Source organism: Zingiber officinale, chromosome 8A (genome assembly GCF_018446385.1).
Source record: "Zingiber officinale cultivar Zhangliang chromosome 8A, Zo_v1.1, whole genome shotgun sequence".
NCBI classification, from domain to species: domain Eukaryota; kingdom Viridiplantae; phylum Streptophyta; class Magnoliopsida; order Zingiberales; family Zingiberaceae; genus Zingiber; species Zingiber officinale.
Window position 1 is genome coordinate 47,867,816 of NC_056000.1, and position 70,436 is coordinate 47,938,251.

Here is a 70,436-nt window from a genome sequence, read left to right on the forward strand (position 1 = left end):
TTGTCGATCGGAGGCTTGTATTCTTTATGGACGCTGAACCATTGGTCGAAGTCTGTCTTCAGGTACACCTCCATCCGCTTCTTCCAATATGAGAAGTCATCCCTATTGAAGAGTGGGAGATGGATGGTGTTGTATCCCTCGTTTTGGGCCATTAATTTTTGAAAGAGAAACTTGATAATGTTGTCAAGACATAGTCTTGGGGTAAGTAGTGTGGGAGAAAATAAAGACCTGATTGGTATTGCACCAATTCAAGATATTGCAGAAAGAGACGAGAAGACTTGTCCAAAGAGGTAATTGCATAAATTTGAACTATATCGAAAAGCTCAAAATCGAAAAGAAAGATTAAATGAAGGTTTAAAAGTCACCCCCTGCTTGATTGGTGGTTGCGCCAATTCAGAGCTAACTTGGCTCTGATACTACTTGTTGAATCATAAAGATGCTAGAGGGGGGGGGGGGGTGAATAGCGATCGTCGTTTTTTTTTTTGAAAGTTGAGAATACACAGTGGATAAAAAGTTAAGGAGAAAGAAGCGAGAAAGAAAAAGACAAGCACACACTAACAAAAGTAAATTTTTACTTGGTTTGGAGTCTTCGACGACTCCTACTCCAAGGCCCGTACTTGTTGAGTGTTTTCGTTGGGCAATCTACTAATAGTTTAAATAATATAGTAATGAAATGCAAGTGAACTAAAAAAGGTTATCGACAACAAAGAAAGTAAGGAGAACTTGATCGCCGATTGTCAAAGGTGTGTTATAGCTTCGTAGGAGCTTTTTCGGAGTAGCGCGCAGGAATAAAAGTCGTAGCACTTGATGTTTTGAAGCTGCTGGTCAAATGCTGCTTTTATAGCCCCATCTGGGTGCCTAGATCTCCTCTCGAGCGCCTGGACTGTGATGACGTAGTGAGCTCTTTGTTAGAATCGATGGTCGCGGCTAGAGAGGGGGGGTGTGAATAGCCGACCCCAAATCTCATTCGTTTCGTTCTACAAATCAAGGTTAGCGCAGCGGAAATAAAACAACGAAACAAAGACAAGAAATCAAACCTTAATACGCGTCGACGTAACGAGGTTCGAAAATGAAACTCCTACTCCTCGGCGTGTCCGTAAGGTGGATGAAGCCTATCAATCCGTCGGTGGATGAGTCCCCGGAAACCCGGCTAATAATCACTCCTTCTGGGTAGAGAAACCTCGCCACAATGTCTTGCAACAGCAAGATGAACAGGAGTACAAGAATATAGCAAGAAACTAAGTACAATACACAAATGTAATAACCCTAGCTTGCCTTCTTGTCGACTGGTTGAAGCAACAACTTCACGAGACGCCTACAACAGCAGGAACCCAGTCAAAAAAGCTCACAAGAAGCTTCGGAACTCAGCAAAGCTCAAGAGCACACCAGCAGCTCAGTAGAAAGAAGAGGAAGAAGACCTTCGAACAGTAGCTCCTCAATCCCTTTTATAACCTGCGAAGAAGACACAGAAGAAACTAGCAGTTGCTCCGCAACGGCTAGGATGTGGACCGATCAGGCTTCATCCTGATTGGTCCATAACGGTCCTGATCGGTCACAAGACCGATCAGGTCCTTCCCTGATCGGTCCCATGACCGATCAGGCCCTTTTCCCTCCCGAAGGTGATCTCCTTTTGATCGTCTCCTGATCGGTCTGCAAACCGATCAGGAATTTCACTGTATGCGATCGATCACTGATCGGTCTGCTGATCGATCAGATAAGCAACAGAATGCTTCTGTTTGGTTACTGATCGGTCACCAGACCGATCAGATAACCCAGCGTATCACTGGATCGGTTACCAGACCGATCCAGGTTTAGAGCTCCCAGCCCTAAACCCTACCTCGTCCGGAGAACGAGCTACCGAGCCCTCTCCGACTTCATCCGGTCCAGAGAACGAGCTACCGAGCCCTCTCTGACCTAGTCCGGAGAACGAGCTACCGAGCCCTCTCCGACTTCGCATGCCAAGCTTCCATACTTGGACTTTTCTCGTGCCAAGCTCCCTGCTTGGACTTTTCCGTGCCAAGTCTCCATACTTGGACTTTTCCCAGTGCCAAGTCTCCATACTTGGGCTTTTCCCGTGCCAAGCTCCCTGCTTGGACTTTTCCGTTGCCTGGCTTCACTCACCAGGACTTTCACTTTCACCTAGCTTCACTCACTAGGATTTTCACCTGGCTTCACTCACCAGGATTTCCCGACTGCCTGGCTTCACTCACCAGGACTTTCCGAACTGCCTAACATCCCAGTTAGGACTTCCCAGTCAAGTATCCGGTCAACCTTGACCTACTTGACTCTTCTTCATCCAACCTGATCAGACCCTGATCAGTATCTCTCCGCATGGACAACTGTACCTGCATTGTCCATGTCTACATATCTTTCTGTATTGTCAAACATCGAAACCATGACCAAGGTTTACGCTTGGTCAACTAGGTTAACTTTGACCTACTGGGAATTGCACCAACACTCTTGTCGAAACTTCATCCTCGAAGTTTATCCTCCTTCGAGCACCCAAACCCTCTTTGGGCGCCTGGACTATTGACGTGGGTTCGGCCAGTTGTCGCGCTCCAACTCATCTTCTGGATCAATTTTTTGGTCCGGGAGCCTGTACCGACTCTGGGAGCTCAAATCGCCTAGGCGCTCGAATCACCCGGTGCCTGGCTAGGCACCCGTCCGAGCAAAGCTGGTCCAGGCGCCCAGATCCCTTCCGGGCACTCGGACAACTCTTTTTTAACATCTTCTTTCCTATAAAAAAGAGTTAGTCCAGGTAACCAAAATATATTTATCCTGTAAAATAAAATTAGCACAATACAATAAGGTAGTAGTCGTAATTAGATCCTATCTCCTCGAGACCAGAATCTAATTAAGATCTCAGCTTAGATTTCCCAAATGGACCTAAGCTGGACCGACGTAAACTATTCTCTCAACTAGGAATATGTCCTCATTGGATCTCTCCTCTAGTTACTTACCTTTTACTTACCAACTGTAGTTGTTTGACTTGACTTTGACTTATCAGGTCTTTTTGCTAGTTGTCAAGTCCGCAAACCCAACTTGACTTTGGCTGATTGTCAGATCCCATGGACCCAACTGGACTTTTCGTCAGATATTGGATTACTCCTTGACCTATCTAGACTTCGCACCAACTATCGGGTCCCACGAACCTAGCTGAATTTTAGCCTGGTGTCAGGTCGTTCAGACTCATCAACTCCTGCATACTTTGTAAAATGATTTGATCACAAATACTCTAACTTTAATCCACTTGTCATTCATTAAAATTTGAGTTAGATCATAGTGTAAAATTGCACCAATAAGGTGATCAATTGAGACAGAGCCCAATTGATCAGTTGATCAATTGGGAGAGTGTTGCGAACAAAGGTGGCCCAATCTATCAGATGATCAATTGGGGCTACACCAGCTGATTGATTGGTAGACATTCTCGCAAGCATAAAAAGGTTCCAATCGATCGATTGATTGATTGGGTTAGGTTTTCTCACGAGATCGCAAGGTAGTCGGAATCGATTCTGGGTCTTCTGCGAGAGCACAAAGATCCTCTGAATCGATTAGTTGATTGATTGAAGCCTCCCTAATCGATTCTATTTAGATATGACCATTATGCAGGTTACAAGTTTTGAACAGTTGTGATCACTGGGATCTGACGTGGTAATCGATTGGGAGTAGATCCAATCAATTGGGAGCCCTAAAAGTGCAGATATAAAGACCATAACAAGTTCAAAATGCAACTTCTCTTTTTTGTAACACTTCACTATTCTTCTCCACCATTGTCACTGATTCTTGATGCTTCTTGGAGACAAGTGTTACTGTACTTCCAAGGTTTAAGAGGTGATTATAAGCTACAAGAGATCAAATGATAAGAGGTTTTATTATATATGTGTACATTTACTTCTTATTTGGAGTTATATTCTTCTATGAGCTTGTAAGAGGTTTTTCCACCTCTTGATTGTTCCGAGAATGAGTGTTTTCATAGTGGAGAGTGTGCTCAAGTGTGGATCCATAGATTAGTCACCTTATCTCGAGGTGAATACCAAGTAAATCATGTGTATCAGCATTGGAGGAGTTTGCTTTATGTTTTTCGCTGTAAATCATCATCAATGAAGCGAGACGAGCTATTTCCCCCCCCCCCCCCCCCCCTCTATCTCCGGAGTGTCCCAACAAGTGGTATAAGAGTGAGAGTGCTCTTCATCGGACTCATCGTCGGAAAGGACAAAGAGTTAGGGAAAGAAGAAGAAGTTGAAGTTCCAATTTCAATAAAGTCAAATACTTCATCAACAAACTCAACTTCAAGATGGATTTCTAAGATGAACTTGGATTTGATACACGAGCCCCTCCACCGTACGGATTCCATCTTTGGAAATCAAGGATTGAAAATTTCTTCATAATAGAGATAGAGCAATGGTTTACTCTAATAGAAGGATTTGAAACTTCAAGGAATAGCAAAGGCAAAATCATCAATAAAAGCAAATGGAGCAAGGAGCAAAACTAAAAATGTGAGGTCAATGACAAAGTGACTAAACTATTGGTCAATTTATTGCCTAGTAATATCTTGAGCAAGATAGGAGAATATGAAGATACCAAGGAGCTTTGAAGTAAGTTGGTAAAGATTCATGAAGATCCCTCCACTATGTCAAATCAAGAAGAATCTAAAGAGGGAACCTCATTGAATCATGAAGAAGAAGATTTGGAGGTTGAGAGATGCTCATCTTCCAAAGGAGAAGAAATTGAAGAAGATCCATCCTTAAGAGATCACAAAGACAAAGACAAAGACAAAGACAAAGACAAAGGGAGATACTCTTTGTTTCACATAGATGATGATTCGGAGGTTGAGAGATGCTCAACATCCGAGGATGAAGATGAAGAGGAATTCATCTTAAGGATTGAGGGGGAGCGTTAATCCTTGTCACTGAATCAAGAAGAAGCCTCCACATCTAGATCAAAAGAAGAATCATGTGTCACCCCTACAAACAAAGAAAGTATAATAATTTTATTTATAAATAATAAAATTCATATTATTTGCTCTTTTTTTATAATAAAAACACATTATTTGCTTTGGGTGTAGGAAAAGTGGTCATTACAAAAGTAAGTGTTCGAAGTTGACCAAGAAGAAGGGTCAATTGACACCAAAGGGCAAGGGGAAGCCCAAGGAAGTCAATCCCATTGTACGAAAAGGCAAGGAACATATTGTGTGTTTCTTGTGCAACTAAAAAGGGTATTATTGGAGTCAATGTCCTAAGAGGAAGAAACCGATCAAGGTCAAAGGAGGAAGTTCAAATCAAGGGAGAGCTCTCAAGAGCAAACCCAAGGTATCATTTATTGATTCAATTCCTTTGAGCCATGAAAAAAAGCATGCTAAGTCTAATCTCTATCATTTTAATACTATTTATCATGAAATATAAAGTATGATAGAATTAAGAAAAATTATGCAGCATATCATACTAAGACTACCTCACCTAAGGTTAGGAAGGTAGATAACAATTTAGACAAAATATCTAAAGAAATTAAATATATGCCTAAGAAAAAGAAAACTCAAGGAATGAAAAATCAAAATTTGAGAACTTAAGGGAGGAGAATCAAGCCTTGACGTCAAGACTTGATAAATTAAAAAGGGCCCTTAAGAAAATGACAAATGGTGCCCAAGGGTCTAAGAATAAAAATTTAGGGATAGATAGACAAGAACTATCCAATGGTAGGGGGTTTTGGGATACAAACCTAAAGCCAAGAAGGTCACAAGGGAAGTTTTATATAGCTATGGGATTAATCCTAGGTTTAGTGGTCAAGTCAAGGTAACAAGGGAAATTATCCCTAGAAGTAATCTTGAAAAGACCAATATGACTAAAGGCTTTTAAGAAGTTTACGAAACTCACTAAGAAGGTCACAAGAGAAGTTATCCCTAGAGTTGACCTAAAGGAGTCTAGCATGACCAAAGCTTCTTAGGAAGGTAACTAGGGAAGTTATCCCTAGTGAGTATCTAACACACTCAAGGAGTACCAATAAATTTTGAGTTCCTAAGATTGTGTTCTCTACACCCTATATGGGTTTAGCTAATGTCAACTCCAATTGGAAGGGTAGTTAATCCAACCTTAATGAAGTTGACACTTAGAGGTATTTTCAAGGTCGTGTTAACTTTTGAAAATGTAGGTTCAAATGCTTACTCTTTTGGAAGAGTAAAATGTACCAACAATTTAAAAATTTGGACTTAATTAAAATTGACACAAATAGGAAGAATAAAAGAAATGCAAAGTTGGGATTTTGACATTCCCTTGAGAGATAAGGGTAAACTTAGGTCGATTCTTTCAATTTAGCAAATAATTAGGGATACTTAGATAGATAATCTATGTATATTATTTATGCTAAATTACCATGATTGATTGCCCATCATATGCCATGATATCATATTTTGCATTCATATCATTATAAAAAATATCACATGTCATATCATACATATATCATGTAGTTATAGTATGTTTTCTTTTAAAATTATTTATTTTAATGTATGTCATAAATCATCATGCATTATTTTAATTCCTTGCAATTAAGAACAATGACATTAGTTATCAAATGACTATAAGTTGACTTGTATATATTTTAGTGCATATTAGATACAAGTGAGATGTTAGGAGAATGAACAAAACTCAAGATATTGATTTAGTAAATCTTTTTGAGTTTTAATCTCATCAAAACACATAGATTATGTATTATCCAATCATTAGGAAAGCTAGTGTATAAGTCATGTGCATTTAGCCTAAGAAACATGGTTGAAAATTGGCTTTAAAAATCATTTTAAAATGCTTTTGGAAAACCTTGGTAAAGGTTATCTCTTGATAGTAATCACTATTGTATAGCTAGACACAAACTAAGAAGAAATATTGAAGTTTTTAATGGTTTCAAGTTTTGTGTCAATCTTTAAAAATGGATGTATTTTTCTAGAAAAATATTTTTCCATGATAGTATATGACTTAAATAATGTCTATGCAAAATTTTGTGATTTTTGGAAAATCGCAGAATTATTTAAGCATTTATAAAATTTGGCTAAAAGTTGATTTTAAAAAAAAATAGAAATCCAGTTGATCCATTGGGGGAGTTCAATCGATTGGTCGATTGATTTAACTAGGCTTCATGTGAGTAGAAGCTTGCAGAATCAATCGGGTGATCAATTGACCCCTGCCTAGATTGGTCAGTTGATCGATTCAAATGCTTTTCTGTGAACACAACCTTGCTGAATCAATCAGTTGATCAATTGAAAGACTTCAATCGATTGAGTCTCAATTTCAATCGATTGGAAAAGTTGATTTTGGATGTGTTATTTGATTTCAGTCCATTAAGCCATGTTTAGCTGTGTTAACCATCTCTAACTCTAAGAAATTCATTTATGAACATTTAAGGATAATTTTCTTGATGAAAACAAGAATGGAATGGTTAAGGAGACTCATTTGAAGTTTAGGATGATGTTTAGTTTTAAAGTCGGATTTTAAACCTAAAAACTTCAAATTTTGGGTTCCTAAAGGTTTAGAAATTCTAAATCATTGTTGGTGCAATGACAAAAGTTTGTAGTATGTTTTGAGGGGGAACTACTCCTTGAAGCCATGATTTTGATTTATTCCAAAATAATGAAACAATGGAAGGTTGGAAACCTTCATTATGATGAATACTCAACGTTGAGCATTGGAAAACAATGGAAGATTGGATATTTTCATTGTGGAGTGTGAATGCTCTATGATAGTTTAATGCTCAAGGGTGAGCATTAGAGGTAAAGAAGGGTATGAGACTTTTATTGTGATGTGTGAACAACAAGTGAGGTTGTAAATAATATATGGATAACTCTTTAGGAGAATGTAGGGTTTAAATTAGGCCTTCATTATCCAAAATGATAAATTACCCTCTTGGAAAGGGGCAGAATGAAGAAAACTCTCATTTATACTTTGGCATGAAGAAAAGTTGAGGCTATGAGATTAGCTTAACTTAAACATATTGTCAAACATCAAAAAGGGAGAGATTATTGGTGCACTTTCCCTTGGGTTAAGGTTGACCAAGTTGACTAAGATTGAGTTGGCTCAAGCTTAAGTCTTGATATTTGAGTTTCAATGTTTGACAGTATATAGATATTGTAGGTGTAATTGTCCATATAAGAGATTGGCGGTCAAAGGTTGACTAAAAGAGGTAAGTAGGTCAAGGTTGACCAAATACTTGATTGAAAGTCCTAACTGGAGGTTAGGCAAGAATAAGCCCAACGGGAAGGTAGCAGATGGGAAAAGTCCTAATGAGTGAAGCTAGGTAAAAAGTCCTAGTGAGTGAAGTTAGACAGTGAGAAAGTCCTGGTGAGTGAAGCCGTGTAGTTGGGAAGTCCTAGTGAGTGAAACTAGACAGTGAAAAAGTTCTAGTGAGTAAAGTCAGACAGTTGGGAAGTCCTAGTGAGTGAAGCTAAGCAGTAAAGAAGTTCTGGTGAGTGAAATCAGACAATAGAAATCTAGGTCGGTCAAGGTTAACTAAACATCTGATGAGTAGAAGTTAAAGTGGGTTATAATGACCGGACATTTAGCACGAGGCGATAAGTCCAAGTGGGTTAAATGGTTGACCGAATACTTAGTAACGAAGTCCTAGCAGGTCAAGGTAGACTATATGCTGTTGGACCGAAAAGCGCTAAAGGGGGGGGTGAATAGCGCTCGCGGCTATTTCGTTCGTTTCGGAATCGTAAAAGCAGTCGAGTAAATAAACGTAGCAGAATGAAAACAAACACACAAATACAAGGGATTTACTTCGTTCGGAGCCTGTAGCGACTCCTACTCGAAGGCCCGCGATCCTTGATCGCTTTCCGTGGGCAACAACTATAAGCATGAAATTATTACAAGCTAAATACAATTTAAAACAGAAATTAAAAATACCAACGACACTTAGGAAATATCAGATTTGGAGCTCCGGGTCATCGGGAAGTATTCGCAACACTTCTGGGTCGTCTCGTTGACAGCACGTTAAAGAAAGGTTGCTTAGAGGAAGTTATCTCGAGTTGCTGGTCGAGTGCTGCTTTTATACAGTGCTCAAGGCGCCTTGAAAGTCATCCAAGGCGCCTCCAGGAGGGCCGAGTCGCCCGCGTGGATCAAGCCTGAACTGGTCGTGACTTATCCCTTCAAGGCGCCTTCTGTGCTCTCCAAGGCGCCTTCATCCACCAGTCCAAGGCGCCTTGAGCTTCCTTCAAGGCGCCTCCAAGCTTGCTTCGTGGGCAGCTCAGCTTTGCATCCGAGGCGCCTCCAAGCTCCATGGAGGCGCCTTGGACACTGTTCATCCGAGGCTAAGTTGTGCTTCTTTGGTCCTGCAAAAAGTGTTAGTCCCAAACACATACCTTGCAAAACAAAGTTAGCACAAAATAATATAGATATGATAATAGAATATGATGACAGTCTCCAGACTGTCCGGGTCTGAGTTCAGATTTCCGACCGGAAACCCTAGGTCGACCCGACGCCTACTACTCCCTCTACGGGGAACACGTCCTCACCTACTCCACTCAGGAGATTTACCTATTGCCAGTGCGATCCTCCAGATCGACTGGACTTTTGCTCGGTGCTCGATGCTTCCGGACTTTCTGCTGGACTTCTGCTTCCCGGCTGGTCCAGTCTTTCACCTGGTTCGCGATACCAGGACTTTCCACCTAGGGTTACCCCCTAGGACTTTTGCTTGAAGCAATCGACCTACCAAGACTTTCCGCATAGAGTTACCACCCCCTATGACCTAGGGTTACTACCCCCTAGGGTTTTCACTTGCCTAACCACAGCTAGAACTTTTCCTGAAACACTTAAACAGACTTGTTAGATCACAACATAACCTTAACTTTGAATCCTTTGCCATTATCAAAACTTAGGTTCGATCGTCGGATGCTTCCCGCACCAACAATCTCCCCCTTTTTTATTATGACAACCCAAATTCAAAGTTAAGTAAAACAAATGCATAAATATATTTAAAAGGTTTAAGTGAGCAAGCTTAAGTATATAAATTCAAATACAAGCATAACTTAAGCTAACACTTAAACTTTGTGAAGCTCCCCCTTAATACAGGGTTTTCTTTTTGAATCAGACTTTTACTTTTGAATTTCCTACTCTCCCCCTTTGCCATTTATCAAAAAATAAGCCAGTTGAAAGCAAGTTTTAAGTTTTCTTAGAAAACAGATTAGGCTTTGAAAGATGTTTGTGTAACACTTAGCTTATAATTAAATTTTACTGTAAAAACTGTTAGCTAAGTGAGATAAAGGACTTAAATGGTAAGTTTAAAAAGCTAATATATGATTGACTTCTTTGTTTTTTTGAAAAATACTTAGCTAAAAAAATTTGGAGCAAAAAAAATCTGTTAAATATTGTTCTTTGAAAAATATTGTTCTTTAAAAATCTATTAGAAGAAAAACTTAGCTAGTTTTTAAAGAATTTTTGGAGCCAAAAAAAAATTTGAAGTTACTTAGCAGAAATATTTTGAAAGCAATGAGTTAAATATTGCAAGGATATGCTTTTTAATACTTTTAGCTAAGTAAAGAATGAATCTTAGAGGTAACTTAGAAAAATATTTTAGCAAAAATTTATAAAGTTAGATTTCAAGGTTGGCTAAGTTTGAGAAAGTTAGAAAGTTGCTATATGAAACATTTAGCTAAGCCTTTTACAAACATTGAATTTTGAAAATGTAGCTTCAGTTTAAAAAGGTACTTAGCTTAACTAAAAAAATTAAATTTTGAACAAATAGGAGTAAGAACTTGTTAAGTGAATTTTTAGGATGAAGAGAGAGTAACTAGATATTTAATTTAGGTTATTTATTCAAATTTAGTTGGTCCTTAAGTCCAAGCATGAGTCAAGTTAAATAGTTATTAACTTATTCAAATTATTTTGATCAGGTATCAGAGCCCTAAAGTACAAGCATGCTCAATCTTAAAATCTCCATTTCCTTCACCAACTGTCTAACCTTTAGTTACTTGCTGATTGCCTAGAGGGCAGCAGCTTTCACTCGGTTAGTCAAGTTAAGTCTTTTGGTTCAGTTAGATTTGACTAAGGCTGGATGACTTAAACTAATTACTGTTAATAAAGTATTTAACGCTCAGACTCATAATGATGCACAGATATAAGCATACTGGAGTCCAGGCTGTACCCTATACATCTCACGTCGTTCTATGTATTTCAAACACAAGCAAGGTATACCTAGGTGTTTGTGAGATGCTCTGGCTTAAATCTAGGGGAACATGATTTCTAGGGTAGAGCATAAACTAAGTCCAACTTTTGAAAATTCTAAGAAAATCGGATTTTAAAACTAATATTTTCCTAGAATTTAAAAGGTAAGGAAAAAAAATTGTAGGAAACTGATTAAAAAAAACTATTCTACCCAACACATTCTATTTCAGTAAACAACTAAAAACTAATAAACATGAGTAAGTAGAAGTCAACCAAATACTAATACAGTCTGAGAAGACAAATAGGTGTCTGTCCAAAATACATCAAGTAATAGTCTCAGAAGGCAGGATCATCAAGAGCGGGATCATCAGCTGGAGGGTCGTCAGTTGGAGGTGGTGCAAGATGCTGCTCGGGTGCTGGCTGAGGCTGTCCCTGGCGTCGTGTCTCACCTCGAAGAGATGCGAACCCTGCAGCTATCTCGGATCGGAGAGATCGAAGGAAGCGATGGCTATCTAGCACAGCCTGTCGCGTCTGAATGGACTGGATCTTGAGCCGAGTAAGTCTATCCTCGACGGAAGGAGAGGCCGAAGTCAAGGGACCGACGGATGTGGAGGGTCCGGCAGAGGTGGAAGGATCTGCGAAAAAGTCCTCTGCCAGGAAGTCGGGCCACTCCTCACCCTCACCTGGTACATCCTCGGCCTCTGGAGCACCAGGAGCAGCGACTGGCGGTGGTCGGCCCTTCCAGGCCAGAATCCCCTCGGCAGTGACCTCTGCACCCGCTAATCTAAGACTACGCTGACCTGACTCATCATAAATGGTAAGTGGGATAAGTGCCCCTCTGGTAATGTCTATCTTAGAGCCGGAGAATATCTGTGTCAGGATATGGCAGTAGGGCATATGAATCACTCCAGTCGTGACTGTACTAGATGCCTGAATGATGTTATGAAACATATGCAGTGCAATGTCTATATCTAGGCGCTGGCTAAGGGAGTACAAAAAGAACGAGTAGGATGGTCGCATCTTCGAGACGTCTCGAGATGTGATGGGTAGGATGCATGCTGTCAGGACTTTGTACATAACATAGTCCTGAACTCGAAGAAGAGTAGACCTGAACTCAGTCAGGCCAAAGAGTCTCTCCTCCCTAAAAAAATACATGTAGATGTCATCTAAGGTAATGTGGGAATAGGGATCACCGAAAGGTAGCTCCCTACTCGGGTAACACAAAAATGTACACTGGGACTCCCTAAGCTCTAAGCTAGTGCGAAACAGGGAGGGAGTAAACTGAAGGCCAGTGCCACCAACTCTGGTGGAATAGGTGCTATCATCAACCTTTTCAAGGTTATGATAGAACTGGGCACACAGGTCTTGATTCACTGTAGTGGTGCAGTCAACTAGTTTATCTAGATGATAGTAGTCTATCATCTGGATTGCGGGTAGACAAAATTGGGATAAAAATTCCCTACCAATATATCTAGGTTTAATGGACTCAAAGGTGAACCTAACAAAATCTATCCTATGTTGCTCCGAGGGGAATCTAGGGTTCGTGGAAGGGGCCCTAGCTGGTGTAGGATCCACAATGCGACGATTCCTATTTTTGACATTACACAAGAAAAATAGCAAAACTAGCACGAAATTTATGTAATAGATAATTGAGAAGAGTTTAGAGTATACCTAGGAGGCATTGCTAAGATTAAAGGAGGAAGTGATGGGTTGAAGGCGCCTTGGTTGGGGAGAAATCACACGAGAACTTCGTGTTGAGTTTCGGCAGTAAACGAACAGAAGAAGCCTTCTGTTCGTGGCAAAATCGCGGAATGAAGGCGCCTTAAAGGCTCCTTTGGAGGCGCCTTCTTGATGATCCGAGGCGCCTTAATCAGGTCGGCGGGAGATTTCCCACCGCTGTTGAGGGCGCCTCCCTTGTGTGGGAGGCGCCTTTGTTCAGGCGCCACGTGTGCATTTTTTTTAATTAATTAATTAATTTATTTATTTATTTATCGTTGAAGAAGTTTATGATTAATTAAGTTTTGAGAGGTTATTAATTTCTATTAACTAGGTTTTTAGATTAAATATTAAAAGTTAATTTAATTTTTGAAAAATAATTTTAAGTTAATTAATTTTGAAAAATAATTTTAAGTTAATTAATTTTGAAGAATAATTTTAAGTTAATTAATTTTGAAAAATAATTTTAAGTTAATTAATTTGAAAAATGATTTTAAGTTAATTAATTTTGAAAAATAATTTTAAGTTAATTAATTTTGAAAAAATAATTTTAAGTTAATTTATTTTGAAGAATAATTTTAAGTTAATTAATTTTGAAAAATAATTTTAAGTTAATTTATTTTGAAGAGTAATTTTAAGTTAAAAAATAATTTTAAGTTAATTAATTTTGAAAACTAATTTTAAGTTAATTAATTTGAACAATAATTTTGATTACGAATTTAGTTTTGAATTAATTTTAATTACTTAGTTATCTCACCTGATCTAAATTTTCAATCAGGGAATCCTATAATTTTATGAGATGAATTAGTTTCAATTTAAGAGTTTTGTTTAACTTTGTGTTAGATTTAGGTTTAGTTTTGGGTTCAACAAGCAGGCGTTCTTTGGATACACTTCTGGGCTATGGTGAGTCATAAGTACATCATTAAAGTAACCATGCCTTCGAGGTTTTCCAAATAGTTCTACCCATTGAACTTAGTACAAAACCTTGGTCTAACTGGTTAGGATCCATAAAGGGTAGCTTCGGTCAGTTCCACTTAGCCAAATGCACCAGGTCGAAGCCATATCTTCCTAGACATGTGATGACTAAGTTTCCCCAACGTACTATCATCCAATACTTCACCAGTACCATGGGTCAAGTTAAACCTACCCTATTTTAATCTAACCCTATTTACCCTGCTGGGTAGGTAAAGTACGGTTACCCAGTCGGGTAGTTTAGTTGGGGGTGCCAACTATTCTGGATCCTCCTTCTATTTTTATTTGATTTAAGTTGAATTTTACTTTTAATTTTCAATTAATTTTGAATTTTTAATTAAATTTTTAATTTTTAATTTAATTTCAAATTTTTAATTGAATTTTGAATTTGAATTTTTAATTTTTAATTTAATTTTTAATTTTTAATTGAATTTTGAATTTTGAAATTTTAATTTAATTTCAAAATTTTAATTGAATTTTTAATTTTTAATTAAATTTTGTATTTTGAATTTAATTTTGAATTTTGAATTTTTTATTTAATTTCGAATTGAATTTTGAATTTAGAATAATGTTCGTTTTATTAATATCGTTTTTCTTTTTGCTCCCCCTGGATCATAGTCTCGATATGGTCTATCGAGGTAGTGTATTTGATCTTTCGGGATCCAATATTGGCCAAGTCCAACTTGACTAATCAATTTGGACTTGGAGACCCATGCTTGCATTGTTTTTCTATTTGCTCTTTGTACAAGAGATAAATAAGATTTATATTTTTTCTTTGGTTTAAATCCTAGACCAGTTCTATTGTAAACGACTCTTTGTGTCCCAAGAATTAGGTCAAGATTCTTGGAACCTAAAGAAAACCGTTCTAGTGTTTTCTCTAGATCCTTGACTTGAATTCTCAGGCTGGAATTCTCTTCTTTAAGTTTTTGGACTTGAGTTGAATTTCCAGTCTGAACTGGTTCAGTCAAAGATTCGGAGTTAGTCACTTCTTTAAGGACTTCTACTTCCTTTAGAAGTGACTTGACTCTAAGGTTTGATTTAGCTAATTTTCGTAACAAATAATTAATTAAATTATTGAGTCGAGAGATACTTACAGAGAGATCGGGCCCTTCGGAAACGGATACGGATCCGTGGCTTCGCTCGGACTCGGCCTCCGACTCGCTTTCACTCTCGGACAGGTTGATTTGGTCCTGGGCCATCAGCGCTAGTAAACTCGCCTGATCGAGTTCGTCGTCGTCGTCTTCTGAGGAAGATTCATCCCATGTCGCCTTCAGGGTCTTCTTCCTTCTCTTCTTCTTTGCTTCCTTTTGGTTAGGGTAGTTGGCCTTGATGTGCCCCTTCTGGTTGCATCCGTAGCAGATCACCTCAAATTTTACCTTAGAATTCGGTTGAGCCTCCTTGGATTGGACTGCCTTCTTTAGGTCCCGCTTGTTGAAACCTTTCTTCTTCTTGTAGAGTCTTTTCACAAGGTTCATGAGTTCAATGGTTAGTTCATTGTCTTCTTCATCTAAGTCGATTTCTGCTTCCGACTCCTGTTCGGTTCTTCGTCGTGATCTTGATTCACGAGCTCCACCGGTACCTGCAAGCAAAGCAATTCCTTTCTCAGAAGGCTTTGTATTAGTCTGCTCATGAAGTTCGAATTATGAAAATAGCTCGTCTAATCTAATTGAAGATAAATCTTTGGAGACTTTGTAGGCATCTACCATTGATGCCCACAATGTACTCCTAGGAAAAGATGTGAGTGCATACCTTATGATGTCTCTATTCTCGACCTTTTGACCGATTGCGTGGAGGGAGTTTAGGATGTCTTGTATCCATGCGTGGAGTTGACAGGCCGTCTCATCTTCCTGCATTTTTAGGTTATACAATTTATTAAGCAACAAGTCACGTTTACTTACTTTTGTGTCGGAGGTTCCCTTGTGGAGTTCGATCAGCTTCTCCCAAAGCTCTTTTGCGCTGGAGAATGGTCCAACTCTGTTGAGTTCCTCCTTGGTCAGTCTGCATTGGAGGGTGCATGTTGCTCTGGCATCAATTTCCACCTTTTTGATTAGGGTCGGTTCCCATTTTTCGCAGGGTGTTGGCTTGCCGTTTTCGTCGGATGGTAGTTGTAGTTTGGTCTTGATTATCATCCACGTATCGAACTGAGTCTTGAGGAAGGTTTCCATTCACCCCTTCCAATATCCGAAGTCTTCTCCGGAGAAGAGTGGGGACGAACAGTGCTGAAACCTTTTTGTTGGGCCATTTAAAATCCTGAACGACAAAAACAATAAAACCGGTTCCAAGACTGGGTCTTGGATTAGCAGTGCGGGAGAAATAAGGGAAAACGAGCTCGAGTGGTATTGTACCAACCTCGAGCAAAACCGATTCGACAAAACAATTAGAATGTAGCTATTAAGTTAATTCTAATTTGACTCCGAAAAATCTGAAAATACCACGAAAAAAATATTTTGAATAGTGGTTGCACTGATTCAAAACGACCCCGCTCTGATACCAATTGTTGGATCGAAAAGCGCTAGAGGGAGGGGGGGTGAATAGCGCTCGCGGCTATTTCGTTCGTTTCGGAATCGTAAAAGCAGTCGATTAAATAAACGTAGCGGAATAAAAACAAACACACAAACACAAGGGATTTACTTCGTTCGGAGCCTGTAGCGACTCCTACTCGAAGGCCCGCGATCCTTGATCGCTTTCCGTGGGCAACAACTATAAGCACGAAATTATTACAAGCTAAATACAATTTAAAACAGTAATTAAAAATACCAACGACACTTAGGAAATATCAGATTTGGAGCTCCGGGTCGTCGGGAAGTATTCGCAGCACTTCTGGGTCGTCTCGTTGACAGCACGTTAAAGAAAGGTTGCTTAGAGGAAGTTATCTCGAGTTGCTGGTCGAGTGCTGCTTTTATACAGTGCTCAAGGCGCCTTGAAATTCATTCAAGGCACCTCCAGGAGGGCCGAGTCGCCCGCGTGGATCAAGCCTGAACTGGTCATGACTTATCCCTTCAAGGCACCTTCATCCACCAGTCCAAGGCGCCTTGAGCTTCTTTCAAGGCGCCACCAAGCTTGCTTCGTGGACAGCTCAGCTTTGCATCCGAGGCGCCTCCAAGCTCCATAGAGGCACCTTGGACACTGTTCATCCGAGGCTAAGTTGTGCTCCTTTGGTCCTGCAAAAAGTGTCAGTCCCAAACACATACCCTGCAAAACAAAGTTAGCACAAAACAATATAGATATGATAATAGAATATGATGACAGTCTCCGGACTATCCGGGTCTGACTTCAGATTTCCGACCGGAAACCCTAAGTCGACCCGACGCCTACTGTTCCCTCTACGGGGAACACGTCCTCACCTACTCCACTCAGGAGATTTACCTGTTGCCAGTGCGATCCTCCAGATCGACTGGACTTTTGCTCGGTGCTCGATGCTTCCGGACTTTCTGTTGGACTTCTGCTTCCCGGCTGGTCCAGTCTTTCACCTGGTTCGCGATACCAGGACTTTCCACCTAGGGTTACCCCCTAGGACTTTTGCTTGAAGCACTCGACCTACCAAGACTTTCCGCATAGAGTTACCACCCCCTATGACCTAGGGTTACCACCCCCTAGGGTTTTCACTTGCCTAACCACAGCTAGAACTTTTCCTGAAACACTTAAACAGACTTGTTAGATCACAACATAACCTTAACTTTGAATCCTTTGCCATTATCAAAACTTAGGTTCGATCGTCGGATGCTTCCCGCACCAACATATGCTAGGCAATGAGGAGTCCCAACAAGTTATGGTTGATCAGATATTGGGCATGAGAACCCTATACTTGTGCTAAGTTATGGTCAGTCAATCAATCAAGTGATTGATTGTGCTAGAGCCCAATCGATCAGTTGATCGATTGGGAAAGTGCTATGAACAAAGGCGGCCCAATTGATCAGATGATCTATTAGGGCTAATCGATTGGTAGCCATTCTCACTAGCACAGAAAGGTTCCTAATCAATCAACCGATCGATTGAGCTACTCCCCAATCGATCAGTTGATCGATTGAGTTGGGTTTTCTAGCAAGATCGTGAGGTTGCCAGAATCGATTGATCAATCGATTTTGAGTCTTCTGTGAGAGCACAGAAGCACTTTGAATCGATCATTTGATCGATTGAAGTCTCCCCAATCGATTCGATTGGGATATGATGATTATGTAGGTTACGAGCTTTGGACAGCTGTGATCGTTAGGATCTGACGTGACAATTGATTGAAAGCTCTAAAAGCTCAGATACAAAGGCGATAGTGAGTTCAAAATACGACATCACTTCTCCGCAACACTTCATCGATTCTTATCCACCATTGTCGCCGATTCTTGAAGCTTCTTGGAGATAAGTGTTGCTGAACTTCCAAGGTCCAAGAGGTGATTACAAGCTACAAGAGATCAAGCAAGAAGAGGTTTTATTGTGTTTGTGTACATTTACTTCTTGTTTTGAGTTGTATTCTTGTGTAAGCTTGGAAGAGGTTTCTCCACCTCCAGATTGTTCCAAGAATGAGTGTTTTCATAGTGAAGAGTGTGCTCGGGTGTGGATCCTTAGATTAGTTGCCTTATCTTGAGGTAGATACTAACTAAATCCTTTGTGTTAGCATTAGAGGAGTTTGCTTCATGTTTTCCACTGTAAATCATCATTGATGAAGCGAGACGAGCTATTCAACCCCCTCATCTAGCTCTGGAGTGTCCCAACAACTTGAAGTCCGACCGAGTTTATAAGGAGAGTTGCTTTACACTTATCTTCTGTGCACATGAGAGACGACATATTGAACTAGGTAAATCTAATCGGAGTTATTACTGACAGAATATATAAAAGAGGACTGACATATGAGAAAACTCATAGGGTCAACCAGTAGTGGGATCGAGCGATCATATGCTGAAAGATTTGCATTGAGTGGGAAACTGGGCCCTTTATTCTGGCTAGATTTATGACCGACCTAGTTTGTGATAGGTCAGGCTTCTCTTAAACTTGGTCGGCTATCGACTGCTCGGATATATGATAGATGCCCTTGTTGAATAAGTGAATGGAGAAGAAATGGAAGAGGAAAGAGGCTCCATTGTGAATGAGACTTTAGTCCCATATTGAAAGTTTCAAGGCATTTTTATTGGTTTATATTGATTCACATATATTGAGGATGTGAATAAATGCATGGGGAGAGACTCTCTCTCTCACGCGTGGGTGCGCAGGGGGGTGCAAATCCAGGGACCCGGATTGCACTGAACCAAGTTGACTCGTGTGCCAGCGAGACCTACGCACATGAATGCCAGACCGGCCGGGGCAAAATTTGCCCAAGTGGAACAACCAACATTATTAGCCTATTAAGATCATTAACTCTGGTCATTGATCCGAGCTCCTATATAAGGAGGCTCGGATCATAGGCAGAAGACACAACAAGCAAAGCAAAGGCTCGTGCAACTCCTGCTCGGCGGAGTGCCCGTGATAGCAATCGGGTGTCACTCAGTTCGCCGTGACCACTAGTGCTTGGTGGAGTGCACGGTCAACTTTCCTATTTCAAGGAAACTACGACTCGCAGGCCTTGGTCAGCTCGCCCGGTCGGTTTCTTCACCCGACCGTTAGACTTCTTTGCTCGCTCGGGATCTGTCACCCGGTCTGTCTGCTCGACCCGACTGACCACTCTTGCTCGGCCTGACTGCCTCGTCCGACCGGTCTCTCCTGCTCGGCCAGTCTGCCTCCTCCGACCGGTCTCTCTTGCTTGGCCTGTCTGCCTCATCCGACCGGCCTCACTGCTCGGACGCTCTGCTACTCAGTCACTCTGAGGTAGGAACTTGGATAAAAACCAGCCCCTGCTGATAGCCTGAGATCATCTACTCAAGTCAACTCAACTGTAAGTTGAATTTAAATTATGTGTAATTTTAAATTCAGCTAAGTTCCTAAAATCTCCGACAACAGATTGTTTGTGTCCAACAGTCCTTAATACATTAGGTCTCTTAGGTCCGACTGACTTATGGGCCGATCATCCTCATTATGAAGGCCCTAGCGCTGAACGAAGAGTAAAATCCTACTGAGAGTGACACTTTGGCTGCCACCTCCTCTTGATTTTGATTGCCACGTCATCTTGACATTGACTGCCATGTCATATCCGGGTCCACCCGTAACATCCGATAAAAATCTTGTATATACATATGTTTTGATAACCTGGATATCCACTTCTTGCGGTCCGACTAGTCCTAGGGTGGAGGACCTTCCCTGCTTTGCCCATTGGATCCTGAGATTCTAACACAAGGTGATTCGGAGATGGCCTTGCTATGTTTCTAAGTTAATAGACCCTATAGATATCTCATTCGTTGATGATAATACTTTGCTCAACCTCAATAGAACTTCATGTCGCCGTTGTTTGCTTAGGTTGCATCGACAACGCTAGTTTTTGAGAAATGTATGATAGTCTCTTTTTCGACTCAAGGTATGTGCAATTTCACTTTGAAAGACAACAAGGTTATAACTATTGAGAAGTCGACTAACAAACTCTTTAGAAAAATAATTCACCTCAAATTTTCAGTCGATGAAAAAAAAAATATCTCCTTTAATATTTAATCTTTCTCATATAATTTCAAAGGAACACTGTACTAGACAAATACTCCTTATGAATGATCACTTTCTAAAATATATAGAACTATTTCATAAGGATAATTAAGTGACGATTTTATCTTTACTATAAATAGGTATAAGAGCATTCAGCTTGGGCTTCCAAGGTAGATGACGTGTCAAATAGGATGAGCTCTCTTACAGTAGTGATAGAAGTGACTCGCCATTCCTTTATATTTTTATATTTTTTAAATGAAATTATTTTATAATTTGATAACAACTCTGTTTTTTTTTTTTAAAAAAAAATCAATAAAATATAAAATTAGTGGGATCCGTAAAAATGTTGTTGAAAGGTTTGTTTGATAGAGAGATCAGCGAGATTTTTTACTTTAATTTGTTATTAGAGTTATAAAAAAATTTTATCACGAGAGATGCTATATTTTCTTTTGCCCCTAGGATATGCATGGTATGGTACGATGTTAAATGGTAGGATGAAATACCCAATAGTTCGATTTTCTCATAGAGCATATCAAATGCTTGCGCACGGTGCTTGATTTAGTCATGATGTCGGGCTACCCATATTTAGAATTAATGAAATGACATGAGCTAGGTGCCTCGTTAAAAAAATGGTACAAGTTTCCGTGATTTTACTTTGGTTTTGATATTTATATTCTTTTTGTTTTTTTAAAAAATATTTTGTAGTGTTTATATTGTTCTATTGTTTAAGATTTGCAATGATCCTTACCATTTTTTGTTTTCAATTATATTTGTAAATATTTTTAAGATTTTTAAAATATTTTTCTACTTACTTTTTTTGTCATAGGAAGGCATGCCAATGGAGCCAGCCGTGGCAAGGCCCATTGACACCTGAACCGGCTTGCACTGACCGGAATCACTAGGCCTATTTATTGCTCTCTTGCACAGCAAGAAACCCCTTCCTCAAGCCTATTTCCTTCTTCGTCCATTCCTCCCCGTTAGGTTCATCTCCGAGACCTAGCGATCGAAGGAACTAGCTAAGCGCAATGAGCAGCATCGGCACAGGCTACGATCTCTCTGTCACCACCTTCTCCCCCGATGGGAGAGTCTTCCAGATCGAGTACGCCGCCAAAGCTGTCGACAACAGCGGGTCCGTTCGATCTACCTTCCCTCCCTTTTTCAGTAGATTTTGCGTCGATCCATTTTAGGGCCTTTTTTTCCCCTTCTACTGTTTTCGGTGTTTAGCTGCAATAAAGTTGTTTTTTTTTTTGTGTGCGTGTGTGTTTGTTTTCACTGCAGAACTGTGATTGGGATCAAATGTAAGGATGGGATTGTGCTGGTATGGTTCTTCGAAATTGGTTTTCCTTTCCTGTTCTTATGCTGCTTGCAGTGTAGTAGCTTCATATTTGGTGAAAATTAGGGTGTGGAGAAGCTAATCTCATCGAAGATGATGTTACCGGGATCTAATCGGAGAATTCATGCTGTTCACCGCCATTCTGGCATGGTAAACTTATGAATATGTCTCCATTACTTTTTTCCCTTCACCTATAGGCATCTCTCGTTTTGCTTCAGATTGTGATGGTACAATGATTTCATTAACTTTCTTAATCACGCGGCAGTGCAGGGATTATATACTATACAGTTGAACTGTGTAGGACTTGAGACTTGGTCTACCATCCCTGCAATTTTTCCAAGAGTTGTGGATATCTTGGATTTATTATTAAGGAGATATTGATGAAAATATCATTAATCGAATAATGAATATGTTCTAGATTCTTAATGCGCTGTCTATGTTCCTAGCAAATAGGTTACACATGCTTTTCAGTTGTTTTTTCTTATCATAAATAATGGTCTATATACTCATAACAATGTCACACAAATACCAACATACTGTTTCCCTTATTATGGTCATACCCTTAGTTTTAGAATTTTGATTTTATCTCTTATTTCCTTTTTGAATGGTATCTTGTAATTGTATTCATATTTTGTTGGGACGATGTTTTATTTCATATTTTCAACATTCATGTGAAAATTAAATTTAGCAGAGTATTATAGGGAATATACAACATTCCCTAAAGAAATTTGAAAAATTGAAATTTCTTTAGTCACATATTGATATATTGCACAAAGGCTAAATTGTTAATTTAAAACCTGACCATGAATGCAGGCTGTGGCTGGCTTAGCAGCTGATGGAAGGCAAATTGTTGCGCGAGCAAAATCTGAAGCAGCTAGTTATGAGAGGTCAGTTATGTGCGATCCTGTGAATTCATTAGACAATAGTTAGATGATCCTTAAAACATAAATAGATTGTATTAATCGATGTTAGCTAATCAGAACTGTTTTTTTACTAGTTTGGCATATATTCTATGTTTTGTGATGTACAGAGTATATGGGGAAGCCATACCTGTCAAGGAACTAGCAGATCGTGTTGCGAGTTATGTTCATCTTTGTACACTCTATTGGTGGCTCAGGTAGGATTGAGGTGCTTTGTATTTGGTGGTGCTTATCTGAAGATTAATGGAAATACTTCCTTCTATTTATTCAATTCCATATAACAGGACTATGTTTTATTCAGGCCTTTCGGCTGTGGGATTATTCTTGGTGGTTATGACAGAGAGGGACCTCAGTTATATATGATCGAACCCTCTGGAATATCATATGTGAGTTCTCATAGTTGTATATTAGTCTTAATTTGAGCCTTGCATTCAATTACAGATTACAATTTTCTCCACAATCCTTTTATGAAAATTCTCATGGTATATGTTAAATACTGCTCTTTTCATACTTCTAATAGTTTTTCTTTTGAGTGACTCTGTGTGAATGCATTACTGATATTGTTCAACATTGCCAAATTTATTGAAGTACCTAAAACTTCTATTTGTTGAATGCTTACCTACAGAGATACTTTGGTGCTGCTATTGGAAAAGGAAGACAGGCTGCCAAAACGTAAGAAAAATGGCAAATATAAATACTATTCATGAATGGTTTGATTTGCAAGTCATTTGATGAAAATTACTATCTTCATCACCTGTAAATTAACAATTTTCATAATTAATATATAGGCATTGAACTTTAAGTGGCATCTTACCTGTTTTTTCTGCATTTCCAACCTAACAATATATGCGAAACCCTGCCTTGAAAAAAATCAGAACCAGATGGGCTACTAGGTAGGTGCACTTTGAAGATCAGAAATTTAAAAAATGGAAAAACTAGTTTAACCACTTTATATAAATAGTTTTATGAACATAAGAATTAAGCGATTAATTGAACTGGTGACCCAAACCTTCATAAACTGCTAAAATTGAGACTTATGTCCTATATTTTATTTGTTGTTGAACAGTTGATATGCGCCTATCTACTGTATACTCTGGCTTGTGAAACCTTCCAAGTCCAAATATTATAAGCTACATATTTTAAAACCTCCTTTTCATCATTTTTCAAAATCACATATATCGACTCTAGTGGTTCTGATACCATGTGCATCCAGTTTTTCTCTTCAATGTCTCTTTTGCCATGGCATTTATAAATTAGGGCTTGAGATTGGTGAGTGTGTGCAGATTTTAAAGACAATGGAAGGGAAAGAGAAAGATACAAAGTCCTATGTAATGTAGAATTGTATACAATGAGTGGACAATAAAAAAGCCTTAGGTATCAATCATTGATTTCATCTGTATTGGGGTACTTATTATTTCAAACTAATAGCAATAAACTAGTTGCTTTTTTTAACTTTTACTGCTTTTATGAAGTATGTCAGTTTTCTGGATTACATCTTTTGTTAACTATTTTACATTGGCAAAGATTTACTTTGTTAAATTGGTTACTAAATGCTTAATGTTTACTATATAATGTTGTTAACTATATGTTTTACTTTTTGGTCAATATTTATTCTTTAGGACCTAGTAAGTTACTCTTTTTGATATTAATTTTAATAATTATGGTTTACATATCCAAAATTAAGTACGTTTTTGACTTTCTGTCCTAAATGGTTGTAATAAATATGCAATTGGATCATTAATTGAGAAGGTCCAATTAGTTAGTATGGCCAGGCAGATGCCTCAAATTGACCTGCAATTTGGCTACCAACCCATCTAGTGAACTAGTGATCTGGAGCTTGCCCAGTTCAATTTTTTATTTAATTTTTATAACTATGCTTAATGTTCCTACTTTTGTTTTACCCAGAGAAATAGAGAAGTTGAAGCTTTCTGAGATGACCTGCAGAGAAGGAGTTATTGAAGTAGCCAAGATGTAAATTTCCTATTTTCCCCTGTTTTCTCTTAGGATGGTTTAATGATTTCGGCTATTTATCTCAATTAAATACAATACTTTAGGATGCTAGGAGAAAGAAGTTGTGTAACTACGTTTTGCTCAATGTCCCAAAGGAGGAGATTGAAAGATTTCCTTTCGATTTCTCGATACATTATTCCTCAGTAGAACTTTTACAAATTGTCTTTTGCCTATCTTCCCTGTTATGGAATGCAGAATCTATGCAGTGCACGATGAAGCAAAGGACAAAGCATTTGAGTTAGAAATGAGTTGGGTCTGCGATGAATCAAACCACCAACATCAGAAGGTTATTTTTCTTGATTTATGTAGTACTCTAATGGTGTGTTCCTATATGGAAAAGAAGTCAATTAGGCAATGAAGTGACCGATTTTTCCAGATTCACTTTTTTCTATTTCCTTTGATGAAAGAGCGAACTCTTTCCTTCGGTCATAATCTTTTTCTTTTCTACTTTATTCCGTATCATATGCTTTACCATGAAATTTTTATGTAGAAAGGTAATTTAGTTTGGTTTCATATCTTGAGAATGTAAATATCAATCTATCAAGTCTTATGTGGAGCAACCTAGTGAATCTGCCATTGGCTGGCTTAGGTAGTAATAGCAAACTTGTCACCAGTAACAGTAGATACGTTGGTCTGTTAATCAGCTCTCATTGTTTGCCATTTATTTTTCTATGAAGTTTTATTCAGCGAAAAAGGTGAAACAATTTTGTGAAAACCTTCCTGTTGCTCGCCTGAAGAATACCTAGTGGACTATGCATGTCTGATGTCTCTTCGTGTTCTTCTTCTTTTTTAAAATACAAGAATGAGCTACAAATTTACTTGTCTGTAATATGTATCCTTCATAGTTCATGTTTGTAGTTAGTTCTGATGTATTCTATTTGCTTGTTATTCCCTAGTGCACGATGACTGCATGTGAACCAAGCCCCTGTGTTTTTGCTAAATTCTAGTGGAATATTTCTACTTCATTTCCTTGTTAACTATAGTGAAAATGTTTTGACACGGATTTTTTTTTTGTTTCTCAAACTGTGAAATTTTTTGTCACAGGTTCCAGACGATCTCTTGGAGCAAGCGAAGGCGGCTGCAAAAGCTGCATTGGAAGAGATGGATGCAGATTAGGGGCAAGTATTTTGTCAAAATGTATCCACATGTTTCTCAAACATTATCAGTTAACTTGATCATTACTGAGGGTTTTGACAAGGAAGAACATTTGCAATTCGTTGTATGTTATCGAATATTTTCGAAACTATTTCAATGGTGTGCTTTATACACTTGCTCCCAGGTCCCTACGTGATTCAAAATTTCAATGGTGTGCCTGTTTATCCAATATGTAAGGTTAGGAGCTGTTTTTTTTTTTTTAATGTTTTATTATTAAAAAGAACTTTTTGCACGTAGAATATTGGATGATGCTCGGTATTTGAAAGATTAATTTATATAAAAAAATCATTATTCAATAATCATTTTTAGCCATTTTCTATTTCTAATATCATCTTTATTTTGATGGTCAATACAATTTTTTTTATCAGTTCGGTTCCAATTAAACAAAAATAATAAAAAGAACTCAGAATTTCAATCATTTCTTTGTTAAAGATAAGGGTATCTAAAAGTTAATTTTTTGTGAGGTCATGAGTTATGTTTTAAATTTATGTAATAGATTTTAGAATTAATAAGGTAAAATTTAGATATTTTGATTATTTAAAAAATAAAGAAAAAAAATCAAGTGAAAGAAAAAATATGTATCTATTTATAAAAATTCAAAATCCTGAAGCCCCGACCCTTTTTTTTTTTTTAAAAAAAAAAAGTATTTTCAAAATTTTTCGAGGGTAAGTTTTGGCATGGAGATATTTTTTACTTATATTTTATTTTTCTAAAATACTTGCCCGACCGGATCCGGTCCATGTCGGCTCCTAGCCCAACCAAATTTAAACCGGCGGGGGGGGACAAAAACCAAATCCGTCGCCCCGGTGGAATTAACCAGGATCAAATTAAATTGGCAAGGAATAAAAGAAAATCCAGCCCTCTTCTCGGCTCCAGCTTATACCGTCGCCTCCATTTGCACTTCGGCAGGGAGCAAGCAGGAGGGCGGCCGCAGCTCATCTCCGCCTCCAAGAGCCCTACTCGTCTCCACTGCCCCTCTGGTGGCCGATTTCCAGATCGGCCGAAGCGTCGTCGTGTCCTCTCCAGCCTGATACTTCCGTCTTTCCTGTTGTTGGGTGGGTTGGGCTACTTTCCGCCACATTTCTTGAAGCCAAAGATCGGACTTTTGTAGTGTTTTTTGCCGCCACAGTTAGTTAACTCTTGGAGATAGATGGTTTTTCTTTAGGGAATTTTTGCAATAAGATGTTTCTGAACCAATATTGCTTTCTTAGGCTTTGTCGTAAACTAGCTAGAGTAGATGGTGGATTTAGAGTTCAGGGATCGGTCTTATTTCAGTATTTTAAGCGCTATACCTTTTCTTGCATGCCTTTGGTTTTACGAGGTAGCCTTGCTGCTTCAATATGGTAGCACGAGGACGTGATCGATTGCTGAAGTTTAGGGGTTTCTTTGGCCTAGTCCATAACTAATAAACTGTAGTAGGAACGCTATGAGTGCAGTGTGAGACAAGATACGGACAACATGTGATGAAAATGGATAACAGAGAAATATCGTTAGGACATGGAGGTAGAAGGGAGTAATGGGTGATTCTTTTAGAATTTGTACTTTGAGATTTGAATTTCATGAGTGCGTGCTTGTTTTTTGTGCCGTCATTTCTAAAAGTAATACTCAAATTTTCTTTGAATGTGATGGTTACTCATTTAGGAAGCCAGAAGCATTAACGCATGCTGCTCCATTATTGCTAAAAGCAATATTTAAATTTTCTTTGAATGTGATGATTTTTCATTAAGAATTTGGAAGTATTAAGTGACAAAAGTAAATTTATATGAAAGCTCAGTTGGTTTTTCCTATTCCTATGTATGGAATTTTAGTTTTTCTTTTTTCCTACTTGTGACTCCATTTATATACCTTTTACATAGTGCTGCATACTCAATTTGTCACGATGGACTATTTATTATTATTATTTGGAAATAATGATAGCGAATACAAACTGGATTCTTCATGATTATATAGATGACATAAGTGGATATTAATGTCTATGTTGAGAGTGAATGCATTGTTAAGATTTTCCATATGCGTACAGAAGAGAGTCTCATATAGATCAAGAGATTGAGAATGCCTGAATTACCTAATTTTGATGGCACATTGATGTACTGGAATAGGAATTAGATATTGGTTCCATAAAGTTGATTTAAGTTTTATTCATATCGGCATGAGAGTTGATTGATGTTTGTGGAGTTGCATGCTTACCTTTTTCCTAAAGAGCTAATGTTTCAACAAAATGACCTTGGTTGCATCCATGGCTTACTTTATACTCAATTCCTTTATTGATTAGGAAAGTCAAATTTCTTTGTCATATATTACTCTACAACCCTTATCCTATTTGATTTCAGAAACAGATGTTATGATAATTTTTTAGTTAATCATGATTAGCTAACTTTTCATAGATCAAATGGGCAGTTCATGTTGCCTTTAATTTTATTTATATTCTCAATATGCGTTTTCATTTTTTACTTCCTTGCATACTAGATTCTGATAGACTTTCATTTTGCTGAGATGAAGGAATTTAGCTAGTACTTGAATTAATTGCTACTTTCACATGCTGGTTAACTTGTTAACCTTTTTGTCAGAAACCTCTTTGATTCAGTGAGCAGTTAGACGTAGAGAGACATGAGCGAGGTTTTCAACAACCAGATGTTACTTGAGAAGCTTTCAAAGCTCAACAATTCACAACAAAGTATTCAAAGTATCCTTTGTTTCAAAGTTGCAGTGTGTATCTTGTCTATTCATTCAGGTATTGAAATTGAACAATGAAAGCTCAAATATAAGCAAAAGCATGCAGATAACAAGGCTGTTTTTTTATATGAAGGTTTATGACATACTGCTTTTTTTTGTAATAAATATCAGGGAATTATGTAAGGAATTTCCTCAGGTTTCTGCTGCATTTATCAATGTCCATCTTTGTTTTGTTTTGTTCATGTCTTCTTGCTAGCCTTGCAAAAATATTGGTTTCGCTTGCATTGAGTGTGCCCCACACCATAGTTTACAAAATTGATTGATCAGATCGTATTAGGACAGTTGGATTGAAATCAGCCTTTGTTGATTCAATCTTTTTCAATTTCTAAAGCATAAGACAATAACCATTAGGAATGGAAGTATATTGGAGGGAACAATCAAATAACCTTGAATCTACTTGGGGTAATTTGAATTTGGTGGGAGCCAGATGAATTGACCAAACAGTTGAAAATAAGAGTTCACTCAATTTTGGTCATATCAGTGATGAATGAGGCAACTAGTGATGACCATTTCTAGAATGTTATCACTAGCTGTGAAAGACCAATAAGAATCATCCCAATAACATGGTTTGGCTACATCATTGTGGTCCTCATGCCAAAATTATGTCAATTGCTTCAACTAATGGCTGGTCAGATTGCCCATTGTCATCGCTCACTCACATAGAGTAGGACAATCTCATAAGGAACAAGGAACAAGGAACAAGGAAAAGGGATGTTGAAAACCCCTATTAGATCTGCTTTATAAATTTTATAACTTTAGTTGAATTGGTTCAATTTAGCTGAAAACAATTCTCTATTTAGCCATGTTTAACCCAATTAATCCTTGGTCCAACCTCAGTCTACCTGTGGTTTAACTTGAATCAACTCATATCAAACCCAACTTTACCAAACCCAAATTCACTTGTTGAGTAGGGGAGGATGTGAGTTTGTAGCAAGGTTTGAAGTATCATTATGAGTGGGTGTATGGGTTCCTAGCCTGAATAATGTTTGTGCTTGTACAGTGCTTGTGTGTCAACTTGTGGTGCATTGAAACGAAGGATGAAGAAATCAGGAAGAGGATGATGAGGAGGAAAATAATAAATATGAAAAGAAGTACAAGAAAAGAAGGCAAGGATTTCTTACCTAGATGAAGCGTCACTCTGAACATTGGGAGATTGCCTCGCTCTCATGACTCCATGTAGAAGATCATGCCTCATCCTCACATGAGAAGTCTACCTCACTGCTCACAATTCATAAGAAGATTGCACCTCATCCTCGCTTCCTGGTGACCTGTTTTGTTTGATCGTGAGGAAGCCTCATCTCTGCCACTCACAATTTCATAGATAATGTGCTGTTAGAATTGGTTGACAATTTTTATCTTGCAATATATATGATTCGCATGCAAACAATACGTTTTTTGTTTTTTTGCATATGAATCAAAATTTAAAAGAATATACACATAAATGCTAATTCCTACTTAGAAAAAGTAAAATCTAACCACTGAGGATGTAAGGTAAATCTCATATATTAGGAAAAGTCATTATAAAAGAAGAAAGAATAAATTTTATGTTATACTATAGAAGTATAAATGTCAACAATTGATCTCAATGTCAATGATGGCATAAAAGAAGAAAATCTTGTTATGTGGACTGTCTAATTATTGCCAAATTGGATTTGGCACCTAATAATAATTGAGAAGAATGAATTACATTGATACACAAAATGATAATTTGGGCGAAACTAATGATGACTTTGAATCCATATCATGACAAAGTTGTTCTCCGTCCTCTTTTCATATATCATGGTCATCGTGAGTTGATAGCAAAGGTGTAGTCAAATATGATTTTTTTTAAAAAAAATTCTTATTCATTTGAATAATGCAGTTTGTTTTCATATTTTGTAATAAATTTACCAATTCCATTCATCTCATTTGACAACCTTGTTAAACAGTGCTTTAGTGCTTTCTAGTACTTGCAGTATCAAGATATCTCATGAAGAAAATGAATGAAGAATACAGATCTACTGTAAGTAGTGAACTTGCAACAATATGATATATTTATAATTTGTTCTATAGATTATGATAATAAATATTGATAGTATGATTTTATGATAACATGGATTATATTAAATAGTAATGATATTACTATACTATTTATGCCCTTAACTAAGGTTGGAACCAAGAAGCTGTCTGGATGCCTAGCAACTAGCACTAGATGGTACGAAAGAGAAAAAAAAAAACACTGATACTCACTCTGTAACTTAAAGGGAAAACTGTGCTTGTCTCTTTCAATTTGTTTCTAAAGAGCACGCACAAGGCATTGAAATGTCTAGCAAGACAACTGAGGCAGGAAGGCCAAAAAATAGTAATTGATTTTGGCTTTATAACATTGCATGTGCTATTATGTTATTAAAAGTGATTAATATTTGAATAAGGTAAGTTTTTTTTTTACCTTGATTAACTTACCATGTTCATGTATCACTATAGCCTGTTGGTATTTAATGATGTGCAATATGCATATTATTATTTGGGTTTTTGAACTTTTTATATTATCTCATAGATGGAAAATTTTTAAGTTTTCTTCATTTTTAAAGTTTTTCTACTGATATTTAGTGTATTTATCCTAAAAAATTGACATGGTTGATACATAAGGTTTGAGCTAATTTAAATTTCTAGATGTTCCTCAAAAATTGCTTATAGTGGATCAACAACCGAAGGCGCTTTGCTCCTCTTATTGTGCCTGCTTTAGGCATTTAGGAGATATGACTGCCGAAGGTACTCTTTTGCTTGGATTCATAATGAAGGTGTGAATGCCTGCTGTAAGTTAGCATCTGCCAATTCATTGTAGAATGTTCTTTATTCCCCTTCAACTGGGATTACGTGGCAAATGGATTGAGATGGTAATGTTAGATTTGTTGCTTCCCTATGTAGTGAATTACCATCCTTGATCAAGTGTCACCAATCCTTCATTGGTTTGCTCATGCTGAATTAATCAATGATAACACGGGCCTACATCAATCGATTCATTATTATGTAATCTTCTCGATTGATTTCTAATGGAAGAATGAATTTTGTTTGCATGAACAAGAAAATCAAACAATTTTTTTCAAATCAACTTGATGATATATTGCAGGTTTCTCAAAGTTCGAGGCCAATTTCTGAATTATAGTTGCCACCTCATGAAAGAGAGTTTTTTTATCTTAACTTTTATTATTATTTTTTAAAGCAACTAAAGAGGGATAGACTTAATTTCCCAGAAAGTTTTATTTATGTAAAATTTAATCAAGCCCATGCTATATTGCATGAAACTACGTGACACCATGAATCCGAAAACCTTCTTGGAATAAGCACCCGTGGTGCAGCGGAAGGGCGGAAGGACATCAAATTATCACCCAAGGACCCGAGGTTCGATCCCCGCTATAGTGCATTTGCAGGGATTTTTCCTCCAAATGAGACACGCAACCACGGGATATTGAGTTTTTGGGCCGCTAGCGTTTCTTGATTTACCCTAACGGCCGGTGGAAAACTTTCGTGGAGCCAGGCTGGTCATCCCAAGTTCAGTGTTACCTAGTTCATCATTTTTTCTTGGAATAAGCACCTTCCCTCGTTGAAATGAGTTCTATTTTTAGGGTTCATCTCTTTCAATACCAACTTGAAGGACCAATAAGTGATTCTATGTAGGCAAGGCACACCAATATATATGCACTATATCAAATAATACTGTGCAAAAGAATAAGACATTTACTTCTCAATTTTAGGAGAATATAAAAATTGGCATGGATACTTATGTAGTAAATTATACCTACTCAATATGATTCGTGAAGTTAGTTTTAAGATGAATGGATATGAAAGTGATCCATAATATGATCCTGGTGTTTACATTTATGGAAAAATCAATCATGAGAAAGGGTTGAATCAAAGCATGCTTAACAGGCTCCATTGGGGTTGAGTCTATTCAAATCTGCACAGTTGCTTGGGCAAGGGGAAGATCACATCCAAACAGAGGGTTTACTGTGTGATCACTAATAAGGATGGTATCCTAATGGCATTTTGATTGAAAGGCAGAATTTATAACAAAATCAGAAAGTTATTGATCAACATGGGACTGGGGCCAGTTAATGATTCATCAAAATTTGAAGTCTTGAGCCGTGCTGGAGGTTCGGTTTTTGTACGATTTAGGTATTTTATTCAATGTTGATGGTGAATTGGCGGTAGAAGAAGGGGAAGAAGAAAAAAAGAACAATTGGCAACTATATACTTATGGTTAAGAGTTAAAAGTATTGGCCTATGACTGAATTAGTACAATTTCGATATCATCTTGTGTTAACACTTGACATGTTTTGCATCGAAGCAGTTCCAAAAGGAATTTAGCTAGGATTTATTCCTTTAATACCCCTTCTTTTAGTTTACTTGTAACAATAAAAACAATTAGACAGTTAAAAAAAGGATAATTTGATGCACGAAGCTCCTGCTAATGCAGGGTCATAGGAAAGAGTTGGACCACATTGAGTCTATTGTATACAACCTTACCCTACAACACAAGGTCACATGAGAGGAATTTTACTGTTGTGCCAAGGCTCCCTTTGAATTAGACAATTAATTGAATTAAATTTTATAGTATTATCTCATACCAATGGTTGACACATTTCAATGTGTCAAAGCATGATAAAATAAATTCATGTGTTTTACTCGTTTAATTCTCATCATTTAGATTTTCTACTTTTAATAAAACTATCAATCAATAATTAAATTTAAAATAATTTTTCTAGTTAAATGTGTTTAGAGATTTACTTATATATCTATGAAAACAAAACTTTATTTATTTAATATAAATTGAATAATTTTTTGGGCAAACAAGCTATAATAAATAATTACCATTACTTGAATTCATCTTAACATATCAGCGCAACATGACATGATTGACACAGATAGCACAATAAAAATTATCCATCTTGAGCAATTTTGTGTTTTAGTAATTTATTGGAGCAATAGGGCTTCACCATTCTAGTTGGCATGATAAGTGATTTCGTACCATAGATAAACCTGGTGTATTAGGTTTCTTTTGAGTTTTGACCCACATTGTAATGCAGCATTAGGAATACTCAAAGTTGTTGTGACAGTCTTTAATGTTTAATCCATGATATCCATCTGCATAAAGACTTAGACTACAAGGTAAGGTGCCTACCTTTGCTTTTCATGTATGTGTGTGATGTGTATGTGTGTGTGTCACACTGTCACTTGACCTCAGTTCCCTTTCTGACTTCTGAGTCCTGAAGATGCCTAGTTGGTAGTATGTTAAAACTAGAAGAAGGCCTATTTCTTAAGTTGCCAAGGGTATATTCAGCCTCTGCATGTTTTTTGCAACTATGCATAAACAATCTCCACCATTGGTGTAAAGACCCAAAATTGTGGTTAAGGTGGTTTACTTTCAGGCTGCCTTAATACTTATGGGACTTATTGTAATTGATAAGAGGCTTAAAATTTATCTTATTAAAAGAAAAAAGAACCTCGATAATGATATTTCAGCTTTCACAAACTTAATTAGGAGCATTATCTTTTTTTTTATGGTTGCTAGATTTCCTCCCTGAATACTTTGGCAGTCTTCTGCCTTTTGGTATTCCCATGTCACATGTTTTCCTGCTTGTTCCTAATCTATTGTATTATTAATTTATTAACTATTGAGATCTGATTTAATTTTAGTAGTTCAACAATTAAAAGTTGATTTAGTACTTTTGACATACGTCATATTTATTTTTCCCTATTTAATCACATTATAGTAAGTGCAATATCTGTTTGCCGTTTCTTAACTGAAGACTAGCCTTGTCAAATTGGTGTGTTATTCACCGAAAGAAAGCAAAAATTATAGTTGAAACATGGGATGAAGCTTTCAACAATTCTCCAAATGAAAAAAGAGTGCCTTTTCTATACTTGGCCAATGACATCTTACAAAATAGTAGACGCCAGGGAAGTGAATTTGTGAATGAATTTTGGAAAGTACTTCCCGGATGTTTAAAGAATGTCTATGAGAATGGTGAAGATCATGGAAAGAAAGTGGTTAATCGATTGGTAAGTACTTGTTACATTAAATCTCAGTGTGAATTTTTCTGGAACTAAGTTTTCTTATGGCATCTGAAATATTATTATTACAAAAAATGGTGCTATATATCTTTTTACACAAATGGTGAGTATGTTTAGTTATGTTTATATCTGTTGGTTAATAATTTGTTTAATTTTTTAGATGCTACAATTAAGGTAATCTCTTTTGGTATGTCCTTAATGGCCACTAATATGATAAATCCAACGTGAAATATTGATTAATTTGGGGAAACATTGAATGCAAAATTCCTGTATGCTCATATTTGGTTCATGCCACTACTACCTATTTGTTCATTTTCTTTGCCTCAGCACTTCTCCAAATACTTCATCTCTGGACTCCAACTTCTAGTAGATCAATCATGTATGAGTGTTTAAAGTGATATGATTTGAGTATATAGATAGCTGCAGAAAGTAGTATGAATTTTTTCTGACCGTATGCAACTGTCGGTACATTAGATGTTTAGTATGGTTTCATGTGTTTTCTTGATCTTATATCCTGGTCTTATATTCTTAGTGATCCTTTCAGTTCCACTTGTCATAATTTGATGTATCTATGTACCTACATATTTCTCAATCTATTAAACTTGTGTGTTTATCATGTAATCTCATTTAAATTACCTTGTTGCAACTGACATTGATTATCATCTCCAGACTGATGGAATTTCATTTTTATGAGTACCCTGTTGCTTTTTCTCTTTGTAACTAGCTCATTATGTATGCTTTTATGATATTTTTTTTTTCCTCTTTTGTTCATGTGCACTGAGAGGCCTTGTGCTCGTGCACTAGAGTGCATAACTATTTGTGCATACATGTGCCGTGGAAGTCTCAGGTAAGTTTGTATGGTGATTGGAGAATTTGGGTTTCATATATTAATTTTTATGACAGAAATTCAAAGAGTTTATCCATTGTTGTTGCTGTGGACTTGCAGAGAGGGCAACAAAATCTGTGAAATAAATGATAATTTGCTGACGTTTCTTTTCTCCTATTCTAACTGTGAAAATGTAGTCTGTCTCCACCAAATCAGTGGTACAAAAGAAAGGGGAAAGAATGAAAAATACATACTCGAAAGAATGAGAATGCATACTAAGTGTAGAAAACAGAACAAAATTTCATGTTATGTCTAGAAGGAAAGGGAACCGTTACAAAATTTCAGTATAATATTGACCTGTTATTTTTTAGATGCTACTGATAGTACATGCCTATGTTTTGTTTTCTCTGTCGATTATGTAGAATCCCCCGTCCTTTCTTGTATTACGGTTCTCCCTCATTCACAAATCTCTCTATCTCTTTCTCTCACTTTTAATAATGTCGGCTTCCATTTGCAAAAAAATCCATTTGCTTCCACAACAAATTAAAACTCTATTTCTTGATTGTTACATTCGTGATTATCAAATTCCCATTTGATTAACGATTTGGTTGAACTTTGTGGAACTAATTTAATGGATGGATCAAAGAATGGCTAAGCTTCCGGTCACTAATTCAATGGACAGACCAGTGGCCGATTGAGCTTCTGGTCACTTATTTAATAGGCAGATCAGTAGGTTAACCGGATGTACCTGATGTCTATTTTAGAATATCTGAATACATATATAATATGTATTAGGAAAATAAAATAAAAATAAAAACAGTTTGTTCAACCTAGATCAACCAAGTTTTTTTGCTTTTTAATCTGTGAACTACAACAACCAAGTCTTATCCCACTAGGTGAGGTCGGTTATATAGATCTTTTTACACCATTGAGTTCTATCTCCTACTATATCATTATTTATACTTAAATAAATTTTATCTTATTTTATTATTGCTAATCAAGTTTTTTTTTGTTTTCCTTTTCCTCGTTTGATATGTGTGTTTGTCATAGTTTCATATCGCCTAATTGGAGCATTTATTGGTCGTTTAAGTACATGACGTATCATCTTAAACGTGTCTCTTAGAGTTTTCCTTCAATAGATGTAACTCCTACTTTTTCTCTAATGCTCTCATTTCTTATTCTGTCTATTCTCTTATGTCTACACATCCACCTTAACATCATCTCTGCAACTCTTATCTTCTACTCATGTGCTCAAGTCATAACCCAACATTCAACTCCATATAACATAGCAGGTCTAACTGCAGTTTTGTAGAATTTTCCTTTAAGTTTTAGAGGTATTTTACGGTCACATAAAACATCCGACGCTCTCTTCCATTTCAACCATCCTACTTGTATTCTATGTAAGACATCTCTCGCAATCCTTTCATCATTTTGCAAAAATGATCCTAAATATCTAAAGCTCTTGGTTCCGGATAACTCGTCATCTCCTATTTTAACAATTGTCTCATTATGTCTAATATTGTTAAACTTAAATTCTATATATTCTGTCTACTAAGCCTAAAACCTTTCCCTTATAGTATTTTTTTGTCAAGATTCTACTTTAGCATTTACTTCTTCACGTGTTTCATCTACCAAAATAATATCATCTGCAAATAACATGCATCACGGTATTGTGTTTTGAATGTGTGTAGTGAGTTCGTATATAATTAGTGTAAAAAGATAGGGATTTAGAGTTGATCCTTGATGTAACCGTATTTTTTTTTCGAAATGATTCAGTTACTTCGCCTGAAGTCTTTACTTTAGTTGTTACATCCTCGTATATATCTTTAATTAGTTCAATATATGTTACGCTAACATCTCTCTTTTCTAGAATTCTCCATATAATTTTTCTAAGAACTCTATCATAAGCTTTTTCTAAGTCAATGAATACCATGTGTGGATCTTGTTTTTGCTCTCGATATTTTTCAATTAATTGTCTAAGAAAATATATAGCTTCTATTGTCGACCATCCAGACATGAACCTAAATTGATTTTTGCTCACCATAGTCTCCTTAATCTTTTTTTATTACTGTTTCCCAAAGTTTCATGGTATGACTTATTAGTTTAATACCCCTATAGTTTGTACAATTTTGTACGTCCCATATAAGGGAACTAGAGTACTTATTCTCCATTGATCAGACATTTTTTTCATTTTTAATATCATGTTAAATAATTTTGTAAGTCATTTAATACCTTGCTTTTGATTAATCAAAATTCCATTTAGGAAATTCTTCCATTTATTGTCTTTGATAACCATCAAATTCAATTATTGCAACTATCTTTATTGGTCTAGACTCTCAGTCAGGCTGTTTTGCTGAGGAATTTCATGAGGAACTCATCAAATTGACAGAGAATTGTTGAACCAGATCAGTAATGTCAAATTCTCGAAGTGGCAGGAGTTCGACTTCAACTGTCTTGTTCTTAGTTCCTCAACAGTGTGGATTTTCAATTGCTTGGAGTTTGTTTCATGAGTTGGTGGAGAGTAAATGAGATTTCCTTTGGCAGAATATGCCCAATACTAATGTTCTTACCTTTAATACTCTTTACTCAAAGATACTTATATTGCATAAAAAGATCTTATAGGCTTACTTGAACACCCTCAAAGGAAAATGACAAGGATGTTAGCTCTACTATTCAAGAAAAAATTGGATGAACTCGCTCATTATTCTCTCTCTGCCAAAAAATCATCATGTGGAAAAAGAAGCAAGATGTCTTCTTTGTGGCTAAGTTTCTATTTGGTTACATTCTTCTCCATTGGGAGATCAATAGTAGTTCATCAAGTTCATCTGCAGTGTTTCACAATGTTGTCTTGGCTTTTGAGTGATATGTTTTTGCTCTATCAAGTGATCAAATCTTGTCATTGATATGCATGGTGGTTATGGTGGCGAATGAAGAGACAGTTATTATGCTGGATGTGGGCATAATAGTATTCATCTTGTCCTTGTCCACATCGTAGTCATTCCCAGCCTCCTACCCAAATCATTATTCGCAGTATGATTATCATGTCATTACAACATGTTCCCCTCTCATAACCAATATAATGTTTCTTATTCTTCATTGACTCTTGCTATTGAATTTGCTGCAGTTTTTCATTCTGGTATGTCTTGGTCAGATTAGCATCAATTCATGACAGTTAAGTTGTCATGGTCTAATTGGGTTCAATTCTTTGAATCGTGGATGGTATATTTCGCCCGGCGTGCATGATCCTAGCAGATGTTAGAGAAGAATATAACTAAACATGACCTACCTCTATGCAAAATTAACAAAACCATGAATGCCTAGCACAAGAGTCTGGAAGTGTGCACAAATGTTCGAAGAAAACAATAGAAGAAATATCATCAATACATCTCATAGTTTAGGTTTTTTATTTCTTTCTATAACCTATCACAATGATAATTAATTGCTTGTGAGTGGTAGAACTAGGTGGAGATTCAATTACTTGCTTCATATTTGTTGTTTGAAACTTCAGATACACATCTAAGATAGTTGTAAGAGTACATGGTAAATTAATGCTCCCAAATAAAATATAATTATTTTTGAAAGTCAAACGTTAGTTTATCTAGACTGAGTGTTATCTTAAGATTGGCGCCTGTCTGTGTTTGATGTGTCATCATTTGCATACCCATTGTTGTTAAAATGGAAATGCAAATATAGTATTAGTTGGTTTGCTAATCCGTGCAAGAGACTGGTGAAATAATTCTGCAATTTGTTGGATAACTTGACAATTTTGTTGTGTTCTTGCATTTCATTGGATGACTTCAGGTAGAGATTTGGGATGATAGAAAAGTATTTGGCTCTCGTGGGCGAGGCCTAAAGGATGAGATCCTTGGTACTGTTCCTGTTCCTGTTCCTGTTTCAAACAATGGCAAGAGCAATTCAAATCCCATCAAATTAATTCGTAAGGATGCTAATTCAGTGCGAGTAGTAAGTATACATAACTTTTTAAGCTGACTCTGTCTGGTTCCTCTTGATGGACTCAAGTATGTAACCATTCAAAGCAGATTTTTAATGCTCATTCCTTGTGGACTATTTTTTGTTTTCAGAAACTGGCTGTTGGAGAAATGCCTGAAAAGATAGTGACTGCATATCAGTCTGTGCTTGATGAACATTCCAGCGAAGATACTGCTTTAAGCAAATGTAAGGATGCTGTTCAAGTTCTGGAGAAGATGGAAAAGGGCATTGATGTTGCAGGTAAACAAGGTACTGTAATGTGGTTTTATGCTTGTGACAATTTTTGGAACCAATAATTACCTTCAAATAAAAAACTATAACAACTAGAAAGGAAATTTAGTAAAAATTATAATTTTAAAATCAAACTGAAGTTTAATAAATCATATTATTAAATTAACAACCTATAACATTGAATTATAGAACTTAACTTTAGTTCAAGGGTTAAAATCTCGTGACGCTTCGCTCGATACTGGCGAAACATCTCGTTCCGTCTGTGGACCAGCACAGGTACTCCTCTGGTGCTGGTAGCCCCGAGGCCCCTCGGACGTGTCGCACGACCCGGCAACAAGTCCGAAGGCATCGCGCTAGCCGATGCAGGGTCGAGATTTTAAACCTTGCTTTAGTTAATTATTAATTATAATCTATCAAGTAATTTTTATAATATATAGATTATAGTTAAAATAACAAAACCGGTTACTTTTAATTTTAAGTTATAATTTTAATTATCTAAACTACAAACTATATAAAGTTCATGTGATTAATAAAATTATTAATCAGTTTTAAGAATAATTAATCAATATCATTAAAATTGTAACTTCATGCTAATTAGTTCCCTTCAAACGTACTCATACAATTAATAATTAATTAATTAAGTTTTAAAATAACAAACATTGTTTAAAATTTAAATATTAATCAGTGCTCTAATTTTTATAGAATAAATCAGAATTAATAATTGTATTCTTAAAATACAAAAATTACAATTAATCAACAAGAACTAATCAATTTGTAAACATTAATAGCTCTAATCAATTAACTTGATTAAATGCAAACGTTGATTAAATACATTTTTTTTGTTGATAAGAATAAACTATGATTAAAAAAATTACTAATTCTATTGATTAAAATAAATAACTATGGTTAATCAATTAATCAACTAAAATAAATTTTGATTAAAATTTAAAAAATGTGATTAATCAACTACCAGTTCCTTCTCTCCTCAGTCACTTACCTTTGTTTCTAAATTAGTTCCTCATATTTACTTTTTTTTTCCCGTATCCTGGACCAATTAATAACTCCATAGCAAGTAATAATTGCCATACCAATTAATAATTTTGCCACCCTTCAGAGATTTCCAAGACTCGTTACTTCAAAGATACTGCTACTACACTAGATTTATGTCTTCTGTTTTTTTTTCTGTTTCCATTGTTGTCTTATGCTCTGATCCTCATTGGTGATGGTGTTTCTGTTGCATTATTGTTCTTGATCAGGTCACCAACTAGCACCAGCATTTATGAGTGAGCTTCAGAACCAGGAAACGGTACTTAAACAATGTATTGAACAGCTAGAAGCTGCAAAATCAACTAGAGCTATGCTGGTTTATCAGTTGACAGAAGCTCTAAAAGAGCAGGTGTTGCTTCTTATCTACCTCAGATTCTTGGTGATAAAATTAATCTCTTCTAATACATTTCACTTTCTACTCAAAATAAATATTTCAGGAATTTAAGCTGGATCTCATCAATGATCAGTTACAAGTAAGAAACTTGTTTTCTCGTGTAAACTGATTTTAATATGTCATTTGTCCTTTTTCTTGGTTTTTAATAATATTTAAACATATCGTTACTAAAAATCATACCAATTTTTAGTTGGGAACTCAACTAAAGCAATATATCTTAATTATTTCCTGATTTTAACATATCACTTTGTCAAGTTCAAATACAAAATCCTGCATTTGTTGTGTATGTACTTGCTGTGGTTCAGGAAGTTTCAACTGAAGTCTGAAATGGACCACTTAAGTTGCTTTTTCTTGTACTTTGGCATTGATCATGTGTAAATTAATGCAAGTAAAAGAGATTCGTTTATGTTTTATAATGTCCGGATTAGAAGTCAGAGTTACTTGATACGTCCACATTGATTCTGGATTTCGTGTCCATTCAAAGTTCTATTTGCTCCAGAGCAACCATTTCCTAGTTTTGATGAGATGACCATAAGATGATGAAATTTAGAGATGAATTGTGACTTAATGATTGCTTTCGACATAAATATATTATGTTGATGTGAATTCTTCTTAACAACTTGGTTGACAGTTTTTCATATAATTTCCAGATTGCCCATTCCCTCAATGATCGCGCCGGTAGCATGCGACAACGACTACTAGGCTTTGGTGTTGGGGCAAGCGGCTCTACCTCTATGGCACAACCGGCAAATATTTCATCAGAAGCAAAGCCCCTGACAGAATCAAACCTGCTGATATCCATCCCTCAACTTTTACCACCAAATTCGGTAACTTCATTTGCCGGCAGCATAAGCAGTGCAGAAGATGATCACAAGAAGGCAGCTGCTGCAGTTGCTGCAAAGCTGACTGCATCATCATCATCGGCACAAGTTCTGTCTTCTATTCTGTCATCTTTGGCTGCAGAAGAAGCTGCTTCCATAGGCAACAGCTTGAATTCCCAAGTCCTCTCTGATGGCCAAGCTTCTTTCCCTTTGGAGAAAAAACCCAGACTTGAGAAGCTGATAACCATGCCCGATATGGGCAAAACCTCCTATTTTGGCCAGATGCAGCTGCAACAACATCAGTCAATTCCATTTGCAGCTCCCCAAACCTCATCCGCTAACATACAACTGTCCCAGAGTAATCAGGCACCTCCGACTTTTGCACCGCCACTGCCACCTCTACCGCCACTGCCACCGCCGCCGCTGCAGCAGTTTGCACAAACAAGTGGAGTAACAAACATAGGACCTTATGCATTTGCAGCCAGTTCACTGCCCCCTCCGCCGCTATCCCATCTGCCACTGGGGTTCACGAGACCCAGTATCCCACCTGTACCTCCACCACCACCACCTCCACCATCGCAGCAGCAGCAGCAGCAGTTGCAGTCAACCTCAATGGGCTTCTACCAATCTCCTGGCGTCGGGTTCTACGGCCAGCCGCAGACGGCTCCAACTGCCCAGCCACAGTGAAGCTGTTACATTGAGGGTTTTGCAAATGCCTGGCAGTCGTCCCTCTGGTTCTCTTATGTATACTATCAATAGCTTTAGTGTATCGAAGATTGATAAATTAGGACAGATCAATCAGGCAAGGCTGGATCAGGAGCACTGGATTATTGGGCAAGTTTCGGTATCATCAACCCATAAGTCCACCCATTGACAATGGGGAAAATACTGAATTTGTTGTAACCCTAACCAATCTACTCAGATTGTGTTTGTTCCCTTTTTTTTTTTTTTTATTTATATCACTTCTTGTAAGGGATGGTGACTCACCAACAGGTGTGGTAGAGTTTGCTACAAGTTCCCCCAAGTTATTCTTTTGCTTGGATAAGGATGCTAATTTTCATATAAGCAGGTATAAACCACAAATCACTCATTAAATCAGTTTATCTAATCGCCATAATAAAATCTGATCCATAGATTCCATTGTGTCTTTCCAGCGTGCTTGTTCATGTCCATCTCAGCCTTTGCAGCATGATCCATATTACAAGTGATCTCAAGGCTTCCTGATGCAAACCTCAGCAGTAATGTATTTTAGATCACCGCGTAGTCGGTTTGATGGATTCGACCTCGATGTGACCAAATGCTAAGGTAAAGGTTTGATGGATTCGACCTCGATGTGACCAAATGCTAAGGTAAAGGTTTAGAACTTGTATCGAAGAGGTAAGCTAACCATTATTATTATCCTTCTTGTCATGAGAACTTGATCAAGTGCAAGAGTTCATGTCTTTTATTTTCATAGTTACTCTCCTAAGCAAAACTATTATCAAAAAGGAGATCCAAACGATCATTATTGTCGTCATCAAAATCTGATAGACGAGAACAAATGACCGCACGGTGATGATCGTAATGCTGCAACAAAACATCAAAGAGACTGCGCTGATGATCACCGAAAGAGAACATGGCTTCGTCAAGTGGGAAGGTGAAAGATTTTAACTCTCTCGGTGTCATTGATGAAGGTGATGGCGATGACAACGGTGAGCTCGGGCTGTGCTTGAGCGAGTAGGAGGCCGAGTCGAGCGAGTAGGAGGCCGAGTCGAAGTTGGTGATCGCATCAGGGCCTCTTAGCATGATCGCAGCCAAATCATATGCACGAGCCGCTTCATTCTCGCTCTCTAAATAATTTAGTTGAGAAAATACAATTCAATATGTTTTAACCATCAAGAATTATAATACAAATTAAGAACAAAACAACAAATTTGGAGAAGAAAAAAGCAAAGAGAGGCATTTTACCGAAGGTTCCCAAGTAGAGATACTTCTTGTCAAAATCCTTTTTAATTCTTGCTTCCCACCTACCGTTGTGGTGATGCCTAAGAAAATTATAAATTGAAATAATTTCAAAAACTTGTCTATTTTTTATAAAATAATGAAAAAGAAATTCTAATAAAATTTGATTGAACAACTTTGGATAATTTACCTGGCGACTCCACGATACTTGGAGAGGCCTCTTGAGAATCCATTGCTCTTGCGCCTCAGACAAGCCAAGTAGTTCTCTCTGCTCATGCCCTTCATTTCTTCACACTCTTTTGTATACTTCTCCAGCTTCATTAAAGCCACAGCACAAATTATGCTTATCGAATAATTACACTGTCGTTTAATTAGCTGATCGATTAAAAAGTTTTTCGATATTAGAAGAAGAAGAAGAAGAGCAAACTGGAAAATTTAATGGTGTCGTTGGCCCCCAGTGTTTGAGAGCAGCAAGATCATGAGCACCAGCTGCATCCTTCTCATCATCATAAGCACCTGCAATTAATCAATCAGCAAACTCTATAACTTCTGGTTGTTTTTTGATTTTTCCTATGACGTATTTGTCTTGGTTTGATTCACCACTTACCCAGATAAACTATAGCACCAGATGAAAATCCATTTTAAAAGAAGAGAAAGAAAAACAAACAAACAGAAATGTCAATCACTCATCAAAGAAAGAAAAAACAATGAAAGAAAGGAAGCTAATTGAAACTCGTGAGCAGATCGAACAACTTTGTCTTCCTTTCTTGTTGTTTGTTGGATTCCTGAAGTTCTTGTCCCACAGATGAGCCTCAAACTTCCCTGTCCATCTATGCCTAAAATTTTAAATAATAAACAAACAAGCAAATAAATAGATAGATAGATACAGTATGATTTTAGGAAGAACAGAGTAGTGAGTTGATTAAATATATACCTGGTGACTCCTCTGAACACTGAGGTTCTCCTCTTGCTTGGTGTCTTGTCCTTTGAGTTTTTGGGCTTGCGAGAAGAAGATTCGGAAGGAGATGGAGAAGTCACCATAAAATCTAGTGCTTCAGCTTGTTAATTAAAAAACAAAAAGTAGGGTTCGAAGAACAACACATGGATTATTTATACAGAGGTGGAGGATGAACTTTGAAGGTAAAGGAAAGAAATTAATGTTGAATAATTGTCTGTTGTTATTGAGTGGGTGTACATGTTATTTTTGTAATCTTTTAATTTTTATTTTGGTATACTGTAATTTTTAATGATACTAGATCATGTGGTAAATTGCTTTTCCCATCCCCTCTAACAGCCCACCCCCCTCTCTAGAATGAATGGAAAAATAAGAGGAGAAAGACAAATTTCTTTAGTAGGTTTTGTTTTTAAAAGATTTTGTCGATGTACTGGAGTAAACCGTCCGTCTCCATAATTGGGTAGGTAAGAATTTGGATACATAGATTAATAAATAAATAATTTTACGAAACTCGATCAATTGTAACAAAAAGTATAATATGTCATCCCAACAGCTTTAGTTTATAAGATCGACTGTACAACTATATATGAGGAGTTAAATCGAGAACATGTAATTGCTGAGAGTCGACTCTTATCTATTGTTACAACTTTTGGTCAGCAATAGCCAATCCAACCCTACCTCGGAGTTACGAAACTCGATCAAACTTTGTGTGTTAGTCGATTTGATAAATGATCAAACTAATAAAGTTATTGGTTGGATTGAGGGAAATCAGATCTTCTATCATTAAAATTTTCTATCCTCGGGTTCCATTTGTCACCTTAGTTCACCGATAGTGGCCTTTTACCACTAGCCCGATCAGGACTATACCCTAGGGGGAAGGTAAGCCTAGGGGGATCACTGCCCACGTGATCGTCGCTAGAATCCGGACGACAGAGGAAAGTCTGTTCAGATCTGACCAGATTTTGACGTTGATTATGTCGGTGGCGATTCTCCAGAGTTCACCTTCCCTCCAAAGTATAGTGTTGATCGGACCGATGGTCAAAAGTCATCGACGGTAAGTTAAGACGACGAGTAGGACACGGAGAGAGGAGATTTTGAAGACCGAGATTACGATCTCGGATTGAGGGCAACTTTAAATTGCCATTAAGATGAATCGTTTATTTGATTCTTCACGAAACAAGAAATTAGTTAATTAATGCATTCGTTCTCATCAATTAAAATCTTTTTACTTAATTTATGTTTTTGATCGTGACATGCATTGAATAGTCAAATATATCTTTTTTATGTTCAAGAAAAATGTGTGATTTTTTAATTAATTATCATGAAATAATTTACTAAAAAATTTATATTATATTATATTATATTATATTAATAATAAATTGGGAGAATAGTATTAATTTATTCATGACAAACGTGACTGACCTTGTGTGTTACGTGAGCTTGAAATTAATTAAATATGTCCAAAAAAAAAAAAGTTTTATGCGTATATCGAAAGCTTAAATTGAGATGTAACTTTTTTAATTGATGAGGCAGGTGATAATGAATTTATAACTCAATAAATGCATTATCTTTATGAAAATAATATTAATTCTGTCTATATAAATCACATTTTCTGAATTTTTTATTTTAAAAATTCATTACAATGTATATTTTTTTAAAATAAAATTCTATAGGCCATATAAGAAAAAAGAAATATTTTAGAAACATTAAGCATCTTATATTTAAAAATGAGTTTGGTTAAAGTATAATAGTGATGAACTTCATTTTTATTATTTTAAATTCATTTCTAGAACTTATCTCGATTTATTTTAAGTTTTAGTCTTCATTAGACTTTCTCTTAATTGGTAGCTTGAACAGTTTTGTAAATTAATTTTCACCTATTTTTAGAAAAAAGAAAAATAAAATTATATTAATTTAAAAAATGATATAAAGCTCTAGCACGACCACTCTTAATCCCCTATTTATTCCCACAGATTAACTTAAATTTATACTATTAATCCCTAATTATCAGATCGTACCCTTGCTTTCCCTAATGGTCATTGCTCTTTCTATCCATTTAGTAATATGCTTAGATTGCTTGCCCTGGGGTTACAGTCCTAGATCTTATCTCAGGAATTTCAAAGTTGAAACTCAGCTGCGTCGAATTATAAGAATATTTTCCTTTAATGACTAGTGAGTCTGGGAAAGCGGGTTGGATCGATTATTTCAAAATTAATCTGTTCGAATAATTAAATACTATGCTAACCAAAAATAAAAAATAATAAAAAAAAGTAATGCTTTGATTGCTATTTGTAGAATGACTAATCTTATATTTGTTTTGGATAGAACTTTGCATTAGTTCATCTTTAATATTTGACCGCGTGATATCACTATCTCATTAAAATTTTGAGCTCCTGGAATTATGGTACAGTAATATGACATCTAAATTATTATCTAAATATTTATAGTTTGATTCCAAACTAAAATGCATGTTTTTATAAATAGGATGCATAATCAAAGAATACAGATTTATTATTTTTCATTAATTTCAAAGTTAAACACGCTTAGGCAAAAGTAGTACTAGAATGGATAAGATAGCCGCTACGCCTTTTGCCAGCGCTTTCAAGTCAAATTTTATTTGATTTCTAATAAGTTGTGAGAGATTCTTGAAGAGCTAGAGTAACTTTCACAAATAGATTTTTTGAAGATTTGAAAAGCTAAAGTGATATAGTAACGAACAAATAGTATCATATTTAAGGGGAAAATGATAAAGTAAAAAAAAAAACAACCCAAAGATCCTTTCAAACATCCAATGATAATGGCTAAAGCTAAGAGCATCCATGGTTGTGAATACTTTCAAAGAGCCCCTTTAATATAATATCATGTCAACGTAGTATCAAAAGTAAAAATCTCTCAATTTCTTTCTACTATAAAAAAATTTCTCAATAATTTTTTCCTGGAGGTCCCATATTTTTTCATTATATATGTTTCTTATTTCTATTTTTTATATTTTAACTTATATATAATTAAATTTTTATAGAATTTAAATTTGCTAACAGTGGAATAACATTAATAATTAAAAAATACATAAATATTACCATATATCAAATAAAAAATATAACATTATCACAATTAATAAATTATTTTTTTTACTAATTACAACCATAGAGTGCCTAGATATGTTCAACTAAGTCGACTTGAAGATGATGATACAGTTGATTATCACGTAGCTCGCAATTTCTCCGAAGGTATTCTTAAAATTCTTGAATGGAGTTTTAAAATATTTGTGACCGAGGATCTCCTTCATGATCCGACCAATTAACTGCATCTCCCTCATTCTCAATAATCATGTTGTATAAAATAATGCATATATACATGATATCCTTTAAATTATCCTGGTACCAAAATTATACTGGACCTCTTATCATTGCCCATCGAGATTGGAGCACTCCAAATGTCCGCTCAACATCATTTCTCGAGGTCTCCCGTCGTTCCTTAAATATTTTTCTCTTGGGATCTTGGGGGCATAGAAAGCTCTTGACGAAAGTAGCTCATTTCGGATAGATCTCATCGGTCATATAGTATCATTTTATATATTGTGTATTGTTAACGGTAAAATTAACCTCTAATGCATTTCCTTGCAAGACGTTGTTAAATAAAGATGATTCGTTAAGTACGTTGATATTATTACACGACCCTACAATCCCCAAAAAGGCATGTCATATCCATAAGTCTGTAGATGTGACTGCTTCAAGGACAATTGTTAGAACGCTATGATCTCCCCGAGTGAACTGACATTTCCAAGCGACGAAGCAATTTTTTCATTGTCATTGCATACAATCAAGACTACTTAACATGCCAGGGAAGCTGTGTCTTTGCTCAGACATTTCAAGCAAATGTTGGATATCAATAACATTAGGTCTTCTCAAATATTGAGCCTCGAACACTTCAATTATACATCGACAGAAGTTGAATAAGCATTAGATAACAATTGTTTCAGCAATCCATAGATACTCATCATAATGATCAGTAGAAACTTCATATGCCAATTGACGAATAGTCGTTATACATTTCTGAAGTGGCGACAAACCTTTCTTTTCCCATTGTATCGACCTTACATTGAAAATATTCTAAATGGTTTTTCAAAGCATCAACTATACGATGGAATAACCCTCTTTGTATTCGGAATCGACGTCGAAATATATCATCAGGATATATTGGCTCATTAGAGAAATAATTGTTAAAAAGACGAGCATGTCCAACTTCATGATTCCGATTTAAATACCTTCTCCTTTGTGTTTTGTCGGAAGAACTTTGAGTTCATTGACGTATCATTTGTTATTACTCAATAGCCGGAACATTCTTTATTCATTTATATCATCCGCATCTTTCTTCAATTGATTTATCTAGAATTCACGGAGCATAGAACGATCTAGATTTCTAACCATCAAATCTTCTAAGATATTTTCATGGTTGAAAGAAATAAAGAGTTAAGAAAATGATAAGAAGAATGAAATATTAAGAATATATTTATCGGGAAAAAATTAATTAAAAAGAATTAACTGTTGAATAAACGTTGCTCAACGGTTTTATTTCAACATTTACTAGCCTTTTTTTACTGTTGGTTGGATGTATATATTTTTTAATAACAAATATTAAAAAATAATAATTAAAAAAAAATACTAACGACGGAGGTTCGTCTCTTATGCCACGCCACCAATGAGAGCCCTTTCAGCTCCAAAAGAACTCCTATTGAAGATGCTCTTTAGTAGGCACAAATCAAAAAGATTTTCAAAGATTCACCTATTAATCAATGTAAATTATAACAAATATGCACTAAATGATGTTAATCACTCCCTAGTGTTTTTTTAAATATCCAACTATCCGATTAATTTTGAAAATGAAGTGACTTGATTCCATAGAAAATTTCCATTTAAATCAAAAAATGCAGATGAATCCTGAAACTCGCATTATCTAGAGATCCTATCCCACAAATTATCATTATCATCGAGCCATAGCACTGGGATAATCACTCGCTAGTTAAACTAAGAGAACGGCGACCAATAGAATCTACCTTTTATCGTGCTTGAATATAAACAAATATTCAATGGCAACTGCCAAATAGACTTTGACAATATAGATCAAATAGCAAGAGAGTGGTGACTAAAGTTAGACTTTTCATTAGGGACAAATATTATAGAGATAAACTTTAAATTAAGAGAGAAGACCGTCTACAAAATAGAGCAAAAAAAAGATAAACATTCTAAAATAAGAACAAACAAGGGTTAAGAATCAAGGGCACAATAGAACAATATGAAACTTGCAAATAAGAACAAAGAATGAATTGTAATTTTTTTTCTCTTTAAAAATATTTAAATGCAGTATAAATAAATTAAATTAAATAACAAAAAATTCTCTCTGGATATCATTCTCCAGCCAACAGCTCCTAACGATCATCAAGCCAACTGTCACCGTCGCAGCCAAACTTTGTCTCCGGCGGTGCTCTCCATCCTTCACATCCATAGCACATGCACGAACCGCTGCGTCGGTGCATCCCCCGACTCGCGGCTGCGGCGGTTCTCATTCGATCCTTACGATCCGGAAGAGATGAGAAGCCTGCTTGATCGGTACCGATGAAATATGATGTATAATTATCAACAGAAAAGAGAGACGAGAAACCTACTCGATCGGATCTGGAGAGACACATAAAACTGCGAGATGAAATGAGGGGAAAAAATTGTTCTTTTTTGGCAGATGCCAAGCAACTGAAACCATCGAACAGGACGGCGATCGAATGTGAGCTCATTGAGCTTCAACAGATCGAAGAAAATGTAGCAAAACGATCAGAAACAAGATGTTGAGCGAAGTTATGCAACATAAAAAAGATCAAAGGCGACGGTAAATATCATTTCAATCGACCAAAAAATCGTGGTTTCAAACCGATTCGAAATCAGGGGGGAAATGGGGAAAAATTGATTTGGGGGAACCCGCGAGGCCGTCACTGCACGACCAATACGCGTGCTCCGACCGCGGGTAGTCGTCATCACAGCGGCGGTGGCGGCGGCGCACATCTCTCTCCGCACGCACGCAGCAGGAAGCAAGAGAGGAGACCGACGGAGGCCGCTACCAAACCCGGAAAAGAGGGGGCAGCAGTCCCATCGCAGAGGCCTCCTCGCGCCCGGCGCGGTGGAGGACGTAGAGGCAGACAACCATCGCCGCCGCTGCTCGGATAAGATCAAGTAGTTGCCTCTCCTAAAACCCTAGCAGGGTCCTTTTATAGCGAGGAGAGCGACGGATGGACGGTCCTGATTCCATAAACAAACCCACAAATCAACAACCAACGGACGAGATGAAACCTGGCTCCCGCCTTCCCCGTCGGCCAGCCACAAGGCTCCTCTCAGATTTCCCGGCGCCGACGAGCAGTTTCCTCTCAGAGAACACTCTGTTTGCGCCTTGTTCGATGGCTCAAAACTGTTTGAGCTTTGTTTTTCTTCTCTTCTTCTTGCTATGGATCATTCTCATCGAGATTTCACCGCACATATCAAAGACAAGACGAAGATCGAAGATACGATCAGCCGCCAAACAAGTTCGCACTGAAATCTTAAAATTGTACAGTAGAATTCATAGCTAGATCATGAGCAGCATGCATCTACTGATGCCTCTGTTCTTGGTGCCTTTGTTTGGCCTTTTAGGAGGTCAACGACTGATAACTCACGTAGAAAGTTTAAATAATTGGAATATTGATAAGGATACATCAACTAATCATGCAGGATCAGGAATTCAGGATGGTTTAGTTTAGATTGTGTTTTAACACTCACTTCCCTCATATTCTCTAGATCGCCAATATAGAGGAATTTGTATGGCACTATTGTCTAGTTCAAACACCTCGACAAGTCAAAAGATGATTTTTGTGATATTTTCCTATGTATAAAACAAACACACCAACTCATTGATTAGTTCTAACTCAAAGTATATGTTCACTAGAACACTCAAGTTGGACCCCATAATTTTACAACTCGTTTAGATTGAGTGTAATTAATGGTACCGTTGTGACTCATGTTATTAGATTTATCTAACCTATATATCAGGTACGATAGAAACGTGTGACATGACCACATATGTTTAATAAAATAATTAAGTACTTCAAGGTCTTGTAAAGTGATGATCTTGATGTTGATGAAGCTCATGGCCCTTAACTTAGTTGGAGAGCAGGGAGAAAAGAAAGGGTATGTATCCCTTAATAGGTAACCTGGATTTTCGAGGGGATGAGTTTTAAAAATTTAAAACATTAGTGTAAGTAGATTTTCACACTACAAAGTTTAGATTTCAAATTTAAGGAGCTAAAAACGAATTTAAATTTAAAATTTTCAACCTTAGCCTTTGGTTCTAGTTGAAACAATGATCTATCGATTCCCAAATCTTATTTATGATTCAAAGTTAAAAAATTATTTATCTTTGTAAGGTTACAAACATAATCCCACATTGTAAAACACATGAGAAAGATCATGGGTTTATAGGAAAAAGATATCTCCATTGACATGAGGTCTTTTGGGTAGAGCCCAAGAGCAAAATCATGAGGGTTTAGTCCAAAGTGGACAATATCATGAGATATTTTAGGTAGAGCCCAATATCATGCAAATGGACTTCTATTCCTATTTAAATAATCATCTTAAATAATAATCTAATAAATAAAATTTATATTTTACAATTTTCTTTCAAATAATGAAACATGAAAGAAAAAAGGAACAACTTATCTCTTTTATTTTTATTGTGGTTGGACAAAGGGAAAAATAATGCTTGTTGGAAAAAAATAGGAAGAAATCGTTACTTTTGAGAAAACAAAGAGAAGATAAGGAGGAAGAAACAAAAATAAAAAAGAGAGCTAGCTTTACTTTTTTCGTTAGCAACCTTAACTAGTTTTGATGAGCTCGACAACGATACAAAGAGAGCAAGACAAAAATCCAAAATAAAGCTATTCTTATTATGCCAACAAAAGAAAATACGAGAAAAGGAAGAAAATGCGAAGGTTAAGGGTTGTTCTTGTTACTGGAAGAGGGTAGCAGATGATGCTACATTTGTTACTTGCTCAAGAAGAAAAAGAAAAAGAAAGGAAAGTTCTGGTAATTGAGAATAGGGGAGGAAAAAACTATAGGTTTATTATTATTGAAGAAGAGAAGAAGAAAAAAGAAATGTGAGAAAAGATGAAGAGAAAAATAAAAGAGAGGGCTAAGCAAAGTATGGCGAGATTCCATCATGCGTAGAGAGAAAAGGGAGGAAAAAAAAATGAAAGCGAATGTTTCTTCACAAACACTCTAATTTATTTTAAACCGATTAAACTTATTAATCCTTAAATTTGATTTAGCTATAACTTAACCAAATCAACTCCAAATCAAGTTTGATTTAAACCAACATGATCTTTATCTCCACACCTACTCGTTGGATTTAGTTCGAATCTAATCTAATTTAAATTTAGTGTCTCACTTTTGTGTTTTACGATTTAGTTTATTATTCTATTTTTTATTTTTAAAATTTAATAGTTAACCATTCAAGTATACTTTCTTATAAAAATGATATCAAAATGGATAACTTGGGTCAAGACCTTTTCAAATATATAATCAATTTCATTTTTCCGATGACAAAGGGAGTGGTCTCACCCCCTATCCCAATGTGGCTACGCCACTACTCTTAATTATAGTCCATCTACTTACAACTACTAATTAAGGGTAGATTCTTCATTAAGGGTGGTCCCATAAATGGTGTGCACTAACATTGCTAGCTTTAAACCACACCAAGCAACTTCCTAGTTTTTACAATAATTATCGACTAAAATATTTAAATTTTAGAGTAGTCCCCTCTATTACATCATATATAATATAGTGTGCTATATCACTTTTTCCTAAAGCAACATTAATTGTAATGATTAGAGTAACATGATAATTAAAAAATTTATAATATTTTAGTGGTATTAAATTTTTTGAGTATTTAAAAATGAAGGTAAATTTCATGAAATTATATTTGATAGATTGTGATGGACTGCGATATTAAAATGGTTACATTATTTTGTACTAGCTAGTGATAAAAGAAAATTTGATTTAATTGGTCTAATTGACCTAGTTTATTTGACCGGTATGTATTGACTTGACTATTCTAACCTATGTGCTTAGTCTAACCAAATTGGTTAGCGTGATGAGATATAGTCCACCTTGAATATATGACTCAATTAACTTTTCTAGTTTGTCTGACTTGACCAACTTACCCACCTAACTAGTTAAGTAGTTCAATTAAGCAATTTGACCTAACAAGCAAATAGAGTTCAATTGACCTATCTAACCCAATCATTTGATGTATATAATTAGTCAGTCCACTCTACTCGACTCGACCGATACAATTTACACAATTAATCTACTTCTCATCATGACTCAATTGGCTTGCTCAATCCATGAGCTTAACCAACTAAGATCTATCTAATTGCCTTAATTAATCTATCTAATTTGCTCATATTTCACAAAACTAACTCAATTAGTTTGATCAACTCAACAACATTTATCTACATGTTAAAAAAATTGCCATTATTTATCACTGCATGGCTATTATAATCAATATCACAATCACATTATTGATAAGCTTTATTATTAATTATTATTAATTAATAATTGAAAAAAAAAGATTATCACCTATCACACTCACATTTATTGACAAGCTGAACTAACACTACTAATTACTAACAGATTTAACAATAATCACTGATCTTTCTCACAACAAATTAAATTAACCATGAATATTTCACCACTAAGGATAGTAACCCTAGTGCATGTTGTGCTGTGGGGCATGGAGATGACCATGGTGCATGGGGTGAGAGTTCACCTCCATGCCATATCCATGGACACACACAGTATGAGCACTAATGTTCTTGAGTGAAAAAAAGACAGTCAATAGTGGCAGCAAAGGCCAAGCTCTGACCATGTACCAGTGACTGCCTCTGCCTCTGCTCTCATAGTAGAGACTTTGGACACACCCACACATACATCCACCATTTCTATAGATCTCATCTCCAAGATAACTCAGAGAGAACTAATGATGCATCCCTCACATGTGTGTGTTCTCATATTTGCCACCTCTCTCTTTCTCTTTGGTTGCTTTCATTTCTTTATTTATTTTATCCTCTCACTTTCTCTCTACAGTTCTCAGATGATCATGGCCTCTGCCTATATCTCCCGTGGGCTTCCACCTTTCCACTCACAGACCTATCTCCTCTCTTTTACTTCTCCTGAAGCCACCAGGTTCAGCATCATGCTGCATGACTCCCTTCTTTGTGATCTTTGAAAAAGTAGGGCAGCATGCTGATTCTTTGATATGGCTTGAGGAAGTAGGAAGGAGGAATTAGGGTTTGGACTTGGCAACTGTTTCTTCAGCACATCCCAAGGGAAGTGAAGAATCCTGCTAGGGTTCTCATTCTACTGTTTGAAGAACACTTTCTCTAGATTCTCTCTCTCTCTCTTTTTCTCTCCACAACAAAGTACTACTATATATCCTTTAGATCAAGAGGTATGTTTCTAGCATCACTGATACTTGTAGATCTACGCAACAAATACTGTGATCTTCAGATATCTTCTGTTTTTTTTCCTTTGTTTTCAAGCTCTTCATCAATACCTAATGGTTATTACTGATTCTTTTTCGAGTATGTCACATATATAATGGATCTCTAATCTATAAATAAGTACTTTCCTACATAATTTAATCTTTACCTTACTGTTGAGCTATATCTAAGAACTATTCCCTCAATCATTCGCTTTCATATTTGTTTCAGCTTCTCATAGAAAATTCAGTGACCTTATTATCCAACTAGATATCTGCTACCTACATATGATTGATTATTGTTCTCTCTTTTTTTTTTTCTTCCAGAAAATCACTTATTGTTTGAGCACAAGATCTTTGAAGTTGGACATGCAAGGAAAATTTCCGTTTCTTTGCCACTTAATACCCTAAAACGAGTTCTAGTCCTACAAAATGCAATAGTGCAAGTCTTCTCTTAAAGTCTTGCTTTGATCATTATATTTAATTATCTAAGTACAAGTTGCTTATTTCAACTAATGGACTTAATTAGTGTTACAAAATTCATGGAAAAAAAGAGAAATTAAGAGAAAAGATTGAAGAAAAGTGTTTGAAAGAGCTTCCTTCAGTCCACTCACCGGATGACTGTGGGTTTGAATCAGCTGCCGACTCATTCATTCAAACACAATGGTAGACCTTGAGCTACTATGTGAACGAGTGAATGATGCGGGAGACTATTCTCTCCCAACCATTCCATGCTTGGACTGAAGGGAGCTCCTTCTTCCCTAGCTTTCAAATTCTAAATTTCCCCCACACGTCTTGTGACTGTACATCTACAAGGACCAACAAACTCACCGGGGTTCTCAATTGCTCGGGACTTGAGCAAGAACACGGAGGTCTTTGTTTGCCTCATGCAGTTGCTTTCTAGAAATATGTAACCAATGAATACAACTCCACGTACGTAGGTGGACATGGGAGGCCACTCGTCTTTGGCTCTGCGTCAGAGTGCATTGATGGAGAAAGGTGGCGGTGGGGGAAGGCTGATTCACATAATATCACATCGCATCAGTCTTTAAAGTATGAGGCCTGTTGTTTACTGCACTCGTGCAGTGTTTCAAAGGCATGGAAAAATGGATAAAAGTGGTGGATCTGATGAAAAGGTTTTCAGAACGCTCCTCTCGTGCATCGACAGTGGAAGAAGTACAGCCGATGCGCAGGCGAAGGAAGTAGCCAAGTAGGAGGGCTGTTGCTTGGGAGTCGAGCAACGAGACGAGCGCCTCGAAAGGTGGAGAAACATGCCGCATTGGGGTTGCCGCTGCTGCCAGCCTTCATGTATGTGTTTTACACCGTCATCAAACCACAATTTTTTTTTTATTATTTTCCTTTAAAAAAAGTTCCATTGTATATTTATTACTTAAAGAACGCAATTCGAGGTGGAAATCATAAACGCAGATGAAACTCGCAAGCAATAACACGTTTCAGATATCCAAAAACAATAAATAGAGGCAACGCAGGATACGAGCAAAGCAAAAACATTGTTCTAACACTTGTAATTTGAGTTGAGTAGGTCAGATTCCTCAAAGATAAATTGCGTCACTTGGTGGAGGGGAAAGGCACTAAAATTGTGACTTGTCCAGCGTATCGAAGTAATGATGATCCATTGCTGCTTTAGCTGATATTCTGTTCGCTGGGTCATATTGAAGCATCTTCTGCAAGTTTAGATGCATAAACAAGGGCCTCAGTGACAAAACAAATCGCATCTCCACTCAAATTAGCTGGAAACAAAACTAAAAAAAAGCCTAAAGTTTTCCATCTAAAAATAAACAATAAGTATACTGTGTTTTGTTTCTGATGGTTTGGAGTATTAAACAAGAGCAAATACGAAATCGTAAAAGTTATCCATGAGAGTAAAAGCTTACTACAGTATAATCGATCTAACTTCATGATGAGAATTGAAAGAAAAACTTATGATTTACCGACAAGAGGTCGATTCCATTAGGATCCAGGGACGGAACAGCACGTGCCAAATTTTGAGGTTTCCACTGTGGATATTCATGCCAGTCTCGCAAGGAAGAAACTCCAGGCCATTGCTCTTCATTTGGGGTCCCTAACAACCTTGCGATCAACGAACCGACAAAATCAAAGATGTGATAAAAAAAAAAAATCAAGCTATTTGTATATGTCAATGAGATATTTTCCTGTCTCAGAGTTTGCAAAATCTCTATCTTGTGGAAAAAATTGTGAAATGTGATTCAGTGTATAGTTTGGCTGATTTCAGATAAAATCTTGTAGTTTTCATATCATTGTATAGTTTGGTTATACAATAGGCACATGTTTTTTTTATCTTTCTTGAGGTACACGGTGCATTAAAAGGTTCGACATGTAGGAAAGTTGGCGTTTTGCACATCAAACACAATAGGCTCAAGAAGGATGCCTCAAGTCGGAAAACTAACCTGAATATGTGAAGCAATTGCTGTAGTTCTGAATCACCAGGAAAAAGTGCTTGTCTTCGGGCCAGTTCAGCTATTGGGTAAAAGAACAGATTAAAACACTGAGATAGGAGAATGAATTAATAAAAAAAAATAGTGGAACAGAATCCCGAGTGAAATATTTGAAAGCACACAGTTGAGATTTACACTCTTCAATGAAAAGGATGTAATAGAAATTAGTGAAAATACAACGAGTTTGAATAGGATACGTTTGAGCTATTGGATTTCTATTACGTGTGCTCTTTATCTTTAGATTCCTATCAATTTTTTACCAAATCTTGAAGAAAATTGATCAGGTATCTCAGAAAGCTTTGTGGAAGTTGATGTAAGTTGTTCTAGGAGTGCTAAATCATCTTCCATCTTGGAAAGAAGATGCCGAAAGACATTTCCTAATTTGGCATATCAAGTTCCAGAAGCTATGATGCCTTTTGTGTTTGAATAACATTTTCTATCACAATCTATTTAAGACCAGATGAAAAGTACTGTGGATGTTAAGAGTGTGCTGGTAAGTGCTGAGGCGAGAGGAAGATGGTTGAAGAAGGTGCAAGGGAAGATTGATGAAGAGAGGTAGAAAGAAAGGAAGGCTGTTGAGGTGAGTAAAGAGTATTAGTAAAAAAACACAGAAACAAAAAGAATAGTAGCTGTGAACAAACAAGGTAATCATGGAAGTCATCATTCTATTTTTCCTAATGTCTCATGGAATGTAGATGTGATGTGGGTTCGACAGCGTAATTTTCTAGAAGCCATAATTTTTTACTCGGGATTCAGAATCAAATTCTATCGAGGGCTACGCATGCAAAGTTCAAAGATCTACGTTTGTTAGGGAACTCATAACAGCTAAGCTTCGGGCCCAAAACTCATTATTTAGGCCCTCAATCGAGGCTCCGAACATATTTTTACTATTTTTGATAAATTTTCAATTTTATGGTATTTCAGATATTTTTGGTATTTCTAATATATATAGGTTAGGATTTGTATATGTTAGCATATTGTTTTGTTAATTAGAATTTCTGTTAAGAAATTTTCTTTTCTAGTAAGATTTCTTTTCTTTATGTAAAAGATAAGAATTGAGGTCCATATATGAGGATTTCTTTCCCTTTTTCGAGTCTTAGGATATGAGGTCTATATAAGTGTCATGTTTCATGTTTTGAAGAAAGTTTTTTATTAATGCTATTTTTGGCTAAGCCGTTATTTTCCTACTTCTTGATATTCTTCTTTGAATTAACATGTTTAAAAGATTGCTTCTGGTATTCGTGATCGAATCAATGGATTCGATAGTCAATTTCGGTATTTGTGTGCAACTAAACGAAATTGATAGTTATCTGTTGTATCAAGATATCATTTAGAAAATGTTCTACCAAAAATAAGATCATATGAAGAAACTATTAGTCAATGAGTGACATTAGATTGTTAGCTGATATCTCAAAAAATGATACATCTGCATAAAACATGTAATGCATTTTCAATGTTGCTAAACCATAAAACTGTACTACATTCAAAATACCAAAGACTAATCCATAATGATTTAGATGCCCAGCACATATAAAAACCTAAATCAGTTTCTGCATCAAGCAATAGAAGATGCATTGAAATCGTATCACAATTTCACTAAGAATTAATCACGTAAAAGAAATTTTACATTAATCAAATAACAAATGGTAGTAAACATACCAAATATGCATCCAACAGACCACATATCCACTCCAGTTGAGTAATGAGTTGTTCCCAGCAAGACTTCAGGAGCTCTATACCAAAGTGTCACGATCTACAAACATAGAACAATAACAGTCCGCATGAACTCCAATAAGAAAAGGTAGCCAGAAAATTGTTTAAAGTAAAACGTTAGCATGATTAATACAAATCGACAGTAAATTCTAAGTTCATTACTCTAAATAGAAATTTAAGCTCATAAGAACCTCATGAGTGTAACTCTTCAGAGGGATAGTGAAGGCTCTTCCCAACCCAAGATCCGCAATCTTTAATATGCCTTTCTCTTTGTCAACAAGGAGATTTTGAGGTTTCAGATCTCTGTTTTGAAGTCCAGTCATGCGTAAGAGAAAATTACTTTGAAACGATACCAGATGAAAAAGGAAGAATAGAACCTGTGAAGAACACCATGACTATGGCAATGAGCGACTCCTTTACACAATTGAAACATAAACCTCTGCAGACAAAAAGAGAGTCCGTCAAAGGAGAGTAAAATGAATGAAAATCAAGGAAAAGGAAGAGCAGAACTCGTAGGTACCTGGACAACCGTGGAGGGTATAGGCCTAGGGTTGGGCCCTTTGCGATGAGAATCGATGAACTTCTTGAGATCGATATCTAAATATTCAAACACTAGATAAAGCAGCGGCTTTCCATTTTTCTGCACTTGCTCTACATTCAGTAGCCTGTCCAACAATTTAACACTAAATACTAGAGAAAAACGCACGCATATTTTACTTCACTTAACGATTTCCAGAAAAGAGTAGGGGGAAAGGAGGACAGAGCGATACTGGACGATGTAGATCGAGTGGGAGAGCAACTGGAGGAGGGAGATCTCGCGGAGGGCAGTGGGAGGGATGCCCTCCTCGTCCATCTCGAGGCGCGTCTTCTTCAGCGCGACGAGCTTCCCCGTCTTCTTGTCCCGCGCCTTGTACACCTTCCCGTACGTCCCCTCGCCGACCTTCTCCAGCTTCTCGTACTTCTCCATCGCCCCCGGCGCCTTCTCCTCCTCCGCCTCGAAGAACCGAAACCTAATTGCAGATCGCCACAAATGTCAAGGAGAGGGAAGAGATGGTTTTGAAATGATCGGTTGAGGCATATTTGGGCTGGGCGATGGTGGGCCTTTTCATAAAAACCGACCGACAGGCGCTCGAACGGTCAAATGATTTGAAATTTGAAATGGAAACGATCTAGAGACCACGACTCCACGTGTTTTTTCATTAAGAACGCAAACAAATAAATTATAATAGTGACTGATTAGTTTCATTAAGAAGGTAAATTATAGACTTTAAATAAAAATGGAAAAATGATATCATCAAGAAAAAAACTTAAAAACAAGTTCAAGGTCTATTCTTGAATTTTTACTTAAATTTTTTTTAGTATATCATTGCTCATAAAAATGATTTCGTAAATCCTTTGATCAATTTAATTAAATACAAATGCTATATAGAAAATAAGATAAAGTGTGTTGACAGCCTCTTGGATAATGAATCCAAGTGCCTCAGACGAGAACAAATCCTCTGGTCCGTAAATTACAGATCAAAAAATGGTCTATTACATAAGAATCCTTGATTTGAATGGATTCTATCTTTAAATAAATGGGGTCCATTCAAATCAAGGGTCCACATCAATAGATCATCCCCTGATCCATAATTTATGGATCAGAGGATCCCTACTAGCCTCAGACTTGATCAATTAAATTATACTGATTTATATTTAAATCGATAATAAAATAATTTTTTATAAAATAATTTGTGCACAATGAAATATAATTAACAACGGCCTGATTCCCACCAATCCGCCATCGCGATTCTTCCGTCCATTCTCATCCGGAAAAATCCGCTCTCTTCCCAACCATCATCGCTCCGGTGCTTCGTCCGGTGGATCTCTTCGAGTGTCGGCGAAGAAGACGAGTCGTCGGCTGACTTTGTCTGATCTCTTCCAGCGCTTGGCAACAGACGTAGTCGCTGAGAAGCATATATTTTCTACCTCTTGTTCTGCCAGGTACTGCTCTTCCCTGTTCCATCTCAATTCGTTCTTGGGTGCTTACGAGGGAGACTAGCGCAATTTTCATGAGTGAATAAATGGGTTCCTGTTGGGTTGTTGTTTGGAAGGGAACTCCTCGAGTTCCATGGCTTCCTCAATTTGTCCTGTTCGTTCAAGGATCGCTTTGCAGTTTTGTGCGAATGAACTGTTTGATGATATGCTTCAAAGAGATCTGCCTTCTTTTTTACGAAGTGACATGTTACGAAAACTTCTGTTTGCGCACAATGAAGTGGATGAGTTTGGACTAGGTGCTAAAATATGTGCTGATGCGGTACGATGAACTTGATTTTAGTTGAACGGGAGGCCTTAGGATTGATCATCTCCATATGAAGCTAGATTTCATATTTATTACATGCTTTGTATCATTGTATGTGTTTCCGTGGTTAATTGGTTAGTAATTCTGTGGAGATTTGCAAGTTCCATGGCCTGCCCTTCTTATACAGTGCTGTTTTGCCCTCGAACGTGGCATGGATCATGCATGTTCCTTGTTTCAGAGGCAACTGTCCCGTTATGGGACAGTGGCTGATTCTTAGTTAAATGGAACAATTGAGACATGGCCTGTGAATTTAGATAGTACATGGATAGTGCACGTATTTGTCTCTCTGAAAGCATGTTTGAGAGACGCTTGTCCTCTTATGTGAGGCTTGACCTGTTTTTAAAAGGCTGCAAAATCGTCCATGTATATGTAAGAGATCACTGAGAATTTCTGTCAGCACTCTTGGATATGAGACACCGCCCTCTTGCCACATGAAAGCAGGGTTAAGGCAGAAAAGACTGGTATGGAAGTAAATGTTTTGAAGAGAGATCTGCAGGCAAAAGTCTTGAAGAAAGGACTGACTGAAGGAAGAAAACAGACTAACAAAAGCTGAAAGAGATGCAATTACAGATCTGGAGGTCGTTTCAGCAAAGCTGCATCTGGCTTAATTCATGGAATATTAAGTCTTCCACTAAAGTTCAGTAGTGAAAGAAATACCCTGTTTTACCTAAGACTCTCTTGCTTAGTAATACCCTATTTATGATCACCCTAGTTCCGTTGCTCAGATTCGAGAGGCTATAAGTTATTAAAAATTTAACAGAGAATCTGGGATGTGATCCTGGAACAGAGATACATGTAGGTGGATAATGCATAGCTTTTATTTTGTATGAAAACCCTGGTGATTAGCAGAGTTCCACAGTATACTGCCTAATTGATTGATGAACATATCAAACTTCTTCCAAATGATAAGTACAATTTGACAAACATGAAAGAAGTTTTCTTCTAGAGCTCCGGGTTGAAGAGACGATTGCTTTACAGCAGTCAGGGCACTTATCTATTTGTCGGGATAATTCATTAAAATACCCCTAATGTTTCAACCGTGTCCCAATTATATCCCTAAAGGATTCCAGGGGTTGAATGCGGCCTTTATCTTTTTAAATGTGTGTCAAATATATCCTTCCTGTTAACTTCGTCATTTGTAATTAACGAAATGAGCATGTACTTCTCACATGAGTCCTCAATCTCCACACGTAGGTTATCTATATGAGCCATAATTGCCAAATCCCTTCTTCCTGATTTCCCTGCAAGTCATCGACTTTCCTCCGGTTGTGGGCTGCGACGGCGCCGGGAGCTGCAGCGACGTCAAGCAACCATTGTAAGTGAACTATTTATTTTTATGTCGATTCCTAGGATAGGAGTGAACAAGTTGTAAAATTTACTGAACTTTTTAATTATGAAAATGGAAAATTCTCTTGGTGTTGACTGCCATGTAGTTGGTATTTTTATGGAACCACATAAATCTGTTTGTGCTCATCTTTCTCTTCTGTTCGGTGTGAATCTTGAATTTTCTGTGCTCATCTGCGAGATTGAGAGCTATTTTTGTGTTCAATTTTACAAGTTAGAAAATTTTTGTCAAACAACGAATAATTTGATTATCGAATTTGAAGGAATTGAATTCATATTGAACAAGGGAAATACATTTCTGCATTGAGTTGTGATGGCTAGATGAAGTAAATGCTTTTTGGAATTCACCCGAGACTATGGTATTTTTGTCCTTTTTCAGTATTTAGTTATATATTTGTTGTTTAATTACTTGGTAGATGACACTCATAAAACTTATTTTTGTGTATTTGTTTTTTATTTATATTGGAGAACCTGGTTTTTTAGTTTGGAAACTATATTATAATGGAACAACAAAGGGGACAACGAAGCACATGCTCATTCTGTTAATTATAAACGACGGAGTTAAAGGAAAGGATATATTTGAGACACATTTAAAATGATAAGGGGCGCATTCAACCCCTTAAATTCTTTAGGTATATAATTGGAACAAGATTGAAATATTAAGGATATTTTAATGAATTACCCCTTTATTTGTCTATTGATGGGAAAAGGTTGCGGAATCCTTCATAAAGAATTCCTACATGCGATGGCAAATATCTTCTTGGGAGAAGCATCTCTCATTTCTAAAAGAAACATATGTCAAATATCTCATATTACATTTTTCTGTAAATGTCTACTAAAGATAAAGTGATCCATTGGCCAAAATAACTCAGATGTCTACATTCAGTTCTTCGGCTGCCTTTTTTTTTTCTTGTTGAACCAGTAAAAAATCAAGCTTATCCAGGTCTCTTGTATGTTTACATTGTGTTGGATTGGCCTCCTGTTCCAAGGTTAATCAATTGATTTGCTGTTAAGATTATATAAACAATAGAAATGAGTAGGAGTTAAAATGTAGGCCTTTGAGAAAAGAACACGTACAAGATCCAGTAGTATTAGTAATTAGTGGTTATCCAATTTTTTTCTATTATTTTAGCATTCATTCTAAGAATGTATGTAGCTGCTATGAATTTAATTTTCATTTCTGTGAGACTTCTTTTGCCACAATGCAGGGATGCATGAATAAGTAGCTTTGATGACAGGTCAGTGTGATTTCTATCAACTGTGACAAACAAATGTACTGATTTTCTTTTCTTTTATCAGAAAATGATTAAAACCAAGCTACTCTGAGTTCTTCATATGCTTGCTACTGTTTGTGTAATTTCTAAGGCGTTTTGATTTACACAAGAAGACATATACAATTTAAGTTGTTAGCGTCCTGCAATATCTGATCTTTTGGCTTGTTGTGTATCTGTTTTTTTTTTTCTTTTAATTACTACGGCAGCTTTATCATTGTGATATTTTTTTTTCTTATTTTGTCCATGTTTTTATGTAGCTAAGGAATTAGGAAGGCCAATTGTGCCTTTTGAAGTAAAATTATGGATGATTTTCGAATAAATATATGTTCATTTTGATGCTTGAATCTATTTACATTTCAAAAGTAGCACTAGTTTTTATATTTCTCACTCTAAAAAAATTTGTCTAGCAAAATTTAGATGTTGTTATACATTCCTATTAGAGAAAGACAAGTTTCTTACATAAAATATGGAGCAAATGCAGCCCTCCTTTCAGAAAAACACCCATCTTTCTCCACAATACATGAACTCAAATAGACAAATCCTAAGGTCTCTTCATGATCTCTGCTCTACCATCCTAGACACTACCTTGTAAGTCTATGCACATCTTATGAGTTTTTGTTTGATTCAGAATGGTAGCTGAAGGGACAACAAGTTGCGAGTTATGATCTTGGTTGGCTGCGTCCATAATGGGGCACTGGTAATCCGAAACTCATGCAAGAGGTCTGCAAGTCTTCCAGTTTCAAGTCCCTAAACCATTCACTGTCTTCTTTCTGGCATCTGTGAACCATCTGAAGTCCATCTTCATTGCAGGTGCTCAGTGCTTGTTGTGGTCCAGTAGCAGCTTGGGTCGTGCCGAAAAGATCACTGATATTTGGCAACACACTGTCATTTTCGACGTCGGATTCTGCTGTTCTGAAGCTGTCCGACACTGTGTCATACGCCAAATCCATGGTCTCTACAAATGACGACTTCTCCTCGAGCTGCATCTTCTCCCAGGTATTCTTCTTGTTGTACAACCGGCAAAGAACCCAATCATCTAACTGCATCCACGCACTCTACTAGTTTTAGTATACACATTAACTAGATTGCTAACTACATATAATTTGGTGATTTGCGTACCCTTAAACTTCCTTTGTTGTGGCCTCGTTTGGCATCGGCCAACCTGTACTCGTGCATGATCCAGTCAGTCTTTACTCCTTGCGGTGCCTTCCCAGAGTAAAAGACCAAAGCTTTCTTGATCCCAGCCGTCGCGCTGCTGCCCTTGGGCGAGATCGGCTTGTCGGCCCCCGTCGCCTTCCAGTAGCCTGTCCCTGCAGACCTGTTCGGCCTTGAGCCGTTCGGGTACTTCCGTTCGCGAGGGGTGAAGAAGTACCATTCCTTCTTGCCGAACAACGCCTTTGCTGCGCAATCCCACGAAATTAGACGGTAAAACCATGAAGTGCTTGCTCTATCATTTTATGTTGCATTGGCTTTTGTTTTTTTATTATACCTGGAAGTTCCCAGGGGTCGAACTTGTAGAGGTCGATCTCTGCGATGATAGGAACCGGCTGGCACTGGCCGGCGGCCTTCCGGCAGAGATAGTGCACGACGAGCTCCTCGTCGGTGGGGTGGAACCGGAACCCCGGCGGCAAGTTGAGCTCGGCCTCAGCGTCTCGCGTCCTCGACATCTTTGCTCTCGGACAACTCCACCAATGGAAGCCGAGATTCTGGAGTAAGTTCGCCCTCACTGCTCGCTTCCTCGCTCCTGTTTAGATATCCCGTCGGTCGCCCACGAAGATTTCTTGGGCATGCAATGCGTCGCCTTATAGTCTCACGTTGTCCGGGATTACGTGGGGCCAGACCCTGCGATCCAGGAAACTTCGCGTGCCGTCCTCAGTCAAAGGCGGCTGGGATTACTTCACAAACCATGGGCAAAGTGATGGAGGCCAGGCGCCGCCCTCCATCACTGTAATTCAATGCAGTCTGAGGTAAGAAAATACAAAACTGGTTCTCAGCAATTTTTTTTTTTTTTTTTTGAATTATTTTGTACCTTTCTCTACTTACTATCTCATAACTTCTTCCGTTGTTTGGAAAAAGTTGTCCCCCACTCTGTCGTTCGTCAGATGCTCCGCATGAGGCATGTCTAGATAGACATATTTAGAATCGTATATCGGGACTTATCTAACGATGGGACGTGGAAGATCAGGTCCATTGAACGTGGAGAAAAATCAGAAAATGGTGGATAAATAACTAAATACGGGCGGCGAAAAGTAGATGGCTCGACTAGACGGAATGTTGCCGTTCCGTTTCCTTTCCGAAACATTCCGTTACATTTTGAAAAGTCATCGTTTCCTGTCCCGCCGGTGCATTGCATCCGGACACTGTCTTTGTCACGGGCTCGTTGATTCTCGCTGCGGGTCTCTTTCTTGGTCAGCAAGGAACTCCTCCCCAGCGGCCGAGCGATTCGGCGGGTCCGGAGGCAGCTGGTGTGTTTTGTCTTGCGTTGAAAAGATAGAGAAGTCGTGGGAATCAGGGTGCGATCAAAGCGGAGCGCCGCGGTGGCATAGAAAAAAAAACAAGCACGGGGGGTCGAGACGGTTCGCTTGACTCGTTCTTCGGTATGGCGCATGCCCAATTGTGGCTCTCCCAGAAGGCTAAGTTACTAGGTAATGTCACATCGGCTGAGGTGGAAGGGCAATCTGCGTGAGTCAGTGGTTATCTAGTTTTAGAATATTATGCGGTCCAGGGATACTACTTTAAAAAAGTAATAAATGTTTAGAGATGGAAAAATAAATTAATATAATTATTTTTAAAAAAATTGTTGAATGAACTTTCAATAATTAAAGATATTGTTAGCTTGGTTTGATGTTTTTTATGTTTTTAAATTTGATTCAAATTTAATTAGCTTAGTTTATTTAGATGTTACTGTCCTATCAATTTAAATTTATTTGATTGTCTAAAATTTAATATTTTAATTAATTATTGAATTGGATAATATAATTCGTTCATTTTGAAATTTTTATTTATTATATTATATTAATAATTTTTTAATTTAAGATATCTAGATTTTCGAATCGATTAATTTTGAGATAATCGATTTGATTTCATAGAAATTTTTCATCGTTTATCAAGTTTATTGATGAATATGATTTATAAATTTTATTCATGAATAATTTATAATAAGTGGTAAAAATGATTTGCTCATCCCAATATCTCTCAACATTAGTTCCATAGAAAGATAAAGAGCGAGAGGAATTTTAAAGGATTAATAAATATTAATGAATATATGTATTTTAGTTTATTTATTTAATTAATATTTATATATATTACACCAACACAAATAAATTTTTATTAAACCGAACATTTTAGATTGCCCAGGAATGTTTGATTCGTTGACAACTTCAAACAGATGATTTGTTTTGGCATTATTAAATGTTCAGTTTGGTTTACAATCTTTTTATTAGGATTTAGATTCAGCTCAACTTAATACGAAGGGAATGATTACCCTGATGAAGGTTTATGGTTTGTCATTCAAAGAGTTGACATTGAGTAGTAATATTTGCTAAAAACTCTGATGGGTTGATCTATAATTTGCTTCTATTTACAATGGCTTGAATCCCTGGAGCAGTGCTCCATAATTGGATCTAAACTCCAACCAGTCCCAAAAGATATAACGAAGACAGCCCACCAAGATATGCCACTGATAAATCCGATCAAGGCATCTCCTCTGGTGGTTTCTTTTTTCCCAAAATGATCTCGAGCACCTTGGCATGTGTTTCCGACATTAGTGTTTGAGCTTTATGCTCGGTAACCTCATCTGGACCTAAGAACATGTGCTTTCGGCTATTGATAAGGGGATCCAAGGGACGAACTGTTCTCAGAGAGAAGTGGCAACGGAATCCGTAATTTGCAAGAGCTGGCTGCATTCTATGAAGATAACCATCATGCCAAAATCAAGGATCAGACAACGACGTAGTTGAGCAATAAGACGACGAAGGCGGATTCTGGGCAACATTTGGTGACACTACAAATCATTGCAATTGCAGTTTTCTCGAATCATTATCAACCTGCAAAGAAGTAATGGAGTCATAATCAAATACCATCAGGAAAATAGCAACAAAAAAAATATATAGTTTAAACATTTAAACAGATGATAGTGTTCCAATTAGAGATTGGTAGACTAAAGTAGAAAGTTGTTATTTACTTGATTTATTTGGTGGGTATTACATCTGTTCAATTTGTAGATCAAATTGATACTTTAAAAACCCATCATTTGCAATTTAACAGCTTCAGAGATCATGTGTAGCACTCTTAAAGGAAACCAAACTTGGATCAGAACCCAATACATCATACTATTCATAGTAATAAGTGCATTATAGCTTCTTTTTTCCCTTGAAGAGAGAGAGAGATATAAAGAGGTCAAGAATCTGGTGCAAGCTAAGGAGTCTCTATATTGTCTTCTTTGAACATACATGGGGAACTCGCCTGAAGCTAAGAGATGTCTTAATTAGTTATAATGTTCAAGTTAACATCAGATGTGTTCAGAAGATCTGATGCTTAGACAGTCATCATTAGCATCTCTGAATAAGATTTGCAGAGATCAAAGAATTCCCAGCATTTATAAAGAATGTGTGCATTTTCAAAGGATATTGCGCTTCAAATGGGTTTACATTTCTTGCAGCATGATTAGCTGAAAAACAAACTGCTGCACTATTATTATTGTTTATTTGATGTAAACCATGACTTATGACTGCACAAGAAAGGATTTGACCATAAATATAATCATCAACATCTGGTAGTTTATATTATAAAGATTTATAGCAAGATAATACATGTAATTGGAAAGTAAGGTGGCTCTTACCAACCAAGGAAAGATGCAAAATAAGTTTTTTTTAAAATGTTTAGGATATTGACATTTGCCCTATGGCGAGAATACTATGTGTTCGTCGAGACACATTGTGCTTATATGATCAGATTATGGAATTGGAGCTCGTCGTGCTTGAGACAGAACATAAGTTGCAGAGACTCTAGGCCACTTTACACAAGCTAGCATGAGTCTACACTATCAGATGGAGTTTGATATCCATAGAAAAGGTGGGATGTGATGGTTATGAAGGGCTGGGTAAAAATTATTAAGAAAAATGAGCATGATGTGCTTACAAAGTTCACTAAAGCATAGCAAAATTAGCTTGCAACTCTATGCCACAACAATGGATTCCTGAGGCAAGTCATGGTTTCAAGAGCTGGTCCTCTGTCCCTATAAACCATCAAAGACTACCGTTTTTTCCATCGATCGCCTCACTAAGCTTAGGACAAATTTCACTCCATAGGAACACTTATTTAAGCAAAAATTGAAATTCCACCAACTTAAAAACCGTAATTCTCCATTGTACTTGGTATTAATAAAAAGATAGAATACTTGTATAGATTGGATTAGGCAGATTAATTCATACTGATGTAAGGCCTTCTAATGTCTATAGATAGAATTCTCCCTAACTATTTTTGCAAGGGATTATTACTTCACCAATGTCCAAGTTTATCACTAGATACCAAGTTACCAATGGGTCATCTCCTGTCTGCTGAAGTTTCCCCGTGATTTTCCCAGGAGCATTATTCATACAGCAGAGATCTTTCTTGACCACCATCATGCTAGTCTCAAAGTGAATCAAATTCCTAAGACTGACATTCCTAAGAACATTGTTTTCAATTCCTCTAGGCATTTATTACCTATCATATTATATCTGTTTCCTATTGAAAACAACACTATCCATCATTGCCAAGATGCCTCCATTAAAGTTATTACTAAGTAGAAAAGTCTACCTAAATTCTTGTGTTAACGCTGACGTTGTCAGATTTTCTAAATCATTTACTGCATGTTTATCTAAGTGTCTTAAATTGGATGCACATTCTAATTTCTACATATTTTACCTATAGTGCTTGAGTGGTGCATTGAAGCACCTTGG

At 36.8% G+C, this 70,436-nt stretch overlaps 6 protein-coding genes and 2 long non-coding RNA genes across 15 annotated transcripts in view; 4 read left to right on the top strand and 4 right to left on the bottom strand.

Moving 5' to 3' along the window:
• The first annotated feature begins 21,309 nt into the window (after positions 1-21,309).
• Positions 21,310-25,912, top strand: LOC122008892 (proteasome subunit alpha type-3). Its single transcript, XM_042564793.1, has 10 exons — positions 21,310-21,510; positions 21,660-21,699; positions 21,781-21,864; positions 22,528-22,601; positions 22,745-22,831; positions 22,936-23,020; positions 23,260-23,306; positions 24,540-24,605; positions 24,840-24,930; positions 25,689-25,912. The coding sequence occupies exons 1-10, from the start codon at positions 21,407-21,409 to the stop codon at positions 25,758-25,760; spliced, it is 750 nt and encodes a 249-aa protein (XP_042420727.1). The 5' UTR covers positions 21,310-21,406; the 3' UTR covers positions 25,761-25,912.
• A 668-nt stretch (positions 25,913-26,580) lies between these two features.
• Positions 26,581-43,464, top strand: LOC122008893 (actin cytoskeleton-regulatory complex protein pan1-like). Of its 5 annotated transcripts, XM_042564795.1 has the most exons (11): positions 26,581-26,854; positions 28,367-28,482; positions 34,327-34,574; positions 35,371-35,433; positions 39,214-39,375; positions 39,495-39,651; positions 40,890-41,029; positions 41,118-41,153; positions 41,725-42,964; positions 43,050-43,272; positions 43,352-43,464. In XM_042564795.1, exons 2-9 carry the CDS (start codon positions 28,407-28,409, stop codon positions 42,580-42,582), a joined length of 1,740 nt encoding a protein of 579 aa, XP_042420729.1. In that variant the 5' UTR covers positions 26,581-26,854; positions 28,367-28,406; the 3' UTR covers positions 42,583-42,964; positions 43,050-43,272; positions 43,352-43,464. The 5 variants fall into 5 exon arrangements, with proteins under 5 accessions (XP_042420729.1, XP_042420728.1, XP_042420731.1 ...); XM_042564794.1 differs by lacking the exon at positions 43,352-43,464 and having other exon boundaries at positions 43,050-43,305; XM_042564797.1 differs by lacking the exon at positions 43,352-43,464 and having other exon boundaries at positions 39,495-39,642; positions 43,050-43,305.
• Positions 43,317-45,082, bottom strand: LOC122008895 (ethylene-responsive transcription factor WRI1-like). 2 transcript variants are annotated; one of them, XM_042564799.1, is made up of 7 exons: positions 44,771-45,082; positions 44,587-44,672; positions 44,444-44,452; positions 44,264-44,352; positions 44,027-44,151; positions 43,843-43,919; positions 43,317-43,724 (listed from the first exon to the last, which is right to left on the bottom strand). In XM_042564799.1, the coding sequence occupies exons 1-7, from the start codon at positions 44,875-44,877 to the stop codon at positions 43,360-43,362; spliced, it is 858 nt and encodes a 285-aa protein (XP_042420733.1). In that variant the 5' UTR covers positions 44,878-45,082; the 3' UTR covers positions 43,317-43,359. The 2 variants fall into 2 exon arrangements, with proteins under 2 accessions (XP_042420733.1, XP_042420734.1); XM_042564800.1 differs by having other exon boundaries at positions 44,590-44,672; positions 44,771-45,075.
• Positions 45,083-54,864: 9,782 nt separating this feature from the next.
• On the top strand, positions 54,865-56,761 carry LOC122008901. 2 transcript variants are annotated; one of them, XR_006119421.1, is made up of 2 exons: positions 54,865-55,315; positions 56,287-56,761. It is a non-coding gene; the product is annotated as an uncharacterized LOC122008901 (long non-coding RNA). The 2 variants fall into 2 exon arrangements; XR_006119422.1 differs by having other exon boundaries at positions 55,673-56,699.
• LOC122008896 (cyclin-dependent kinase B1-1) lies at positions 56,756-60,622 on the bottom strand. Its single transcript, XM_042564801.1, has 8 exons — positions 60,306-60,622; positions 60,056-60,200; positions 59,913-59,974; positions 59,727-59,838; positions 59,482-59,575; positions 57,775-57,844; positions 57,298-57,436; positions 56,756-57,030 (listed from the first exon to the last, which is right to left on the bottom strand). Exons 1-8 carry the CDS (start codon positions 60,500-60,502, stop codon positions 56,938-56,940), a joined length of 912 nt encoding a protein of 303 aa, XP_042420735.1. The 5' UTR covers positions 60,503-60,622; the 3' UTR covers positions 56,756-56,937.
• A 652-nt stretch (positions 60,623-61,274) lies between these two features.
• On the top strand, positions 61,275-65,369 carry LOC122008900. Its single transcript, XR_006119420.1, has 5 exons — positions 61,275-61,518; positions 63,071-63,191; positions 64,429-64,458; positions 65,123-65,214; positions 65,305-65,369. It is a non-coding gene; the product is annotated as an uncharacterized LOC122008900 (long non-coding RNA).
• Positions 64,893-66,298, bottom strand: LOC122008897 (NAC domain-containing protein 68-like). The gene is made up of 3 exons (XM_042564802.1): positions 65,984-66,298; positions 65,614-65,894; positions 64,893-65,534 (listed from the first exon to the last, which is right to left on the bottom strand). The coding sequence occupies exons 1-3, from the start codon at positions 66,159-66,161 to the stop codon at positions 65,154-65,156; spliced, it is 840 nt and encodes a 279-aa protein (XP_042420736.1). The 5' UTR covers positions 66,162-66,298; the 3' UTR covers positions 64,893-65,153.
• Positions 66,299-67,880: 1,582 nt separating this feature from the next.
• Positions 67,881-70,436, bottom strand: part of LOC122008899 — a 5,028-nt gene continuing 2,472 nt past the window's right edge. Inside the window, exon 4 of one of the 2 annotated variants that reach the window (XM_042564805.1) lies at positions 67,881-68,540. In XM_042564805.1, coding sequence (XP_042420739.1) covers positions 68,505-68,540 — 36 coding nt within the window. In that variant the 3' untranslated portion in view covers positions 67,881-68,504. The remainder of the gene's footprint in view (positions 68,541-70,436) is intronic. The other variant, XM_042564804.1, reaches the window with a different exon arrangement.

Coding starts and splice junctions, on each gene's coding strand:
- LOC122008896 (XM_042564801.1), bottom strand. CDS start 60,502: ATGGAGAAGTACGAGAAGCTGGAGAAGGTCGGCGAGGGGACGTACGGG. Junction 60,201..60,305: donor CACTCGATCTACATCGTCCA/GTATCGCTCTGT, acceptor ATTGTTGGACAG/GCTACTGAATGTAGAGCAAG. Junction 59,576..59,726: donor TGAAGAGTTACACTCATGAG/GTTCTTATGAGC, acceptor CTATGTTTGTAG/ATCGTGACACTTTGGTATAG.
- LOC122008892 (XM_042564793.1), top strand. CDS start 21,407: ATGAGCAGCATCGGCACAGGCTACGATCTCTCTGTCACCACCTTCTCC. Junction 22,602..22,744: donor GAAGCAGCTAGTTATGAGAG/GTCAGTTATGTG, acceptor TGTGATGTACAG/AGTATATGGGGAAGCCATAC. Junction 24,931..25,688: donor CAAACCACCAACATCAGAAG/GTTATTTTTCTT, acceptor TTTTTGTCACAG/GTTCCAGACGATCTCTTGGA.
- LOC122008893 (XM_042564795.1), top strand. CDS start 28,407: ATGAGCGAGGTTTTCAACAACCAGATGTTACTTGAGAAGCTTTCAAAG. Junction 28,483..34,326: donor TTCACAACAAAGTATTCAAA/GTATCCTTTGTT, acceptor ACTGAAGACTAG/CCTTGTCAAATTGGTGTGTT. Junction 34,575..35,370: donor AGAAAGTGGTTAATCGATTG/GTAAGTACTTGT, acceptor GTGCACTGAGAG/GCCTTGTGCTCGTGCACTAG.
- LOC122008895 (XM_042564799.1), bottom strand. CDS start 44,877: ATGGTGACTTCTCCATCTCCTTCCGAATCTTCTTCTCGCAAGCCCAAA. Junction 44,673..44,770: donor GTGTTCAGAGGAGTCACCAG/GTATATATTTAA, acceptor TTAAAATTTTAG/GCATAGATGGACAGGGAAGT. Junction 44,152..44,263: donor CGACACCATTAAATTTTCCA/GTTTGCTCTTCT, acceptor GCTTTAATGAAG/CTGGAGAAGTATACAAAAGA.
- LOC122008897 (XM_042564802.1), bottom strand. CDS start 66,161: ATGTCGAGGACGCGAGACGCTGAGGCCGAGCTCAACTTGCCGCCGGGG. Junction 65,895..65,983: donor CGACCCCTGGGAACTTCCAG/GTATAATAAAAA, acceptor GGGATTGCGCAG/CAAAGGCGTTGTTCGGCAAG. Junction 65,535..65,613: donor ACAACAAAGGAAGTTTAAGG/GTACGCAAATCA, acceptor GCGTGGATGCAG/TTAGATGATTGGGTTCTTTG.